Source organism: Colobus angolensis, unplaced genomic scaffold (genome assembly GCF_000951035.1).
Source record: "Colobus angolensis palliatus isolate OR3802 unplaced genomic scaffold, Cang.pa_1.0 Scaffold256, whole genome shotgun sequence".
Taxonomy (NCBI): domain Eukaryota; kingdom Metazoa; phylum Chordata; class Mammalia; order Primates; family Cercopithecidae; genus Colobus; species Colobus angolensis.
In genome coordinates this window covers 3,083,149-3,155,237 of record NW_012115777.1, presented here as the reverse complement: position 1 = coordinate 3,155,237, position 72,089 = coordinate 3,083,149, and the positions used below count along the sequence as shown (strand labels likewise).

The 72,089-nt window shown below is 38.8% G+C and overlaps 1 protein-coding gene across 2 annotated transcripts; it reads left to right on the top strand.

Annotated features, from left to right (window-relative positions):
• Positions 1 to 25,270: 25,270 nt before the first annotated feature.
• Positions 25,271 to 66,083, top strand: ARNTL2 (aryl hydrocarbon receptor nuclear translocator-like 2). Of its 2 annotated transcripts, XM_011946967.1 has the most exons (15): positions 25,281 to 25,427; positions 27,146 to 27,247; positions 36,909 to 37,066; positions 42,497 to 42,576; positions 44,568 to 44,660; positions 45,809 to 45,926; positions 46,722 to 46,865; positions 54,934 to 55,174; positions 55,656 to 55,762; positions 55,923 to 56,073; positions 56,998 to 57,056; positions 57,818 to 57,926; positions 61,261 to 61,339; positions 63,488 to 63,596; positions 65,591 to 66,083. In XM_011946967.1, the coding sequence occupies exons 1-15, from the start codon at positions 25,357 to 25,359 to the stop codon at positions 65,725 to 65,727; spliced, it is 1,758 nt and encodes a 585-aa protein (XP_011802357.1). In that variant the 5' UTR covers positions 25,281 to 25,356; the 3' UTR covers positions 65,728 to 66,083. The 2 variants fall into 2 exon arrangements, with proteins under 2 accessions (XP_011802358.1, XP_011802357.1); XM_011946968.1 differs by lacking the exon at positions 27,146 to 27,247 and having other exon boundaries at positions 25,271 to 25,427.
• Positions 66,084 to 72,089: the final 6,006 nt, after the last annotated feature.

Here is a 72,089-nt window from a genome sequence, read left to right as displayed (position 1 = left end):
CCCTGTCTCTACTAAAAAATACAAAAACTAGTCAGGCGTTGGAGGTGCATGCCTGTAATCCCAGCTACTCGGGAGACTGAGGTGGGAGAATCGCTTGAACCCGGGAGCAGAGGTTGTAGTGAGCCGAGATCGTGCCATTGCACTCCAGCCTGTGTGACACAGCGAGACTGTCTCAAAAAAAAAAAATTGTTTTAAACTTAAAATATTCTTAAACTTCTTAAAATCAGTTCAGTTAGACGATGTTAACGTTCTCACCTGAAAATACTTAAATGGTTGGCATGATAGGAAATTTGACATTTATGTAGCTAAATTATTTGTATTTCATTTCTCTAGTCTTTAATCTTACGGTTTAAATCTCTAGATGGTATCATTACAGAGAGATTAAAAACAAAGAAGTCTAAAGGAAAAGGAAATGTAAAGAGAATCATTCTTCCACTCTATGCTTTGCATTAAAGGATATTTAGAATTGAAGGTTAAGACTATTGTGATAAAACAATAATTTCCAAGACATTAAAAATGTTTTACTTACAGCATTTCATACATTTTTAAGTAGATTAGAAATACACTTTATCATATTTTTCAAGCATATCACAGGGAAAGTAGAGAATCATCTACTATCCTTCTTGACCAAAGTGCCTCCACCTTGGCCCCTCTGATATGTCCTATACTCAATTATGTGAAGGGACCTGCCTTTCCCTAACATAATGTACACTTTCCCACCTCCAGGCCTTTCCTCAGGCTGTTGGCTGTTCCTGGAATATCCCCGCCCTCCCTCTAGATGGGCCTGGAGAGTCTTAACCAATCAAGCTTGAAGGCTGAGCGCAGATGTCCCTTTTTTTAATGTATGGAGGAGGAGAACTGGTGTAGGAAAATAGTATAAGCTTTGGAACTAGGTCATTGGGCTTGTGATTTCTGATTTCATTACTTGTCAGCTATGTAAACTTGGTCAAATTTTAAAACTTCTCTGAGCCCCAATTTCCTTATCTGTAAAATAGGGGTAAAAATACCTAACTTGGAAGGTTGTTGTGGGAATTAAATGAGATAATGATTACAGACTGTTTAATGAACTCTGACCTTCAACAAATGATTTTCCCCTTTTCCTCATGCAACCTTCCCAGAACCTCGTCACCCACATTGAAATTATTCTCCCCTCCTATTTTCACACTGTAGTTTTTTTGTGTGTGTGCCTGTGATAACACTTGTGTCTGTTTGCCACAAGTTATTTGGTTTCTTAGCTCCACACTTAAGTTGCACATTCCCAGGCGGCCAGAATTAGTTCTTACTCAGCTTTATAATCTCCAATTTCTTGCACCTATTAAGTGTTTAATAAAGGCTTGCAGATTTTGAATGAAGGATGGTTTGTTTAAGGTGTGGAAAGGGTTAGTTCATTCTTAAAGAATCCATTTACTAGGCAAACAGAGAAGCAGAAGTGGATAAAGCAGGAGAAGGGGTTAAAGAGCTTACAAAATCTATTAGGCTAGGTGAGAAATGCAGCCAAAATATTTGTAATGTAAGATAGGAACATGGTACAATATATGGGCTGTTAGGAGTTAGCCTCCTCACCTACCGTTGGGAGAAATTATATCTAGTTCATGAAGGAGGGAACCACAGAAGGCTTTCAGAGAAAGGGCTAATTTTAGTACTGATGGAAAGATAACTCTTGGAGAAGCAGCAAAAAAAAAAAAAAAAGAAAGGCGTGGCTGGGGATTTCTTCCAGGGAACAGAGTAGGCATGAAAATGGAAATCACCAGTGACATGCACAGAAGAACTGATGTTAGTGTCCTTTGGCTTTGGATATGAAAACTGAAAAAGAAAGAATTGGCCCACCGAAAAGTTTCATCATTTTCTCTTGGGCTTCCCCTCCGAGGTCTGCAATGAGGCGTGGACAGTGAACGCAGGCAGCCTGTCTTACACATAGGTGATTTTCCTACTCTACAAAAGGAAAGATACATGCATCTTCCTTTTGGTTCCTGGCAGGCAACAGAGCTTTTAAATCACCTTGAAAGGCAAATTAACGGCATATTTCTGATCAGTAAGAAAGCCAGAAAGCTTACTGCCAGATGGTTGTCTCTTAGCTCTTAGTCTTCACTCCAAGTTATCTGGGCCCCTTCTTTCTTTCATCCTCTTTTCTTTGCTGAAAAGGGAACTACTACTATCTTTTTTTTTTTTTTTTAACTTTTATTCCAAGTTCAAGGGTACATGAGCAGGTTTGTTATATAGGTAAACTCATGTCATGGGGTTTGTTGTACAGGTTATTTCATCATCCAAGTATTAAGCCTAGTACCCATTAGTTATTTTTTCTGATCCTCTCCCTCCTCCAACCTTCCACCTTCCAATAGGCCTCAGTGTGTGTTGGTTCCCGCTGTGTGTCTATGTGTTTCATCATTTAGCTCCCACTTTGAGAACATGTGGTATTTGGTTTTCTAGTCCTGTGTTAGTTTGCTAAGGATAATGGCCTCCAGTTCATCCATGTTCTGCAGAGGACATGAGTGCATTCTTTTTTATGGCTGCATAGTATTCCGTGGTGTATATTTACCACATTTTCTTTTTCTAGTCTACCATTTATGGGAACCTAGGTTGATTCCGTGTCTTTGCTGTTGTGAATAGTACTGCAATGAAATATGAATGCACTTTATAACAATTTATATTCCTTCGGATATATACACAGAAATTGGATTGCTGAGGTGAATAGTGGTTCTGTTTTTAGCTTGTTGAGGAATTGCCACACTGCTTTCCACAGTGGTTGAACTACTTTACACTCCCACCAACAGTGTATTAGCATTCCCTTTTCTCTGCAGTCTCACCAGTATATGTTACTTTTTGACTTTTTATTTATTTATTTATTTATTTTTTGAGATGGAGTCACGCTCTGTCGCCCAGGCTGGAGTGCAGTGGCGCGATCTTGGCTCACTGCAAGCTCCACCTCCTGGGTTCACGCCATTCTCCTGTCTCAGCCTCCCCAGCAGCTGGGACTACAGGTGCACGCCGCCACAACAGCCATTCTGACTGGTATGAGGTGGTAATCTGATTGTGGTTTTGATTTCCTCTTCTCTAATAATCAGTGATGTTGAGCTTTTTTTTTTTCATATGCTTGTTGGCCGCATGAATGTCTTCTTTTGAAAAGTGTCTGTTCATGTCCTTTGCCCACGTTTTAATGGAGTTGTTTGGTTTTCTTTGTAAATTTAAGTTTCTCATAGATGCTGGATATTAGACCTTTGTCAAATGCATAATTTGCAAAAAGTTTTCTCCCATTCTGTAGGTTGTCTGTTCACTCTGTTGATAGTTTCCTTTGCTGTGCGGAAGCTCTTTGGTTTAATTAGATCCCATTTGTCAATTTTTGCTTTTGGCGCAATTGCTTTTGGTGTCTTGCATAATGAAATCTTTGCCTGTTCCTATGTCCAGAATGGTATTTCCTAGGCTGTCTTTTGGGTTTTTATGGTTTTGGGTTTTACATTTAAGTCTTTTTTTTTTTTTTTTTTTTATTTATACATTTAAGTCTTTAATCCATCTTGAGTTGGCTTTTGTGTATGACATAAGGAAGGGGTTCAGTTTCAGTCTTTTGCATGTGGCTAGACAGTTATCCCAGCACCGTTTATTGAATAGGGAGTCCTTTCCCAGTTGCTTGTTTTTGTCAGCTTTGTCGAAGATCACATAGTTGTAGGTATGTGGCCTTATTTCTGAGCTCTCTATTCTGTTCCATTAGTCTATATGTCTGTTTTTGTACCCCTCCCATGCTTTTTGGTTACTCTTGCTTTGTAATATAGTTTGAAGTTAGGCAATGGTGATACTCCCAGCTTTGTTCTTTTTGCTTAGGATTGCCTTGGCTATTCGGGCTTTTTTTTGGTTCCATATGCATTTTAAAATAGTTTCTTCTGGTTCCATAAAGAATGTCATTGGTAGTTTGGTAGGAATAGTATTGAAACTATAAACTGCTTTGGGTAGTATATAATCCATTTTAACAATATTGATTCTTCCTATCCACGAGCATGGAATGTTTTTCCATTTGTTTGTGTCATCTCTGTTTTGAGTAATGTTTTGTCATTCTCATTGTAGAGCTCTTTCCCCTCCCTGTTAACTGTATTCCTATGTATTTTATTCTTTTTGTGGTGATTATGAATGGGACCACATTCCTGATTTGGCTCTCAGCTTCACTGTTGTTTGTGTATAGGAATGATTTTTGCACATTGATTTTGTATCCTGAGACTTTGCTGAAATTATTTATCAGCTTAAGGTACTTTGGGCCCGAGACTATAGGGTTTTCTAGATGTAGAATCATGTCATCTGCAAAAAGGGATAGTTTGACTTCCTTTCTTCTTACTTGGATGCCCTTTATTTCTTCCTCTTGACTGATTGCTCTGGCCAGCACTTCTAATACTTTGTTGAATAGGAGTGGTAAGAGAGGGCATCCTTGTCTTGTGCCAGTTTTCAAGGGGAATGCTTCCAGCTTTTGCTCATTCAGTATGATGGTATGATGTTGGCTGTGGGTTTGTTGTAGATGGCTCTTATTATTTTGAGGTGTGTTCCCTTAATATCTATTTTGTTGAGGGTTTTTTAACATGAAAAAGTGTTGAATTTTATCAAAAACCTTTTCTGCATCTGTTGAGATAATCACATGGTTTTTGTTTCTAGTTCTGTTTATGCAATGAATCATATTTATTGATTTGCATATGTTGAACCAGATCTGCTCCCCAGGGATAAAGCCTACTTGATCATGGTGGATAAGCTTTTTGATGTGCTGCTGGATTTGGTTAAGGCAGCTACTTCTCTCTTTAAATACATTTCACATTCTTCTGAAAAGCGTAAGTACTATTTCATTTATTTCCACGACAGCCTGTTGGGAAGCAGGTATCTGCACTTTCCACATTTATTCAGCATAACGACCTGTGTTGTTCTGCCATCCCCATCACTCTGTGTCCTTGATGTGGGTATGTGCTTCCAGGCATGCTCACAGAAAAGAACCTGCAGCACTTACAGACTTTTCCTGTGCAGTTCCGTGGGACAAAGCCGAAGGCCCTCAGCCTTGACTTCCAATACAAACACTTAATGAAGGTTTTTAAACAATAAGAAATCCAGTGCCCTGCATCAGAACACACTCCTAACATGAAAAGAGCACTCGTGGAAATAGCTAAGTATGGTAACATCAGGAGATGTTTTGTTTGTTTGTTTGTTTTTAATTTTTTTTTTTTTAATTTTTGAGACAGAATCTCACTCTGTCACCCAGGCCAAAGTGCAGTGGTGTGATCTCGGCTCACTGCAACCTCCACCTCCTGGGTTCAAGCAATTCTCATGCCTCAACCTCCTGAATATCTGGGACCACAGGTGTGTACTACCACAGCCAGCTAATTTTGTTTTTTTTTTAGTAGAGATGTGGTTTCATCATGATGGTCAGGCTGGTCTCAAACTCCTAGCCTCAAGCGATCTGCCCACCTTGGCCTCCCACAGTGCTGGGATTACAGGCATGAGCCACTGCACCCAGCCAGTTCTTATTTCAATTCAGTTACAGTGCAGAGGATCTCTGGCTTAGAAGTTACTTGTAAACAAACTCTCTCTGTATATCAAAATACATAATCTCTTTTTCTTAGAACAGAGAATATAGGAAGAATATGTTATTGTGCCAGTAGAGTACTTAAGCTATAAGTGCATTTTATAGAAATGCAGATTTTAAGAGATAGATCAGTATACATCTGATCTGTAGATAGAATCTGTGCCATCCATATGGTAGATGGGATTGAAATTGATAGATTACTTGACAGAGTGTGTTATCAATAGATAACAAAAGGAATAGAAGATTATCAAGATTAATAGTTGTTTTATTAAAGATCTAGAGAAAAGTTTTGATGAAACAATGAGCACAGTATCCAGCTCTATCTTCTTTCCTTGAACACGTACCAGCTCCCTGGTTGGAGAATTAAATTTCCTCTCTGAGTTTACATGGCACCCAAAGATAGGCTGTGCTTACACTACCATGGAAACAAACAATATTGCATTGTAGGTAGGCCATCTCTTCTATAACAAGTCACCCAGGCAACCACTCTGACCTAGAAAAGAGAGACTAAATCCAGTTTTCCATGCATCATGGTGCTAGTGGCTTCTTTAGGACAGTTCTCCTTTTCTTTAGTTTTCAACTTGAAATGGTAGCACTTTTGGCTTATCACTTCCCTTCAACAATAATCATAGCCACCTCTGGGGTATGTAGTCATAAGAAAAACAGCCTGACCTCAGAGGGATGTTCAATTCACACCTCAAAGTTTAGAAGGCATCCGGCGCAAATTATTTAGCAAAAGGTTTAGAAATAATTTTCTTTAGCTATTTCTCTAGGAAGCACATGGAAGCAACTTTAGGTTATGATCATCATTGTTCGTAAGGCATGTATGTCTAGATCGTATTAAAGCCGTAAGTATCACTTTGGGTTTTATTGCTTTTAAAATCTATATTGTGTTTAAACATTGCACTTAACATCTGTATTATATTTGTAAAACTTTAACATTTGCTTGTTGCAGTGTCCCGCTTCTTTTTAAAAAAGGCTCTTTCCTTTTTTCTAGAATAATCGCCATTCAGTGAAAAGATACACAAACATATTTATGAACACTGATATATATTTTTCTCCAAAGTTAAATGGAAGGTGTCTCATCTTGTTGCTACTTGAGTTGTCAAGAATCATGTATCTTTTGTAGGCTTTTTGTAGAATTTGGCATATCCGCCTGACTAGTGTGAATCATGATAATGGCATACATTGTGTCTCCTATTTGCTCATAACCTGCAGGAATTATATTTTGTTGAGCTGTATTTTCCAGCATATAACAATGATCTCAGTGTAGACCATCCAAATCTAAATACGTTTTTGTGCCTTTGGAAAAAGCTGCTGATGTTGGAAATGTTAAACCCTGCATTCTTCTTTTGTATCAGTCAGGCCTAGAACAAGTTAGGGGACTTTTCTGTGTTGATATGGAACTGAAATTCTGATGAACTGTGGTTTCTTGCTTTTGCCCATCCCTGGATTAGGTATAATGCCTATGAAATGCTGGCCTTTTCTGGAATGGTCATAGTCAGGGAAGCATTCTTCAGTGCTTATATCACTCTGATTACATTCTGCATCACAAATGAGTGCTTTCCCTTGACTCCAGTTTCCTTATAGTCATCATGAGTGTTTCTCCTCCCTCTTTGCCCTGTTTCGAAAGCTCAGCTTCTGTAATTCTCTCTTTGGTTCTGTTAAATAGTTAAAATTCTTAATCTTTATTGAGTATTTACTACGTGCTAGGTGTTCTAAATGCTTTGCATGGTATAATTCATTAGATCGCCAGCAACTTATGAGGTAAGTACTATTGTTAATCCATGTTTCAGATGAGGAAACTGAGGCATAGAGAATTTAAGTACATTGCCTAAGATTAAGGTGGCAGAACTAGGGCTTGAACCCAGGCAGAGTGGCTTTCAGAGCTTGTAACATTGCCCCAGGTTGCATTCGTTTAGTGTCTGCAAGGCATTTGGATATGGTTCCATTTCTGTGAAGTGCTGATGTCTAAAACTGATCTTCCGGGAGGGAGTGTGGAACACTGGCCTACTTTGACTTTGAGAGCATCTTAGGTCTTTCACCTAATAATTGTGTGATGTTTGCCGTGTTTATTAGTCAGGGTTCAACCAAAGGAGCAGAACCAATAGGATATATATATTAAGAGATTAATTGTAAGGGATTGGTTTATGCAACTGTGGGGCTGGCTAGGCAAGACTGAAACCCACGGAGCAGGTTGTCAGTAAGGCAGGCCGAACTCCAGCACAGGCGGACGCTGCTGTTCACAGGTGGAGTTTCTTTTTCCTTAAGGAAGACTCCGCTCTGCTTTTAAGACCGTTCAACTGATTAAATGAGGCCTACCCAGATTATCTAGGATAGTCTCCCTCACTTGAGGTAAACTGATCATGGGCTTTAATCACATCTACAAAATACGTTCACAGCAATGCCTAGACACGTGTTTGACAGAATAACTGAGGACTGTAGTGTAGTCAAGATAACATAGCGAAGTTGCCTTATGTCTCTGAGCCTTGGTTTTCTCACATGCTGAATGGGCATAGTAAACGCCATAGGTTTGTGAGGATTGTATAAAATACGTAAAGCATATGGTGCCTGGCATGTCAGGATTCAGTAAAAGATGGTATTATTTGTGGCAGTGGTGGGGATGTCAGCAGCTGCAGCTGTGGTCCTGCCTACAGTAGTGACGTGGTCCTCATTTTCATCACTCTCTTGGTCATTCCTGTTCATGGCAGTGGATGGCTTCCTAACTAGTATTTCTGCCTCAAACTCTTTTAATCCATCCCCATTTTTTTCTCAAGGCTGTCGTGAAAGGCTTCAAGTGTAGCACACTACTCTCCAGCTTTGAAAAATGTCTTCTTGAAATCCAGGTACACTGTGTTTATTGATTTCCTCAACTGGTGCACACTTCAACTGCTTCCCCCCCAAAAATGCCGCCTGCTCACTTGCTAAAAGGTAGTGCTGGGGAGGGCAGTGGCATCGAAATTCATTCTAAGTGTCTTTCGTTCGTTTTAAGTTTCTGCAGTAATTGAGGATGGGACATGCATGAGAACTGTTTTAAGTTCTGTTTTTTTTTTTTTCTTTTACTTAAACTGAGATGTAAAGCACAGCTAAGCATATTATTTCACCACTCTGAACCTAAGTTTTCTCAGCTTTAAGATGAGTAAATTGGACAAGATAATTTTTTTTATTGTTTGTTTTATTGAGACAGGGTTCACTCTGTTGCCCAGGCTGGAGTGCAGTGGTATGATCACGGTTCACTGCAGCCTCCATGCCTTGGGCTCCAGTGATTCTCCTCCGCCATCCTCTGCCTCTGGAGTAGCTGTTATCACAGATGCATGCCACCCTGCCCAGCTAATTTTTGTACTTTTTTTTTTTTTTTTTTGTAGAAATGGGGTTTTGTCATGTTGCCCAGGTGGATCTCCAACTCCTGGGCTCAAGCTATCTGCCCATCTGGGCTTTCCAAAAGTGCTGGGATTATAGGCATGAGCCACCACACCTGGCTGATAATTTGTTTCCTTCTTTTTCCCTCCTGTTAATCTTTTATTGCAAAGTAAGAAAACCAGATATGTTTTTAGGATTTTCTCCAAGTGTTTTTTAGTAATTTTTATCTTTAAGAGCAAGACTAGTTTATTTTTCCATATTGAACCAAATATTTAAAAGGGAATACTTAATTATAGTTGAATCAAATAATAGATTAAAAATTAGTGAAAAAAAACCTTCCACTTTTGTATTCCATCAGATAAGAGACAATGTGTGAACAAATGAATGAACTTGGAAACCATTTTAGTCTATTGGACTTGGTAACTGTTTTGGTCCTTATTCTGAACTGCTTGTGCAAATCCAACTCATACTAATCTTCCTGCCATGTTTCTGATCTTTCTGTCCTATGAACTTTGATTTACCTTCCTACTTATTCCCACTTCATCTTATCTCCTGAATGTGATGATTAAACCTTTTTTTGAGGCGGAGTCTCACTTGGTCTCCCAGGCTGGAGTACAGTGGCATGATCTCAGCTCACTGCAACCTCTGCCTCCCAGGTTCAAGTGATTCTCCTGTGTCAGCCTCCTGAGTAGCTAGAATTACAGGTGCACACACCATCATGCCTGGCTAATTTTTGTATTTTTAGTAGAGATGGGGTTTCACAATGTTTGCCAGGCTGGTCTGGAACTCCTGACCTCAGGTGATCCGCCCACCTTGGCCTCCCAAAGTCCTTGGATTACAGGTGTGAACCAAAGGTTTTCAAAGTGTTACTCCCACCCTTTGCCATGATTCTCACTTTTCCTGTGTGGCTGTTGTCCACCAGTGCTAGAGAAGGCATTCTGTTCCCGTAGTCTACTGTCAGACTGTGGCTCCCAGTTGATGTCACAGTTTTTGAAAATATACTTTAAGACTCTTAAAATTCAAGACTATAGGTGAATAGTTGCGATGGTTTGGATGTTTGTCACCTCTAAACCTCATGTTAAAGTTTGATCTCCAGTGTTGGAGGTGGGGCCTAATGGGAGGTATTTGGGTCATGGGGTGGATCCTTCATGAATAGGTTAATGTCCTTCCTTGAGAAAAGCTGGTTGTTAAAAAGAGCCTGGTGCACCCTGCCCTCTTGCTTTCTCTCTCCCCATGTGATCTCTGCACACTCTGGCTCCCCTTTACCTTCCACCTTGGGTGGATGCAGTCTGAGGCCCTCACCAGAAGCAGATGTCCTATCTTGAACTTTCCCACTATTAGAATCATGAGCCAAATAAACCCTTTTTCTTGATAAATTACCTAGTCTCAGGTATTCTGTTACAGCAACACTAAGTGGACTAAGAGTAGCTTAGTACAGTAGTCAAGTACGAGATAAACCCAACATCTTTGGCATTGAATGTCACACAGGGAAGTGATACAGCTATTTTATGTATATTAAAACCTCAAGATTATGCGCTGCATTTTCTTCACTGATATGCATAAATGATATTATTTCTCAATAATTTTGGCCTTCTCCTTCATTTGCCCATAACACCAGAGGCATTCAAAGCCTTTGATTAATACCTGGTAGAACTCCAGGATACACTGGAGGGTGTGTTAGATTTTTGAGTTCCATGAAGGATTAGTCTCTTTTGTCACCATCATATCTCCAGCCCTCGGCTCAGCATCTTGTTCACAGTAGGTGCTTGAGGAATATTTACTAATTGATCTGCAGGATATTATAGGACCACAGCAGACAAGTACCACTCACCAGGTGACCATCCATATAGGGGAATAGGCTAGCTTTTTTTTTTTTTTTAATTATATCCTTTCAATCAGGTTGTACTGCAAACTGGAAAACTGGTTTGAATATAAAGGTTAAAACATAAACATCATTTTTCTGATGTTCACACCCATGCAGTTGGTTTGTGTTTTATCCTGAGTGCCATACCCTTAGGATCAGCTAGGAAGAACCAACCTTAGTATGTACTGTGTAAGAGATCCAGGGCACCTGCTGATTTTAAGGCCATCTTTAGTACACAGTCCAGTATGAGCAATACAAGCAAATCCACATCTTACCTTAAACATTCTCTAAAATATATGTGCATAAGCCACCACACCCAGCCTCCTTTTTTTTTTTTTTTTTGAGACAGGGTCTTGCTCTGTCACCCAGGCTGGAGTGCAGTGGCATGAACCTGGCTCACTTCAGCCTCGTCCTCCTATGCTCAAGGGATCCTCCTGCCTCAGCCTCCCGAGTAGCTGGGACTACAGGTGTGTGCCACCACACCTAGCTAACTATTTGTTTTTTGTAGAGATGGAGTCTCACTATGTTGCCCAGAATTGTCTCAAACTCCTGGGCTCAAGCAATCCTCCTGCCCTGGCCTCCCAAAGTGCTCGGATTACAGGCATGAGCCCCTGGCACCTGGCCTTATTTTTCTGAATTAAAAAAGTAATATGTGTTAGTTGTAGAAAAGGAGAAGGTAAATTAAGAAAAATAGAAATGGCTTAACCATGTCTTTTATTTTCTGTATTCTGATGCTTTAATATCTGGGACTTGCTGACTTTGGAGGGACTGTTGCTCCTAGTATTAGCCAATACCTAGAGATAGGAAACAATTTGCCCCTGAATGCGCTTTTCAAACATAAACCAGTCCAGAGCCCACTACCCAACCATCTCTTTTATTGAGCTCATACAGTCTCAGCTACTATCCACCTAACCTAATCACCCCAGGGCCAGATACCAGATCCCTACGTAGGGACAGCCCCTGTTCCCCAGAGTCTGCTGAAATTATTCAAAGTAGCCAATTCCAAGCTTGCTTAGCCTGCCTCACCTGTTCCTTCAGAAACCAGAATCAAGACTCTTGCCCTCAGTTCTCTCTCTTCCTCTGACTGACCCAGTGCTTCCCCTGTGGCGCCTTCAGTGTTGTAGCATGCCCATTCCGCGTGGGAACAGCGAGTAACAGTCTGGCTTTTCAGTGGCAATAAATGTCTCCTGAGTGGTTGACCCTACTTTATCTCAAATTTCTACTAATACATTATATTGTAAAACTAAAGTGAACAAGATACCGTATGAAATTTAATATTTTTAGAGCATTTGCTATTTCATAAGTAATTTGAAAACATTGTATTTAAAGACAGCAGAGGACTCCATCAGATAATTGCACCCTAATTTTTTAGCCGTTCCCTTGTTAAAGCTGTTAGATTTGTTTTCAGGTTTATGCTGCTGAAGTATTTTTATTAAGTTCTTTGTACAAAAGTCTTTATGTTGTCTTTAATAATTTTAGGATAAGTTCAAAGAAATCGAGTTGCTAAATCGAAGAACAGCATGTGTTTGTGGCCCTTGATGTAATTTTTCAAATTGCCTCTGGAAACATTATATACGATGAGCATCCCTAATCTGAAAATCCAAAATCTGAAGTGCCAGAAAATGCTCAACTTTTTGAGTACTGGCATGATACCACAAGTGGAAAATTCCATACCTGACCTCATGTGACAGATTGTGGTTAAAATGAAGTCAACGTCAATAAACTAGGCGTCGAAGGAACATACCTCAAAATAATAAGAGCCATCTATGACAGACCCGCAGCCAACATCGTACTGAATAGGCAAAACCTGGAAGCATTCACCCTGAGAACTGGAACAAGGCAAGGATGCCCACTGTCACCAAGGATGCCCACTCTCACCAAGGATGCCCACTCTCACCACTCCTGTTCAGCATAGTCCTGGGAGTTCTAGCCAGAGCAGTCAGGCAAGAGAAAGAAATAAAAGGCATCCAAATAGGAAACAGGAAACTAAGTCAAATTATCTCTCTTTGCTGACAATATGGAAAACCCTGAAGATTCTGCTAAAAGACTCGTAAGCTGATAGATAACTTCAGTAAAGTTTCAGGATACAAAATAATTGTAAAAAAGTCAGTAGCATTTTCATACTGCTAAGCTGGGCACCAAATCAAGAGTGTAATCTCATTCACAAAAGCCATTAAAATAATACCTAGGAATACAACTAACCAGGGAGGTGAAACATCTGTACAAAGAGAATTACAAAACACTGCTCAAAGAAATCAGAGATGACACAAACAAATGGAAAAACATTCCATGCTCATGGATAGGAATAATCAATATTGTTAAAATGGCCATACTGCCCAAGGTGGTTTACAGATTCAGTGCTATTTCTATCAAGCTACCAATGTTATTTTTCACAGAATCAGAAAAAAACTATCCCAAAATTCATGTGGAACCAAAAAACCCGAACAGTCAGAGCAATCCTAAGCAAAAAGAACAAAGCCAGAAACATCACACTACCCGACTTCAAACTATACAAAGCAACAGTAACCGAAACAGCGTGAGACTGGTACAAAAGCAGACATAGACCAATGGAACAGGTTAGAGAACCCAGAAGTAAAGCTGTACACCTATAACCATCTGATCTTCGATAAAGCTGACAATTACAAACAGTGGGGAAAGGAGTCCGTATTCAATAAACTGTGCTAGGATAACTGGCTGGCTATATGCAGAACACTGAAAGTGGACCACTTCCTTTCACCAGATACAAAAATCAACTCAAGGTGGATTAAAGACTTAAATGTAAAACCTAAAATTATAAAAAAAAACCCTAGAAGGAAACCTAGAAAATACCATTCTGGATGTAGGCCTTGGCAAAGATTTCATAATGTAGTTTCCAAAAGCATTTGCAACAAAAACAAAAATAGATAAGTGGGACCCAATTAAACTAAAGAGTTTCTACACAGCAAAAGGAAGTATTAAAAGAATAAACAGCCTACAGAATGGGAGAAAATATTTGAAAATGATGCATCCAAAGAAGGTCAAATATCCAGAATCTATAAAGAAGTTAACCAGCATAAAACAACCATATTAAAAAAATGGGTAAAGGACATAAACAGATACTTCTCAAAAGAAGACATACATGCAGCCAACAAACATGAAAAAATGCTCACCATCATGAATCATTACAGAAATGCAAATCAAAACCACAATGAGATACCATCTTATGAAAGTCAGAATGGCTGTTTTTAAAAAGTCAGAAAGTAACAGATGTTGGCAAGGTTGTGGAGAAAAGCGAACACTTACACACTGCCTATGGGAATGTAAATTAGTTCAGCCACTGTGGAAAGCAGTTTGGAAGTTTCTCAGAACTTAAAACAGAACTACCATCTGACCCAGCAATCCCAATTCTAGGTATAGACCCAAAGGAATATAAATTGTTCTACCAAAAAGACACATGCATTCAAATGTTCATTACAATACTGTTCACAATAGCAAATACAGGGAATGAACCTAGATGCTCATCAGTGGTGGACTGGACAAAGAAAATGTGGTACATACACACCAGAGAATGCTACACAGCCATAAAAAGAATGCAGTCATGCCCTTTGCAGCAACATGGATGGAGCTGGAGGTTATTATCCTAGGCAAATTAACAGAGGGACAGAAAACCAAATACTATATGTTCTCACTTGTTAGTGGGAGCTAAACACTGAGTACACACGGACACTAAAAGGGGAACAATAGACATCAGGGCCTACTTTCTGAAGGTAGAGGGTGGGAGGAAGGATGAGGGTTAAAAAATTACCTATTGGGCACTGTGCTGCCTACCTGGGTAACGAAATAATTTGTATACCAAACCCCAGCAACATGCAGTTTACACATATAACAAACCTGCACATATATCCCTTAAACCTAAATGAGATAAAAAAAAAAAAACCCACACAGTTAAAACCTTGTTTTGTGCAAAAATTACTTAAAATATTGTAAGAAATTACCTTCATGTTTTGTGTATAATGTGTATGTGAAACATAAGTGACTTCCATATTTACACTTGGTATCTTACTAGGTATCTGCAGATATTCCAAAATCCAAATTCTGACACACTTCTCCTAAACATTTCAGTTAAGGGATATTCAACCTGTACCAATTTTCCTTCCTACTAGAAATGTGTGAAATTATGAGGATGTCTTCTCACCCCTTCCCCTTCTGTAAGGCATCTTTGCCAGCTCAACAAATGATCGGTCTTAATTCATTAAATAGGCAAAAAAAAAAAAAAGATGCTTTTGTAATTCAGTAATTACTAGATTAGTAGTAATATGGTCAGCCCAAATTTTAAGGAATTAAGAGGCATTGTGGAAACAAATCACTGTCTTGTGTATTTCAGCAGTAGGAAGTGAGGTTGACCTCATTTTTATTTGAGCCTCATTGCCATTTCCAGACGTTATTCCTCACTGTCATTTATTGTCTTCATTTTGGTTTTCTGTTTATTGCACTCTCCTCTTACACCTGCTTTTGCTTAGTCTTCTGCTGACCTTCAGGGTGCTGCTGCATCATATTCTTAGAGACATTTCCTCTCCTCCCCATCCCCTCATGTTACACTAGGCAACATGGATCTTCTCTTTTTTAACACGCTCTGTCCTCACTTCACTGCAAACAGTGCTCCATAGACCCTTTAATCAGCTGGAAATTCTTCACCTCTGAATCCCCAAGTCTGAACTTCTCCCTGCAAACCATCGTTTCATGTTTTTATGGCTCTCCCACTGACACCAAATTTCTTTGTCATCCTAATGTTACTTCCAAGCACTCCATTCACTTCCCATTTCCTTTTTCGGCTCCTCCTGTGTATCTCTTGCTTTCCTGCCCAGCCTGTGATCTGTGATGCGCCATTTAACTGTGATATGATAGACACCACTTACCTGTTTATCTTTTTGAACTTCTACATACTTCTCTGGGAAGTTGCTGGCCTTGGGCAACCCAAAACATCTATTTTCTCTGCTTCAGTTCTCCAGCTGTTATGTGATCATGGACAAAATCACATGCCAGCCGAGCTGTGTGTCCTTGGAATCTAAGATTGTGTGGTTTCCCCTTTACTATTTGGAATTCATGGAAACTAACAGTCTTAAAGTAAAAATTCACAGAAAATGAGGCTAAATACATTTGAGTTTATGGAGGCTGAGATAGTTATGCTTTGTCCCAGGGACTTCCACCTGGGTTCCTTTCTCACCATATGTGAGCCTTCACTCCCCTAAGATGATTTAATCTTAAGAACCATCCCCAGTACTTCCCTTTTAGACATCTTGCTACTTCTGAGGCCAAGGCCAGAAGAATCAAATCCTTCTGTGATGTTTTAATATCATATCTGAGATGTGATATTTTGGGCTCCTGACCCCTGCCTGAAATGATTTTTGGCCTTCTCTGTTCAGGCTTAGCAGCAGAGCCATATTTCTCCAACCAAGATGGAGAGGTTTTCAGTTATACAGCTTGGAGTATAGTCTTTATTACAGAAATAAACAGATGAGAGGCCATTCTGTTTAGGCAAAGATGAAATGCGTTATGATGAAAGTTGTAGCTTTTGCTAGGAAGACTAATTCCAGAACTGATTTGTTAGGAGAGAGAACATTGTAAATGTTCCCCCTGCCTTGGTGAGGATTGGCTTCATTAGTGAATAGGGCTGAGGCAGTCCTAGGTAACTATATTAGCTTCCTGCTACCTGGATATAAAGCTCAGACCCCTCGGTATTACATCCAGGGCCCTCCATGAACTAGTGCAATCTACCTTTCAAGCTTGATCTCACATCAGTTTTACATTGTGGCCAGCCATACTGATCTTGCTATCCCCTGATAGTCCATATGCTTTCTTTTCTCTAAGTTGTGTGTATGCCTTACAAAAGTAAGATGTGATACTTAGAAAAGTTTGGAACAATATAGGAAAGTAGAAAAGAGAAAAATCCTTTGATTGGCTACTGAGATGAAACTCCTAGAAACATTTCATTGTGTGTGTTTTTTTTCTCCCTTGCAGATAGCATTATTTTTGTTGTTTTTCCACAGTCTTTCATCCTCCTTTTTAAAACTAAACATTACATAAGCATTTATTTTTTATTTCCATAAGTTTGGGGGAACAGGTGGTGTTTGGTTACACGAATAATAAGTTCTTTAGTGGTGATTTCTGAAATGTTGGTACACCCATCACCCGAGCAGTATACACTATATCCAATGTGAGGATGGATTGAGCCCAGGAGGCAGAGGTTGCAGTGAGCTGAGATTGTGCTGCTGCACTCCAGCCTGGGTGACAGAGTGAGACCCTATTTTAAAAAAAGTACTAGCAGCAGTAAAATGTAAAGGAGAAAGAATTTAGCACTGAGAAGGGCACAGCATCATTTTTCTGGTATTCTTGACAAATGTGCACAATCTAAATTTAGTCATGAGGGAATATCAGACAAACTTAAGCTGGAGGACATTCTAGAAAATAACTTCCCAGTACCCTTCAACAACCTCAAGAAAGACAAAAGAAGCCTGAGGAACCATTACAGAGGAAAGGAAACAAAGGACAGGCGGCAGGTGCTAAATGCATTGTGTGATCCTGGACCAGCAAAGGACATTAGGACAACTGACAAAATTTGTATAAGGTCTGTAAATTAGATAATAATTGTATGTCAGTGTTAATTTCCTGATCTTGATGATTATGCTGGGGTTAAGACTGACATTATCATTTGGGGAATATTATTGAAGGGTATATGGGAATTCTTTACACTACCTTTGCCAAGCTGAAATTATTTCAAGATAAAAAGGTTAACAGCTTTATAATTAAAAATAAAGCAACAACATTAACTTAATGTTGTTTACCTAAATGACACCTTAGGCATCTACAGTGGCTCACCAACAATGTCCACACATTTTTGCTGGGCTAGTTACTTAATTAGCATCAGTAAGCTTCTGGTTTTCAAACAGGTTTCATGTACATTTTTTTGTTTGATTCTGAAACAAACAAATGTAATTTGTGGGAAATTTCCTCCATCTTAAAGAAACAGGGTTGGTTATGTTAAGTGATTTGTCCAAAAATAACCAGTACTAATAAGGTAGTAGGTAGATGGGACCACAAAGATTTTCTGGGTTTGGACTCTCAGAAGTTAAAAAGGCCACTTTTATTTCTCAAGGAAGTAATTTAAACATTTACACAGAATAAATTATTTTTAACCAAAAGTTATTTACAAGATAATGAAAATGTACACAAATTTTAAGATATAGCACACTATTGGCTGTGAAAGTAGGTAATGGAACAAAAGTTTTAAAGTTCTATGAAAATTGAAAAATGTTCCCATCCTGCCATGGCTTCTGTGAATGTGTGTGTGCATATGTGCATATATGCAATGTGTATTCTCTTTCAACCACAATGCCAGATTCCAAATTTGAATGCCTTTGTAACTATGAGCCTAAACCAAGTGGCTACTTGGCTTCCCTTGGTTATGACTTCCAAACAGCTGCTCATTTCCCGTAATTTATTTTCCTCCTTGAGGAATTGATACTAAATAGTAGACCTTTGAAATATTGCAAGATGGATTATCATCACCAGGGAGACAGACGTAGAGTGGAGTGAGATTTAATGCTAATCTCATCTTAAGTAAAATCACAAACTTTCTTTGTAAAAAGGCAATCACAATATCTTCACTTAACCTAAATTCTGTATTACTTTGTTGAGTGTTAAAGAACATACATTACATTCACCACTGAGAAGTCACTCAATTTGGCGAGGAAAGACAATATCAAAACATTAAATCATATACCTCCACAATGAGTTATATAAAAGCAGGGCTGAACTTCAATTCCTAACACATGGTCTCATCTTCTGCAGATGTATATGTGGAGGCAGAAAGTCAAGCAAACTGGAAAGTTAAAAATGAAATTTTTACTCCTTAAATTATGAGTCACCTACTAACAAAAATAAGCATCTGCATCATGGAGATTATTTCCAAAGAACAGATCCTTTCAGCTAAAACTAACTAGTCTCACTAACCCATATTTTCCTTTTGCTTACAGAAAGCCCTGTTTTGAATATACTTCTACTGACATAGTCAGAGTCGATGGAACATAGCTAATTATAAGGCAGTACTCCCCACCCATTAAAGAACATAAAGACCTTTAACGCTTCAGATTTTTATTTTGTCAAGAGAAGACTATTCTGCCTGTCTGGAGATAATTCACATTTTTTATTTAAAGGTTAATAAGGAAGTAGGATAGAAACATGTGAAGATCATGCTTCCCAGAATGGGAGGCAAAAAAAAAAAAAATCTTCATTTTATTTCTGTCTCTGAACTTACGTGAGGGAAAGAATGTGCTTGCAGAGTGTGTGTTGGAAGTAGGGGGAGTGGTTGGGGGTCTGGTATTATATATTCCAGGGTATGCTGTAGTTTAACAGGAGTGAATTTTTCCTTTTGATTTGTCATTTGATGAAACAAATTCCCTGCACTTTTCTGTGGAGACAGATGGTAATCTGTCATTCAAAATCCATTAGAATGAAGTCTAGAAGCTGAAGCCGTATTTGATCTCATGTGGTATGTGGTGATCCTGAACTGGTCCCATTTAGAGAATCCAGGCCTAGAAGTAAGTCTTGGGATGTTGTAGACTGGAAACTTAATTCCCAAGTGCGCCATGGTCACTGGTAAAATTATTCTCCCCACTTCTTTATCGTGAGATCTATTATACCTGTGAAGATGGTAAAAATAATGTGTGTTGTTTAAAGAAGAAAGATAAGACATTGATCTGTGAAAGAGGTAGAACATGAATTCCTTAGAAGTCCCTGTGTGTCCTTCATGGTCACACCCCCCTTTCTTTTCCCGAAGAGAACCACTGTTCTGACTTTTGTCTTAACTAGCCCCTTGCTTTCTGTGTAGGGAGAGATCTCTATACGCAAACAAACAAACAAAAAACCTCTGAAAAAACCCAGATATTCCTAAAATTGATTAGTTTTCCTTTTTTTTTTTAGTTTACTTGTTTTTGAACTTTATATAAATTTTTTAAAACATGCGATGTGTTTTTGACTGTGACTTTTTTCCCCTCAGCATTATGGTTTTTCGTTGTTGTTGTTATCGTTGTTGTTTGTTTTAGAAGACAGGGTCTCACTCTGTCACCCAGCCTGGAGTGCAGCACGCTCACTGTAACCCTCAACTCCTGAACTCAGGCAGTCCTCCCACCTCAGCCTCCTGAGTAGCTAGGACTATATGTGCGCACCACCATGCTTGGCTAGTTTTAAAATTTTTTTGTAGAGACAGCATCTCGCTGTGTTGCCCAGACTGGTCTCAAACTTCTGGCCTTACGTGGTCCTCTTACCTTGGCCTTCCAAGTCTTCATGCTGGAATTACAGGCATGAGCCACTGTACCTGGCTAGCATTATGTTATTTGATTCATTCATGTTGAGTATAGCTGGGCTTCATTCATTTTTGCTGCAGTTAGTATTCCATTCAGTAACTAAGCAATGTACCCATTTTGCTGATGAAAACTTAAAGTTTCCAGTTTTCTCAAGTTTTTGTGGTTGTTGTTCAATTACAAGCAATGTTGCTAATGCATTTCTTACACCTGTCAGCTAATACACAGTAAGAGCTTTTCCATATGCCTAGGAGGGCAATGCCAAGTCATATATTATATATGTGTTCACCTTTATTATATATGGTTTCCAAAGTGGCTGTAGCAACTTACATTCCTGCCAGCAGAGCATGAGCCTTTCCATTGCTCCACATCCTCACCAACACTTGATATCATCAAATTTTTCGATTGTAGCCATCATATATTAGTATATCACTACAGTTTCCTTAGGATTTTCCTGGTTACCAATGAGATTGAGTATCTTTTCATCCATGTGTTGACAACCGGAATTTCTTTTATGAATGCCTATTCAAGTATTTTATCCAGTTTTCTATTGAGTCATTGGTCTTTTTCTTATTGATTCAAAGCCATTCTTTATATAATCTGAATACTAACCCTTTGCTGTTTATATGTCTAACAAATATCTTTTCCCAGTTTGTGGCTTGTGGTTTCATTCTCTTTGTAGTGTCTTTTGATCAATGTTAACTTAAAGATTGTCACATTTAACAGTCTTTTCCTTTATTGTTTTTACATTTTATGTCTTGGGAATTTCTTTCTATGAAATAAAAATACTCTCCCTCCTTTAGGGTTGTCTTAGTCTATTGCTGCTGTTGTAACAAAACACCTTAGGCTGGGAAATTTATAAACAACAAGTTGTTATTTCTGACAATTCTAGAGGCTGGGAAGTCCAAGATCAAGGCGCGGGCAAGTTCACTGTCTGGTGAAGGCTGCTCCTTCTGCTTCTACAATGGTATCTTCTTGCTGCATCCTCACTTGGCAGAAGAGGCAAAGGAATGGAAGGGACAAACTTGTCCTCTCAGCCCTTTTACGGTGGCACTAATCCCATCTCTGAGGGTGGAGTGTGCATGACCTAATCACCCCACCTTTTAATATTGTTGAACTGGGAATGAAGTTTCCACATGAATTTTGGAAGAACACAAACACTCAAACCATAGCAAAAGTTTCTCTATTCTATTTTTGTTTTTTACATTTAGGTCTCAAATTCAACTGAATTTGTTTTTGTATTTGGTGTAACACAGGGAGTCCAGTTTCATCTTTTCCATAAAGAAAACCAATTGATCCCAGACCATTTATTAAAAAGTGATTTTTTTCTCCCACGTTGATCTGCAGTACCACCTTTGATATTTAGCAGATGTCCATATTACATGTCTGGGCTCTTTGTTCTCTTCCATTCATCTATCTATCCTCATGCCAGTACTACATTGTCTTAATTACTGTGTCTTTACAAGTCTTGATATCTGATAGGGCCAGTGTTCCCACCTTTTCCTTGGTTATTCAGGACCCATTGTTCTTCTGTATACAGTTCACATAGTTGTATATTCCACTTGAGAGCTTCCACCAAAAAATTAAGTATTTTGAGAGGAATTGCGCATCTATTTTAGGATAATTTACATCTTTAGTATATTGAAGCCTCCAATTCAAAAGCCTGGCATATCTTTCTATTTGTGTGGATCTTTCAAAATATTTTAAATAAAGTTTTAGTTTTTTCCATAAAGACCTTATACATTTATTAGATTTATTCTTTAGATACTCTGTATTTTTGAGATTATTATAAATTCTATCTTTTAAATATCATTTTCTTACCATTTGTTACTTTGGATAGAAAGGCAATTGATTTTTACATATTGATTTATATACAGCCAACTTGCTATATCCTCTAACTTTAATGATTTATATGTTGATTATTTTGGATTTTCTATGTAGTCAATCATATCATTTCTCAATAAGCGCAAAACAATTTTATTTCTTGATTTTATATTTCATTGTTCTTTTTCTTGCCTTACCCTACTGTGAGCTCTTCTAATATAGAATTAAATAAGGGTGTTCTTGTTTCTGATCCTAAAAAGAATACTTTCAGTATTTCTTCATTAGTATTTCTACATTTACTGAGATGATTGTATAGTTTTTCATTTATTTGTTATTGTAGTAAATTATATTCATAAGTTACTAATATGAAGGTACTCCTGCATCCCTAGGATGAAACTATCTTAGTCATGATGGATGGTTATTTTTATACATTTCTGAATTTTGTTTGATAGTGTTTTATTAAGATTTTTGTATTTTTGTTTATGAATGAGATTGGCCTGTAATTTTCCTTTTGTACTGTCATTGTCAGGTTTTCATATCAAAATTATGTAAGCCTCCTTGACAAAGAAAAGTTGAGGGTCAAGGTAGTCCCTCTTTTTTCACATAGTGGAATAGTTTGTGTAAGGAAGGATATAGGAATATTCAGGTTTTTATTTCTCTTTGTTTCAATTTAGGTAAGTTAAAATTCTATAGAAAATGCTCCATCGAAATTTTTAAATATTTAGCATGATTTTTAATGATATTTTATTATCTTTTAAATTTCTTGTGCATGTAAATTGTGACCCCAAATTTATTACTTTTTTGTACATTTTTTTCTTTGGAAAATCTTGCCATAAAGTTGTTAGAGTTTCCAATCATTTGGAAGAAACTTTGTTTAGCTTTTTTGATCTACACTCTTACATGTTTATATTCTATTTCATTATTTCTGGTCTTATTTTTATGATTTTCTTTCTTCTAGTTCTTTGGATTTATTTTATTGATCTTTTTCTGATTTCTTAAATTATTTACTTATTAAATTTCAATTTTTCTTTTTTTAAACATTGTTAAAATTTCACTCTAAGTAATGCTTATGCATCTCTACACATTTTTGTGTGTGACATTTTATTAATATTTAATTGTAAATATTTTGTCATTTTACATTTGAATTTCCTTTTGTCCCATAAATTATTTGTGGGATTCTTGATTTACAAAGATATAGGGAATTTCTGGTTATCTTTTTGTTACTGACTTCCAACACAATTACACTGAAGTCAGAAAATGTTTTTTGTGTGATATCAATTTGTCAAAATCTTTGAGACTGATTTTTGGTTCAGTGTATTGTCAGTCTTTATAAATGCTCCATAGTTGGCCAAAAACAATGAACACTGGTGTTTCAAGCTGCTAGGCACAGTGCTCCATATATGTGTGTTATATGAAGTTTACCAATTGTGCCAGATAAATCTTCTATATCATTATTTTTACTACTTGATCTATCAGTTACTGTCAAAGATGTGTTAAAAATATTCCACTATTATTGTAGACTTATTACATTCTCCTTGTAAATATTGTTACATATTTTCAATCTGTGTTATTGGGTACAAATTACCTTAAACTTTTTATATGCATATTAATGTGAGAAATATAGTTAATTACAGAGGCTCAAATTTAGACTATAGGTTATTTTGGTTCAGTGATTCTGATTTTTATATTTTGTAAAACATTTAATAAACCTCACTTGAGACAAAAAAGATTTTTTAAAATCACACTTAGCAATTCAGAGTTAAAAATATTGGTGTCTCTTGACCTTGTTAACCCATTTCTGGGATATTGTCCAAAATAACCAGAAGTAGGTAAAAAGCTTTATGTACCAAAATACATATTTGTACTGGCAAATAAAATAAAATTAAATGTCGGTTCTAACAATAGAGTGGTTAAATAACTGGACACAGCTACATGATAATGTATTATACATCCATTAGAGTCATTTATAAAGAATTTATAATAAAACTGGAAAGTTATTATGTCACAATGATGCATAAATCTGACTATAGTCGATCCCCCTTACACATGGGGGATATGTTCTGAGACTCCCCAGTGGATGCCTGAAACTGCAGATAATACCAACCTCTACATATATGAATTTTTCCTATACATACATACCTATGATAAAAGTTTAATGTATAAATTTAGCATAATAAGAGATTAACTACAATAATTGATAATAGAACAATTATAACAATGTGCCAGAATCATTACTCTTGTGCTTTGGGGCCACTATTAAGCAAAATAAGGGTTCTTTGAGCACCAGCACTGTGGTACTGCAACAATGGATCTAATAACCTAGCCAGCTACTAAGCAACTCGCGGGCAGGTGACATATACAGCATGGATATGCTAGGTAGAGGGATGACTGTGGTGTGAGATTTCATCATGCTACTCAGAACCATGTGCAATTAATAACTTATGAATGATTTATTTCTGGAATTTTCCACTTAATGTTTTCAGACCAAAGTTGTGCATAACTGAAACCACAGAAAGCAAACTGCAGATAAGAGGGGACTACTGTATACTGTATGATTTCAATTACCTTAATGATAACTATAGAAAAAAATTCTAGGAAGAAGTATCTCAAAAGCATTGTAACATTAATTTGTGTAATATTAATTGGTGTAACATTGGGGAAAAAATGGGTTTTCCCCCTTCCTTTCTATTTTTCTGTGTTTTCTGCATTTTCTACCATATTCAGATTTCTTTTACAATATAGGAAGAAAGCCTTAAAAGCATGAACTAAGAAATGCTTATTTAATTAATACTTGAGTGTACACAATTAGTCTTTCATTCTATGTTATGTTGGTTTTGGCTGATATATATATATATATAATGTGTGTATATGTATATAATGTGTATATATAGATATAATGTGTGTGTGTCTGTGTGTGCATATTATATATATATACACATTTTTTTTGAGAGGGAGTCTTGCTCTGTTGCCCAGGCTGGAGTATAGTAGCATGATCTCAGCTCACTGCAACCTCTACCTCCCAGGTTCAAGGGATTCTCCTGCCTCAGCCACCCGAGTAACTGGGATTACAGATGCCCACATTGCGCCTGGCTTATTTTTGTACTTTAATAGAGATGGGGTTTCGCTGTGTTGGCCAGACTGGTCTTTATCTCCTGACCTCAGGTGATCCACCCGCCTCAGCCTCACAAAGTGCTGGGATTACAGGCATGAGCCACTGCGCCTGGCCTTAGCTGGTATTTTTTAAATATCAAGATAGAAAAGTCATTTAAAATGTGTGATATGGATATGTACAAAGTAAAAGTTAATGTTTAAAATAAATGTCTTGTTGTACTCTGCTGCCCGTAGGTAAAGTGTTGAGAGAGGAGAACCAGTGCATTGCTCCTGTAGTTTCCAGCCGCGTGAGTCCAAGGACAGGACCAACAGCTATGGGGTCCTTCAGCTCACACATGACAGAGTTGCCACGAAAACGCAAAGCAAGTGATTCAGACCCGTCCCAGTAAGTGAATTTGTTCCTCTAACCCAGTGAGAGCTTTCACTCTAGGGAGAAGAGGAAAATATTCCTTTTAAAATCTTTAATTATTTCCAAGTTCATGGTAACATTTGGAGACAGGAGAGTACTTATCCACCCAACTGCTACCTTTGTCAATGACCGACTTGGAACTTTTCCATCCAGCTCTGAAGAAGGGTATCTAGGAGGGTCAGCTGGAGTCTGAAAGAGACATAGGAACATGAGTTTTATTTGGTTAATGTTTATGGTCATGGCAAGATACTTGCCTTCCTTACTGAAATCCTTATAAACATGAGGAGAACACCTTGGATGTTTGACTTAAAATAATAATGACTAATTCTCACCTTACTCATCGTGTATAGAATAACCAACCCTTGGTTATCTGTGGTCAGTTTAATCATATAAAACTCGTGCTTTCCATATTTATTAAGTCAAATTGATGATAAAGCCAATGTTAAGAATACCCACTGTCTCCTTATTTATTTCTGTTACCCCTGCAGCTTCAGTCCTAAATATTCTTTAATGACTTCCCCAAAGCTGGAGTTTATATGGTGAAAACATCAGGGCAAGCCAGGTACAGTGGCACACGCCTGCAGTACTAGCTACGCGGGAGGCTGAGGTAGGTTCGTGTGAGCCCAGATGTTTGAGACCAGCAAGACCCCATCTCTGAATAAATAGGTATAAAATTTAGAAAACATTAAGGAAAAATAAAGATAGCCGTCTAGAGCAACTCATCATAGGCTGGTACTTTACATAAATGTGAGAGTTGATGACAGTTCTCCATCATGAATGAAGGGAAAAACCCTGAGTTGGGAGTTGGAGGTCAAGATAAGGACATAATAAAACATCCTGGCTCTTTTTTGTTGTTGTTGTTGGAGGATGGTATTCAGCTCTTTATTTACAAAGTGGGCACATACTGGCTCTTTTTAACTCAGTTCTTCCCAATACACTTTATAATTTAGCTTCAGTTCCCAAGACAGTAGAGTAAATACTAAAGCACTTCCCACACCACATATAAAGGATTGGAAGGTTTTCTGCTGTTTTTGGTTGTCTCTGTTCCCTTAGTCTCTTCCATTAACATGGATGCTTCTGAAAACTATAGTTGATGAAGTGACAGTCTTTTTAGACTATCTAGCTGTTTTCCATCCTAAATTATCAGTCAATAGCCCCCACTTAACTTGAGCTAAAAGTGACTGTTAGTTCTTTTTATTTGCTTCCTTATTCTTCAGAATCATAAGCACCGCTGTTCTTTCTTGGTGTCTAAATATGGTTTCAGCAATTGAAGTGCGAACAGTGAACATGGAGGTAGCCTTAACTTCATGCCACATGGCGGGGCACAGATGAGACCCTGCAGTGGTTTAGGGGTGAAATGGAAAGTGGGGTCAGTGCAAAAATATAAGAAACATGCAAAGTACTGACAGTACCGACATTTTTTTTGTCAGCAAGCAACACTGAAGATTATTTAGGCAACTACTCACATTTTAGAAAAGGAAGAAGCTAGAACTCAGAAATGTCAAGCAGTTTGCCCAGCATCACACAGCTTGTTAGAATGCCTGATTCCAGATGTGGTATTTTCTCCACTTCACCCAGCTTCCTGTCACTGGGTCGCTGGACAGAGTGGGCTGCTTTCTCCACTTGAGGACAGGCTTGCTGTCCGTTCCCAGAACATCTGGGTAGGGGGTGACCCAAGGCCTCCTTCCTTCCAGGTCAGGAATCATGACAGAAAAAGTGGTGGAAAAGCTTTCTCAGAATCCCCTTACCTATCTTCTTTCAACAAGGATAGAAATATCAGCCTCCCGTGGCAGCAGGTAAGTCCTGGACCGTTTTTGACATCCTCCCTCCCCTACTTGAAGAGGGCATAGAGTGGCAGTGAAAACATAATACATGTACCACTGATTTGCTCATCATCTATCCCAGAGCTTCTCCTTTCTGCCCCAATGCTTCCTTTATCCTACCAGTTTCCATTCCCTTTAATGAAATTATGGATGTCAAAGTACGTGGTGCTGACTATATAGTGTCATTCCCCAGGACTCAGTGCAGGAAAGCCAGTCAATAGGTGAGACTGATTTCACTCACATAGCCTCAGAGTGCTGGATATTTTTAAAAACAAAGAATATGTGAGAATGTCTACCCTTTCTGTGGCGCTGTTGGTTTTGAATGGAGAGCTGGTTCTTTTTTTTTTTTTTTGAGACAGTCTCACTCTGTGGCCAGGCTGGAGTGCAGTGGCACAGTCTCGGCTCACTGCCACCTCTGCCTCCTAGGTTCAAGTGATTCTCCTGCCTCAACCTCCCGAGTAACTGGGCCTACAGGTGTCCGCCACTATGCCCGGCTAATTTTTGTTTTTTTAGCAGAGACGGGGTTTCACCATGTTGGCCAGGATGGTCTCAGTCTCGACTTCATGATCCACCCGCCTCGGCGTCCCAAAGTGCTGGGATTATAGGCATGAGCCACCGCACCTGGCCGGAGAGCTGGTTCTTTAAAAGGGTCTTTGATGAATCTGTGGAATGTAGTAATTAAACATTTATGGGGTTGCTACTATGTGACAGTCAGTAGACTAGGAGAGATAGAGACACAACGGTACAGGAAACTTGTGCAAGTGGAAAAGATACAAACAATTATTTTACATCATCATAACTGCTATAATGGAGACCCTGGGTACTATGTCAGCAAATAAAGTTAGGCATTTAAGTAAGATTTAAATGCTTCCTGGAAAAGTTGACTTAAGCTAAGTTTTAAATGAGAAAGAGAAGTAAGTCTACAGCCAGGTATGATAGCTCATGCCTGTAATCCTAGCACTTTGGGAGGCAGAGGTGGGAAGATCGCTTGAGCCCAGAAGTTCAAGGCTGCAGTGAGCTATGGTCACGCCACTGCCTTCCAGCCTGGGTGACAGAGTGAGACCCTATCTCTATAAAAATACATTTAAAAACAGAAGAGAAGAAGCGAGTCTACAGAGCAGGAGTGGAAAAGATATTTTAGGTGAAAAGAACAACCGTGCAGGCATACAGGTGTGTAGTTGCATACTCCTGATCAGGAAATGAGTGGTTGTCACCATAGAGCAGAGGGTGCACTTAGAGGGAGGTGAGCTATGAGATTTGAGGGATAAACACAAACTGAGTCATGAAAGATCTGCTGAACTGAAGAATCTGAAAACTGTCTTGAATGCAGTAGGAAAACTGAAGAATTCTAAGCATGGGAAGAACTTGATCAGATTTATATTTTTTAAAGAATTGATTGCCTCTGCACTTTTTCACTTTTTTATTATGGTAAATACACACACGCACACATATATACGCAAACACATATACATAAATAACATGAAATTTGCCATTTGAACCACTATTAAGTGTACAATTAATTGGCATCAATTATAGTCAGTATTATAGACCATCACCTCTATTTCTAAAACTTTTGAATCACCCCAAAGAAAAACTCTGTGCCCATAAACAACAGCATTTCCATTCTCCTCTCTCCCGATCCCTTGCTAACCTCTAGTGCATTTTCTGGCTCTATGAATTTGCTTATTCTAGATATTTCACGTAAGTGGGAGTCCGAGGCAGGTGGATTGCCTCAGCTTAGGAGTTTGCAACCAGCCTGTGCAACACGGTGAAACCCTGTCTCTACTAAAATACAAAAAATTAGCCAGGCGTGGTGGCAGGCACCTGTAGTCCCAGCTACTTGGGAAACTGAAGCAGGAGAATTGCTTAAACCCAGGAGGCAGAGGTTGCAGTGAGCCAAGATCGTGCCACTGCACTCCAGCCTGGGCGGCAGAGTGAGACTCCATCTCAAAAAAAAAAAAAACAAAGTGGAATTATATGATGTTTGTTCTTTTGTCTGACTTATTTCACTTAGCATAATGTCTTCAAGTTTCATCCATATTATAGCATGTGTCAGAATTTCATTGCTCTTTATGGCTGAATAATATTCCACTGTGTATATATACCATATTTGATTTATCCAGTCCTCTGTTGATGGGTTATTTCCACTTTTTGGCTATTGTGAATAATGCTGCCATGAACACTGATGTTGTACAAATACCTGTTTTAGTCCTTGCTTTCCATTATATTGGATATATGCCTAGGAGAGAGTTGCTGGGTTATGTGATAATTCTGTTCAGTTTTTGAGGAACTGCTATACTGTTATCCACAGTGACTACATCACGTTACATTCCCATGAGTAGTGTACAAGAGTTCCATTTTCTTCACATCCTCACTGATCCTTATTATTTTCAATTGCTTGATTATAGCCATCCTGGTAGGTGTGAGTGGTACAGTCTTACAGTTTTCAAAGAATCACCCTGGAAACAGCATGGAGGATGGTCTGAAGGAGGAAGATCCAGTAGGCAGAGAGAACCACGGAGAATAGCTCTTGCCAAGGATGAGGTTTTCTGAGCTTCAATCAAAGAGAGTGGCCCTGGATAGGAAGAGGAGGGAAAGGAAGGGACATATGACACACTTAGAAGATAGGATCAATAGGACTTCATGATTGTTCATTGGGAGGAGGATATAAAGTGTGCCCACATTTTCTGACTTGGGCTCCTAGATGGAGAGTGGTATTTTCATTCACTTATATTGAGGCAAAGATGATGAGTTGAGTTCTGGACACACTAAGAATGGGATATTTATAGAACCTTCAAGCAGGAAGATGGACATGAGGATTTGGAGCTCAGGGTGGAGGCCTGGCCTGGAGTTAGAGACTCAGACATCATGAATGCACAAAAAGTACTTGAACTGATGATGTGGGTGACATCACTGGGAGAAGCTTATGGAGTGGGGAGACTGGGGGCTGAGGATATACTCTGGGGGTGCTGACCTAAAGATAGTACAAGATGAGGGGAAGCCTGCCCAGACTATGTGAAGGCATGGCTCTGAAGTGGGAGCGGCACACAGAAATCAAAGGAAGCACGTTTCAAAAAGAGGAACGCCTGACAAGTGGCACATCTGGGAAATATTTTGAGATTGCATCTGCCTCTAACTTTGTCTTTGGTTGGTTTAGAAAGAATGCCTACATTTCATTCAAAATGCAGTGAAAATAGTTTTCAAGAAAACTTTGCATTGTGTTTGAAATTCTATTACTGTAATGTAAGGTGCTACACTAAGAAAATGTATCCCAGTAATGTGAACATTATTAATATCAGGAAGCTTATTAAAACACATTTATAAAAATTTATAAAATGTTAGGATTATAGACCAAATTTACTAATTATCTAGATTTGTCCTACAAACAAAAAAATGAACTGTTTGACTAACAAGTTGCCTTTATTCTATTCTGCCAGGGGCCATTAAATAGAAGAGTATTTGCATTTAATAAGTACAGTATATTTGAATTTCACCAAGGAGGCACATTCACTCAGTGAGTTCATTTGCTAAAATGCCAATGATCAAAGCAAAAAACACGATCTTAAAAGGTCAAAGTTTACCTTTTGAAATTGAAGTAATGTACATATATGTAGTCAGTTCTTCATGTCTATGGGCAACCAACCAAAAATTGAAAATATCCAGAAAAAAAAGCAAGTCTGTACTGAACAGATCCAAACTTATTTTTCTTGTTATTATTCTCTAAACAGTACTGTAGAACAACAATTTACGTAGCGTTTACATTGATTAGGTATTGTAAGTAATCTGGAGATGATTTAAAGTATATGGGAGGATGTGCATAGGTTATATGCAAATACTATGAAGAGACTTGAACATCCACCGGTTTTGGTATCTGTGGGAGGTTCTGGAGCCAGTCCCCCACAGATGCTGAGGGACAGTTATGTATAATTCCAGACTATTAGGAAGAAAATTATTGACCCGTATAATTGTTTTCTGTTCATTCCTTTAAGATGGCTAAAAAGAGAAAAGAAGCTGACTTAATCTGACCCTCTCTTTTGCCTCAGAGAAACTGTTTAATTTTATTTGTACCAGCCACACAACAGGCTGACAGTGGTGAGAGAAATGGCCAGGTATGGTGGAAGGCACACCAGATCAAGTATAGTGGAAGGCCAGCCTGTGTTGAATAGTCTTCACTTGGCCTCCTACTAGTTATAGGACTTGGACAGTCATAAACTTTACTCAACTCCTTCATCTGTAAAATGGGGATGCTAATAACTTCATCACTGTGCTGTGAGAATCAAGTGTGGAAATATTTTTGATAAAGTACCATAAATATAAAAGCTCTTCTTGATTGAAATCGTGAAAAGGAAAAGCACCACTTGATTAAGCGTTAGTCTTTGTGGTCTTTTTTATTTGGAATATTTATAAGCATCTCTTTATAAATTTGATTAACTTTTCTATAAGCGTTATCTTCTTTTAAGTAGAAAAATATTAAAACTTCAAAAGAGTTCAACTGAATAAGACAGTTCTAAAGTAGGCCAAACTTTTTTCAAAGCCTGAAAAATGTTCATTGTTAACTATCTGTAAAGAAGGAAATTTGTTAAGATGAATCAGAAGCCTTAAAATATTTATCCATAAATTGTACTCCTAGGAATTTATCCTAGAGTATAATTTGAGATGCATACACCACAATATTCTTAGCCATATTATTTATGATATTGAAAATATTAGAATGTTGAAATATCCAACAATAGCAAATGAATAAATTATGATTTAACTAATCAATGGGCTACTATTTAATCATTTCAAATTATGTTCTCCAAGAATATTTGAAACTATGCAGAAATATTCATGTTAGAGTGTTAAATGAGTAAGACAAGACATGAAAATTATATACTATGATCTGAGTTTTATTTATTCTATATGTAGAACACACAGAAATATCCACATGGTACCCATGCACCATGGCTGAGTTAAATAATCATTGTATGTATCTACATGTTTAGGAAACGCAGGAAGTAGACATGTTAGAATATTAACTGTGATTACTTCCAGATGGGATTATGGGTGCTTTTCCTGGAATTTTTCAAATCTCTCACAAAACGATACATTTGGAAATATGTCTTTTAAGATTACATATTTTTAAAAGCTATGCAGCCTGCATAATTTTTAAATGCTGACAGTCTTCTATCACCACCAATGTTTTTCATTTTAGTAATGGTCTGGTGAGTACATTTCTGATTTTAGGGACTATACTAAGGTGAATATTAATATTATTTGCAAGAGTTTTCAGTATTTATTACCATCCAGATGGATTTTTAGGCAAAATAAATTCCTTTTGATTAAAGATCTGGGATTCTTAATCCATTTTCAGGCTGTTTTAATATAGCTATCATAAAGTTTTTGGTTAAGCCATCAATGATCTTAATAACTTTAATGTTAATTCTATGAAAATCTTATTATTGCTTAAGTTTGTCATGAGATCATATCCAAGTAATACACTAATTATTGCTCACTGTCAGTTAACATAACTTTTGTTATCCTTATGGGAATGGTGTTGCCTGTCAGCGTTAGGAAGAGAATGGTTCCTGTAGACGGTAGTTATCATTTCAGGTCATTAGGTGCTCAAGGGAGCATTTACAGCTAAGGATTTTATAGGAATTAGGATGATTGGACTTAATCTCACATCTGTTTCTCTCTCAAGAACTACAAAAAAGGTATTTCATGTAGTTTGATATTTTATCCTGCTTTTTTGTAGAGTGGAAGATGGTGAACACCAAGTTAAAGTGAAGGCCTTCAGGTACATTGACTTGTTGAGATGGTACATGGTGAGTGGAAAGGTACACAAAGGCAAGCCTGTAGCCTAAGGCAAAGGTGACATCAAGATAGAAGGGCTTGAAGATGAGACTTTTCTCTCTTGTTATGCTCTGAGAAGCAATGTTATCAGGCACCTGTTGTCTTGCTTTTCTGTCTACTTGAATAACATTTTGGCTTTCATGCCTTTAACTTTCTCTTAGAATAGCTTTTTTCTTTTTTTTTTTTTGAGACGGAGTCTCGCTCTGTCACCCAGGCTGGAGTGCTGTGGCTGGATCTCAGCTCACTGCAAGCTCCGCGTCCCGGGTTCATGCCATTCTCCTGCCTCAGCCTCCCGAGTAGCTGGGACTACAGGCACCGCCACCTCACCCGGCTAGTTTTTTGTAGTTTTTTTAGTAGAGACGGGGTTTCACCGTGTTAGCCAGGATGGTCTCGATCTCCTGACCTCGTGATCCGCCCGTCTCAGCCTCCCAAAGTGCTGGGATTACAGGCTTGAGCCACCGCACCCGGCCAGAATAGCTTTTTTCAAAAAAAAGAATATTATTTTCTTTAAGCACTAAAGAAAAATTGATTCATGACTTAAACAAATCAGTTACTTATGAGGAGCATCTGACTGTTAGAAACCCATACTCATAAGTTCTTTGTCAATTATTTCAACATATTTTTTCAACAACAACAACAAAATATTTTTCTCCATCTGGCAACATGGCCTATCAGAGTTTTGCTTTTTCTCCATTTATTTTATTTTCTGATAGGATTCTGCAAAATACTGCCGTGGTTCAAAGTGGCAGTAACTATACACAGAATTAGGAGCCAGAGCTCTGATGAAGTATTAAGCAGAGAGCTAGCCTCTGGATAATTACGCCTTTCCTTAATGAAGGCCTCCAGAAACCTTTTCAGGTGCAGCTCCTTCAAGTAAAGTACCTTATTCAGACATTGGTTCTTTCACCTTGCCCTGGGTTTCCTGGCTCCCAGCATCATCATTCACTTTCTCCACTGTGGGCTTTCTCCCACCCTGCTCTCATCTCTCTCCAGATCCTGGCTCAGAGAGAGCACCCCTTCCTCTGCTGTACATCCTGGAGTCAGGCGTCTCTATCCATCGCTGCTGTCCATGCTGATGGGGAATACTGTTAGAAAGAAGAGGTGATCCTTCTAGTGAGAGTGTAACTACAATATTCTTTTAATCATAACACTTTAATTTTAATCGAGTTGCTCTGTAATCCCAGCTCCTTGGAAGGCAGAGGCAGAAGAATCATTTGAGCCCAGGAGTTTGAGGCTGCAGTGAGCTATGATCATACAACTACACTGCAACCTGGGCAACAGAGTGAGACCTTGACTTGAAAAAGAAAAAGAAAAATATCTAATTGCTCACAAATAGAACAAAGTATGAGTAGATAACTGAATTTTATGTGAATACACATCTAATTTGAATCCTATCCACTTCATCCAACAGTATGTATTTTGTTCCAGGAGTGTCATTGCCAAGGGTGAATGGTCGGGGCAGGGAGTGTGTTAGCTCCCACAGCCTTCGTTGATGTTCCTCCCTACCCACCTCCCTACTCTTTTATCTGGAAAAATTACGTTTTCTTTTATCCAATTTAAAGTCTTTGTAAAAACAGATCAGGGAAGTCTCCCACTTACCCTCTTTCCCATCAGATTGCCCCTAAACTATTCTAATAGAGAAATTCCGGAGTTGCTGTGTGTTGTAGGAGAGGGATTTACAGCAAAGTGTGGCGAGTAAAATCATGTAATTCTTGAAATCTAAGATACACTTTTCCCCTCTATGTTTTATCTTCTGTGGAAATTTCTTATCAGTGGCATCTTCCTGTCAATTGGCAGCATTTCTTTCTCTTGTGATGCTTTAAATAATCGTGCGTCTTACAATTGGTGGCTCTTAGATTTGATGAAATAAGGGTAGTGGTATGAAAGCTACTGAGGTGGCTTAGAGAGAGCAGTGATTAATCATGTAGTAGTCAGAGAAAGCTTCCCAGAAGAATAACTGAGCTGGATTTTGAAGAAAGAATAGGATTTCTCCAACAGTGTAGTCAGAAAGGACTCTGTAAGCCGGGTAAAGAGGAAGGCATGGAGGAGATGTGAGACAGCATGACGTGTGAGGATGAGGAAGTCTTCACGCTTTGCTGCTGTGGGACATTTGGAGCTGTCGGGAAAAGTCTTGAAGAGAGAAACTGTAGATGAAGACATGAGGCAGGTCAGGGAGAACCTTGGCCTGTAATTAGGGAATCTGGCTAGTCGTCTTGGGCAGTGGAAATGCAGTGAACAGTTTTGTGCAATGGGATTAGGTGACTTGATTTGTTTTACTACATAATTCCAGAAGTCATAGGATAGACTGGGAGAGGAAGGAACAGCAGTTTAAAAGGTTCTGGGGTAATGCAACGAGCCTAAATTAAGATGGTGACAGAGGGGATGGAGAGGAAGAGAAGACATATTTAAGAAATATTTTAAGATCTAGAATCGACAGGTGTTTGTGATTATTTGGCTTTTTAGGGTGAAGAGGAAGGGTCTAAACCAGGGGTATCCAATCTCTTGGTTTCCCTGGGTCATGTTGGAAGAAGAAAAATTGTCTTGAGCCACACATAAAATACACTAACACTAATGATAGCTAGTGAGCTAAAAAAAAAAAAAAAAAAAACTCATAATGTTTTTAGAAAGTTTATGAATTTGTGTTGGGCCACATTCAAAGGCATCCTGGAGTGCAGTTTGGACGAGCTTTGTCTAAACTGAGTAGTTATGTTACCAACCAAGATAAACCCTATAGAAGGAATAATAAAGAAGGAGTAGTACAGGAAGAATTGAAAATGGGGGTACATTGCAGAGAATGCATTCAGTTTGGGGTTTCCTGAGTTTTAGATTTCTTGAGAATCATTTAGATTTGTAATTCTAGTTCCAAAGGTCAGGAGCTGAGTGAAGTATGAATGAGATAGGGTTATAATAACAAGTAGCTTATGAGTAGCTGTAAAGCCTTGTGAGGGAATGAGATCTCAGGGTGAATAAAGAGTGAGGAGAGAGCGGTGCTGAGCAGGGCATCTTAGTACACACCAGTATTTAAGGATCAAGTAAGAGCTGGGTGAGGAGACGAGGAGACTGAGCTGAGCAGGGAGAGTGGAGGAGGACGAGGAGGCAGAGAGGCTGTGGAGACCAGGGGAGAATGAGAAGTGTCAGCAGTGTCAGATTCAAGGCAGGGATCAGCAAGAGATTGCACGAGAAAAGGAGGATCTTCGCTAGGACAGTTTTAGTGGGGCAGGGGTTGCGGAAGGTTGATGTTACAGATGGACAGAATGCCTGGGAAATGAAAGACCGAGTGGAAACTGCACTCTTTCAGGGAGCTTGCTGAGGGGGGAAGACAGTAGCAAGAACAAAAAACAACTAGAATTAGGGAAAGGGTTTTTTTTCAGGGGGGAAGATACTTGAGCACATTAATAGACCCATGATAAGGAGCTATAAAAATAATGAGGTTAGGATGCTGACAACTATTTATGCAAATATCAGAGAATAGTTAGCTTTGAACAAAAGGGCACCCATCTCTTCTCTAATACTGGAGACAGGTAGAAAAACCACCTAGGCTCTCAGACAGTTGTCTTCGTTCTTAAAGATTTCAGAAAATGAGGTAGGGAGGGACTGACCAAGGGCAGCGAGTTTTATGAATGCTATTCCTGGTCTCAGCAGCGCTTTTCTCTTCCCTCAATGACAACTGCAGGGCCCAAGTTGGGAGGAAGAACAGTGTGTGCCTGCTGGGCTCAGCATCTGCTCCACTGAGCACCACGGGTGGGGTCTGGAGGTCTGCCGAATGTTAAATATAAAGGAAGTTCCTTTTCCCTCTTAGAGAAGCTCATAGCCAAACCGAAAAGCGGAGGAGAGATAAAATGAATAACCTGATTGAAGAACTGTCTGCAATGATCCCTCAGTGCAACCCCATGGCGCGTAAACTGGACAAACTTACAGTTTTAAGAATGGCTGTTCAGCACTTGAGATCTTTAAAAGGTGAGTTTGACGATGGCTTCCACAGTTAAGTGAAATCTGCTCTGTCACTGAGGTCTCTGATTGGTTCGCTTTGCTGTCAGCTGTTGAGGTTCTATCCAGATGTGTCTTTCAGCTTTACGGGCATTCACTGGCATTTGTCTATAGTCTATGTGTGGAGAGAATACTGAATTGGATGTCAGAAAACTTGATTCTGATAAAAGCTTTATCTCGAGCTCACTATGCAAACTTGAAAAGTATTTACATTTCGGCTTCACATATAATACAAAGAGAATATCACCTGCCTTTCATACCTCTCAGTTCTTTAGAAGTTCTGAAGTAGAACTGGGCATGGTGGTTCATGCTTGTAATCCCCGTACTTTGGGAGGCTGAGGTGGGTGGATCGCTTGAGTCCAGACTTCAAGACAAACCTGGGCAAAAAATGCAAAAATTAGCCAAGAGTGGTCATGCTTGCTTGTAATGCCAGCTATCTGGGAGGCTGAGGTGGGAGGATCGCTCGAGCGTGGGAGGTGGAGGTTGCAATGAGCAGTAATTGTGCCACTGCACTCCAACCTGGGTGACAGCATGTCTCAAAAAAAAAAAAAAAAAAAAAGTTCTGAAGCATAGTGTTAATTATTAAGTTATTGAGATATTTCTGTCCTTCAAAAAGAAAACTTCCTTCAACTCTGCAGTTTCTCTTAAGGCTTCATTCCTTCAACTCTGCAGTTTCTCTTAAGGCTTCATTCAGATTTATCAGTAGTACCTTACAATGCATCACACGTTGCCATTCCAGGGTATCCTCAAATATGTGAGACACTGGGGGAAGGAGGTCCTTGCCAATGCCTCTTGGTGTGTGGGTCATCATTTCTGGCTTTAGCAATTCCCCAATTTGAGCTTGAATTTTAAATCAAAGTGTAATTACTGTGTATATGTACCTGTGTATTAGTCCATTCTCGCATTGCTATGAAGGAATACCTGAAACTGGGTAATTTATAAAGAAAAGAAGTTGAATTGGATCATGGTTCCACAGGCAGTGCAGGAAGCATGGTGCCATCTGCCTCTTCGGAGGCCTCAGGGAGCTTTTACTCATGGCAGAAGGGAAAGCGGGAGCCGGCATCTTACATGGCAGGAGCAGGACCAAGAGAGGGTCGGGGAGGTGCCACACGCTTTAAACAACCAGATCTCATGAGAACTCACTATTGCGACACAGTACCAAGGGGAAAATCCGTAAGCATGATCCAGTCACCTCCCACCAGGCCCCACCTCCAGCGCTGGGGGTTAGTATTCGACATGAGATTTGGGTGGGGACACAGGGCCAAACCACATCCATATGTGCAGTGGAAATCAGCCCGGTTTGGGAATAACCCCGGTCCAACTTGAGAGACAGGGGGATGGAAGTGGAATAGAGTTTTCTGTTTATCAATGCTGATAATGTAAATTTGCATGGAAAAGAGAAGACCTGGACAAGTAGCAAGCTGAAGATTCCAGAGGAGACTCTGCAAGTGCAGCTTTGTAAAGATCTAGAAGATTATAGTAAAATTTGGCTCAAAAATCATAAAAAGGGAGTGAGCGAAGGACGACCAAGGGTCTTAGTTTAGATCTCAAACACTGCCAGGAAAAGGAAAATATATTTCAGGGTAATGGAAATTATCTGGGCACCATACAAGGACTTTACCAAGTCAAGTTAAGCTGGCTAAGAGGAGAGCAGCACTAACCTGGATTCCTGGTGCTTCCTGTTGGGAGCGTGATGGGAGATCTTACTTTCGTAACAGTCTGTTATGAAATAAGCTTCTCTTTTACTCACAGCTGAGGTTTGCAATATTTTCCTTAAATCCTTCAGCAATGAAAATTTACAGGCTCAACTGAGGTCATTTGATTGCAACCCTAAAATTAGCTGAGTGTTTTCACATTCGCAGTGTCCTAAGGGAGGAGGACCTAAGGGAAAAGCCATGAATCAGTCGACTAGTTCAACAAAACATGATCTGAGCATCAACCGCATTCCTGTTCTGTGCTGAGAATATAAAAATTAATGAGGCAAGGTCTCTGCCCTTTAAGGGTTTGTGATCTGGCTAGGAAGACTGACTTAGGAAGAGATCGTCAGAGTCTAGTGTGATGAATGTTACAGCAGTGATACGAGTGAGAGGAGAGACTGTGGAAACTCGGCAGGGAGGAGGTGAGTCCAAAGGAGATTCCTTGGAACAGGGCGTAAATTTTGCTGTCAGCTCTGCTAAGCAGAGGTGACATGGTTAAGAACTCATCCCCGCAGTCTGACCAGATCCTTTGGTCAGTGCTGCTCACAGCAAGATGATTTAAGACAACTGGATCTGCATTCCAGGGTATTGTCGCAGCATCCCCACACTTGCTTGGCAAAAGCTTAGAAGCCATATCAACAGAGGGCTGCCTGTGGATCATGTTATTTTGGTCCATAGGATAATTAGGTTAAAGGCAGAAGGATGGTGATGTGATTTTTTTCACTATACCCTACAGCAGTGCTTTTTAAACTATCTGGGTGAAGAACAGGTGTTTCTTCCATCCACCACCAGTTCATTGTAAAATACAATTAATTATGGAAAAATGATCATGGGTTTGGCTGTCACAGCAATGTTACATTTTTATAAAAACCTCTAAATGCTTATTCTTAAATTCTGCATTCGATCTTACCAGTTTGCTGGTAAGAAAACCATTGGTCTGCAGACCACATTTGGAGTAGCCCTGCTCTGCAGCATGAGGGTCCTGTGTCTGCGATCTGATTACCAGGTGGGGCAGTGGAGCGCGGTGGTTCACGCATGTGCGTACTGAAGGCAGACCTTGTGGTTCAAATCCTGGCTTCCTCCCTTCATAGCTATGTGACTTACTCAAGTTATTTGACATTCTAATCCTCAGGTTTCCGCATCTGTGAAATAGGGACGATGCATTTGCCTCCTGGGACTATTGTTAAGAATAAAGAACAGAAACCAAACACCGCATGTTCTCACTCATAGGTGGGAATTGAACAATGAAGTCACTTGGACATGGGAAGGGGAACATCACACACCGGGGCCTATTATGGGGCGGGGAGGGGAGGAATGGCATTGGGAGTTATAACTGATGTAAATGACGAGTTGATGGGTGCCGACGAGTTGATGGGTGCAGCACACCAACATGGCACATGTATACATATGTAACCTGCACGTTGTGCACATGTACCCTAGAACTTAAAGTATAATAATAAAAAAAAAAAGAGTAAAGAGTAATGCATGTAGAGTGTAGCACAGTGTTCACTAATGGTGGGGGTGGGGTAAGAAGAGGAGGAGGAATTGTTACTGTCATTTTGATCTTGTTTTTAAACCCAATGAACATTGTGAAAAAAGTAAGTGATCATGTTGCCTCGTTGGTTTTTGCCATGGGAACTCTGAGAGCCAGTGTGTGGACAAGCGTGCGGAACACCACAGCGTGCATTTATGGGCCGGCCTCTACCATGCCTCAGCGCTGCTCTCACTGCCCTTGTTTTCTCTTGAGCACATCCCCACTCACTCACTGAGTCAGGGCTCACCTGTGCTGGCTGATTTACACTGACGGGGTTTCCCAGCCCACTTCTGCCTGGTGTGCTCTGCCAACCTTGCTGCAGGCCAGACCTGAAATGTCATTACCTTGCCCAGAATCAATTTATTGCTGTTCCCTGACCTAGCACTCAGAATCTGCATCCTTCATTCCTTCCTCAGCTCCCTCCCAAGCTGCTGTGTAGTAATATTAACAAGAAGTCATTGGGAGAATTCCCTGAGCCCTAGGGTGAAGATAGATTCCAACAGAAAAGATTTTCTTTTCCCTATGCCAGGCTCTTAAGAGTGCTATGAGTCTGAGAAAACTGTACTGAATCATAGCACGAGGCATTTTGACTTTCTGCCCCGCCTACTTACTTTGCCACCACCACCACTTAGTTCATTGGTGAGTTTGGGCCACAGATCCGTCCAAGGGCCAATGTGTGGTTAAAATGTCTAAGGATGTTACCCCACCTTTCCCCTGCAAAAGCAACTTTTCTTACAGTACCCAGGAAGAGGGGATAGGAGTCAAGAAGTTTGGGGAATATAAGGAAGGGAAAATTGACTGACTTCTGAATCATCCTTGCCCTGGGGATGGCTTACTTGGCATTGTTGACTGTGTCATATGCCCCCTTGTGGCCTTGAAGGGCTTTGCGTGTCTGGGTTGGTGGATTCCCTTACTCCTCTCAGGTCAAACATTCCCCTTGGTTTTGGCCTGATAATTCCTCATCATTTTACAAGCTCTGCAGCTGCTTTAGAGACTTCATTTTAATATAACTCAGTGCTAAGGGCTGAAAATGAATTATTTCATTTATATTTTATACATTTTTAAAATAATGTATTATCAGAATAGAGGTCTCTATATTGCCATTAGAGGGTTTTCTTACTGGAAAATCTCATGAATCCATAACACTTGTTTAGAATTCCAGAATATCCCCTTTCAAGATAACTCATATGATCAACTTTAATTAGCTGAGACATTATCTAAATAACTGTAGTAGTTCCCCCTTATCCATGGAGCATACGTTCCAAGAGCCTGGTAGATGCCTGAAACTGTGGGTAGTACTGAACCCTAGGCATAGTACTTTTTTTCCTATGCATATATACCTATGATATAGTTTAACTTATAAATCAGGCACAGTAAGAGATTAACATTAATAATAAACTAGGACAATTTTAGCAATATGCTGTAAAAAAGTTATATGTTCTCTCTTTGGCTCTCTCAAAATATCTTATTGTATTGTGCTCACCTGTTTGCAGACTACGGTGGACCACAGGTAACTGAAACCACAGCTAAGGGGGGACTACTGCATATCAATTCTTGAATATTATTTCATGTACAGTTTATTACAATGTTTTTATATATAGCTCTTAATGTGCATATTTGAATATAAAGGAATAAGTAGTTCCAAGAATTCACAATCTAAAAGAAAGAAATTTTAATCAAGTGATAATGAAGAAAGAAAATGATTAGCTGAGCATAGTGGCTCACACCTGTAATCCCAGCACTTTGGGAGGCTGAGGTGAGTGGATTGCTTGAGGCCAGGAGTTCAAGACCAGCCTGGCCAACATAGTGAAAATTTGGCTCTAATAAAAATACAAAAAATTAGCCGGGCGTGGTTTTGCATGCCTGTAATCCTAGCTACTCAGGAGGCTGAGGCACGAAAATCACTTGAACTCAGGAGGTGGAGGTTACAGTGAGCTGAGATGGTGCCACTGCACTCCAGCCTGGGCAACAGGGGTAAGACTCTGTCTCAAAAATAAATTAATTAATTAAATGGAAGTGAAAAAAAAGAAAATGATGACAGAAAATGTCTTAGAATGTGCCAAAAGAGAAAACAGCAGCAGCAGCAGCAGCAGCGGCATTGCTAATGTTCATTGAGCGTGTTGCCCTCTCTACTATATTTCCAGTAACTCTTGACTCCTTTCTTTTTAGGCATGACAAATTCTTATGTGGAAAATAGTTGTAGACCATCATTTATTCAGGATAATGAGCTCAGACATTTAATCCTTAAGGTAACTGAAGATATTTTTGTCTAAGTTGTATATGTCCTTTCAATACTGTTTGAATACGAGGCAGATTTTCTTCCATTTGCTTCCTGTTATAAACATGCAAGACTCCATGTTACACCATATTTCCTTTAATATAAAAGTTTAAAATAGAGAAGTAGCCATGTGTTACTAGTTTGTGTTAATGAAAGTAGAGACAGAGGATAGGCACTTTCTACACTACAGAGCAAAGCTTGTCTTCAGCGCTAAGCATGTTATACTACCCATCTCTCACACATAGGATCTATTCGCCATGATCACCACCTCCTTCAAAGCCATCTGCCTGACATCCTGTTCCCTCAGGATCCTGTTCTTCTCGGAGGCCAGTCATTGCTTACTTAGAGTTGTTAGTGCTTTGACATTTCTGCCCTCATCATTTCCTGTGCATGGCTTTTCAGATTCACCGGGCTAGAGGGGAAACTGTGATCATGTGATTGGCTTCTCATGCCCTCGGAGGTGATAAATGTCTTGGTCATGAGCTGTGTGACTACTAGGTTTTAAGCGATAGTCGAATTAAATAGAAAGATTCTTCATACGCATTTTTGTCCATTTTTCCTTTAATTAAAAAAAGCCACTCTTTCATTTAAACAGCTGAATTTAAATATAGCATTCCTGGCAGGGATATAAAGGATATTGTGTGGCTAAAAAAATTTTTGAAGGTGGCAAAATGTGCGATTTGCTTTCGAAGCTTTCTGACCAATCTGTACATACTCATCAGTCACAGCTTCATGGAACCCTGCTTCTGCCCTGCAGAGCATGCCCAGCAGGAGTGCCAGGCTCTTCCTATGTGGCCGTATGTTCCCACTTCCATGCAGGCTGCTTCATGGGATTTGCTGGGTAGACCTTATGAGAGTAGCTGACACGTTAGTTTAGAATGAGTGATGCCTTATTATTATTCAAAAACTATAACTAGGTGTATAGTGCGATGTCTTCATTGCTTCCTTGTCCCCAGTCTGCACAGTCCTTCTACCTCAACACATCCACAGGTAATCGTTGTTCTGCATGCAGTATAGTAGGATTTGGTAAAGGTAATTTTATTTTATTATTATTTTTTGAGACAAGGTCTGGCTCTGTTGCCTAGGCTGGAATGCAGTGGTGCAATCTCAGCCCACTGCATCCTCTGCCTCCTGGGCTCAAGCCATCCTCCCATCTCAGCCTCCTGAGTAGCTGGGACTACAGGCGTGCACTACCACGCCCAGCCAGTTTTTCTATTTTTTGTCAAGACAGGGTTTCGCCAGTGTTGCCCGGGCTGGTCTCAAACTCATGAGCTCAAGAGATCCACCTGCCTCGGCCTCCCAAAGTGCTGGGATATAGGCTCATTTAGTGCTGTATATAGGCTCATCTATAGCACCTGGCCTAATTTTTTAAGAAATGTCTCGGCCGGGCGCGGTGGCTCAAGCCTGTAATCCCAGCACTTTGGGAGGCCGAGACGGGCGGATCACGAGGTCAGGAGATCGAGACTATCCTGGCTAACACGGTGAAACCCCGTCTCTACTAAAAAATACAAAAAAACTAGCCGGGCAAGGTGGTGGGCGCCTGTAGTCCCAGCTACTCAGGAGGCTGAGGCAGGAGAATGGCGGGAACCCGGGAGGCGGAGCTTGCAGTGAGCTGAGATCCGGCCACTGCACTCCAGCCTGGGTGATAGAGCGAGACTCCGTCTCAACAAAAAAAAAAAAAAAAAAAAAAAGAAATGTCTCAAGTAAATATTCTGCAGCCAAACTTTTCATGTCCAAAACATTAATTTAGAATAAGATTTCAACATGACGTTCTTTATAAATCAGTTTGCATCTTAAGAACATTTCTTAAAATTAATCTTACTAGCTCCATGAAAACTAGCTCAGTAAAACTACTCTGTGAGTTTTATTGCCACAATAACTCCCTCAGAATCTGAAAGTGTGTATGTGTATAAGAGACAGACAATCTTTTTAAATATTCACTTTTGTTTTCTTAAATCCTAGACTGCAGAAGGCTTCTTATTTGTGGTTGGATGTGAAAGAGGAAAAATTCTCTTCGTTTCTAAGTCAGTCTCCAAAATACTTAATTACGATCAGGTATCCAGACCTCATGATTCCGTATTCTAATTGGAGATGGCAAACACACCCACACATGCACACACACACACCCCCAAACACACAGGTGACTGACAGTTTAGGGTATCACTTAAGTTTCAAGTTAGTGACGTGGAATCCAGTCCTACTGGGCACTGACTTTGCAAAGAAGAGGCTCTTTAGAGACTTACTGGCTGCTCGGGGTCATGTAGGGATTCCCATGATTCAGGGTTTAGTCCTCAGCTTTTCAGATTCAGAAACTTGATCTGCCTTAGAGAGTTCTGGATATAGACTTATATTAACCACACAGGTTTTTTTTTAGAATGAAATGTCTAACTGCCAAACAATTCAACCTACTTGTATCGGCTGGTCCATTAGTCCTGTTGTCTATAGGAATGTTTGCTTGGGTAATACAGGAATTCAGAAAAGGGATGGCCACTGTGGGTCAGGGAAGGCATCACACATGAAGTAGGATGTCTGTGAGGCTTGTCAGAAGCGAGATGTAGAGAAGGCGAGGAAACATTTCAGGCTGGGAGAAAGAAGGGAGTCCCGAAGTCTAGGGAGTCAAAGGCAATTTGGCTGGAGTGGCCAAGGGATAGGGAAGGGGTGGTGAGTTCTGAGGAAGGGGACTGTATCAGCAAAGGCATAGACCTGGGGATGCTGCGCATAGTGGAAGTGGTGGAATGGGAAGTGAGAGGTATTCTGGGTTGGATTTTACTTATCAATAGTATGGTAATTTTTTAAACAGTATGGTAAATGTCTGATAAAGTCACAGATATTCTGTGATGTCTGTATTATACTATCATGTAATCTCTTTTTTTTAACAAAGACAAAAAAGTTCAAAATAAATCACAATCATTTACAAGTATCATGTTAACAATGATTTAGTTACAAGATTTAGCGGAATACTAGCAATTAGTGTTTGTATATGGTTTGTGTATATCCAGGGATGGTTCTATATGCATGTATTTTTTTCTGTTTACAAGTATCACCCTGCTTTGAACACTAAGTTCATGTCACATAGTGTCGTGAGCATATCTTTGAGCTTGAGAAAAATCAACCTTTAACAAAAAAGGACATTTATTGTATGCATCAAGAAATGTAGAAAAAGCATGGTACTGATTTTAAATGAATGTCTACCTTATGAATAGGCTAGTTTGACTGGACAAAGCTTATTTGACTTCTTGCATCCAAAAGATGTTGCCAAAGTAAAGGAACAACTTTCTTCTTTTGATACTTCACCAAGAGAAAAGCTAATAGATGCCAAAAGTAAGTGTCCATTTCTGCATGCTTATTATTTTATGTAAATGTAGTGATCACCTAAAAGTTTAGCTACACGGTGTTTTTAATATAGCTAACTAAGCTTTTATCAAAAGAGAATTATTTTGTAAACTTTACATCATAGTTAATATATATAGCTATATAGAAAATTCCTATATTCATACAGACATATACAAACACAAATGCGTTCATATGAAGATGCTTTGTTTGGGGAAAATATGATTGCTTCATATTTGCTATTTTTCATATACAAATAAAATCTTTACAAGAAAGTGTCATTTTGGATAAAAAATTGCTGAAGTTCCCATTATTTAGCTACGTGCTAAAAGACAATTATCCTCTTTTGTATATGGATTAGGTCTTTTCTGTATGAAAGACCTTGTATAATTGCGTTTGGGAAGTGTAAGTATTTTTTCTTCTCTGAAAATGCCTAGTACCAAATAATTATGTGAAATATAAAACAATTGATTCCTGTAATAGTTGAGGTTTTTTCATTTTTTAATTTAATTTTTATTTCATTTCACTTAAGTTAACTTTGTTCTTTCCCATTTGGGGAAAAAAGAAAAATTGCAAATGTCTATAAGTTATCAAAATGTGATTGCTTGACAAATACATTTTTTAGGTGTGTTTCACTTTAGGGTTTACTGTACAATCATGTCATTGCTTTAAAAAGCTATTTCCTTTCTCAATAATAGATGATCAGAAAATGTTGGAAGATAAATTTCAAAATTATTTGACAATATTCTTTTCCACCTGTTCTCTCACCCCCTTCTGCTACAAAAGCTGGTTTGCAAGTTCACAGTAATTTCCACACTGGAAGGACACGTGTGTATTCTGGCTCAAGACGATCTTTTTTCTGTCGGATAAAGAGTTGTAAAATCTCTGTCAAAGAAGAGCATGAATGCTTACCCAACCCAAAGAAGAAAGGTATCATTTTGAAATATCAAGTGATGCAAAGCGTGGATATAAAATTAATGTCCTAAATATTTTCTGCACAGAAAAATAAAATATATGGTCAAGGGAAATACTTGAATCCAAAAACATCTTAAAAATAAGATTTTTTTTTAAACCAAAATTACTTAGATTGGTTCATCATATCTTTCGAATTTATCAGGTAATTACATATTGTCTTTGTTACCCAAGATTTTAATGGTATTATTGAAATTGTAGTTTGGGGCCTATCAAATGGGAAAAAATCACAAGAGATAGAAATAAAACTTTTGCTATGAAACTTCATTATTACTCTTTAAAATATAAAAGTTAGATGTTAAAAAAAAAAAAAAGTCAATAGTACAAGAGCCTGATCTGACTAATTTTGGTGAAAGTTTCTTAAGATGTTCCAGGTGTGATTTTAATTTTTTATGAGATGTTGATTCTTTGGTAAATATCTCATTTGTTGTCTTATGATCCTTTGCTAGATTTGTCTTGCAGATATTTACTTTTTGAATTGATTAAATAGTCATCTATTTAACTTAATTGGGAAATTTCGGGGACTACAAAATGTCTCATGACTTTTTTGCCTAAGAGCATATTAAGCTATTAGATATAGGATTTCGTAGGCAAATTTCAACATGGGATTTGCTTTCCTATCCTTTAAAAGGATATTTATATGGAGCCACAAAATTCAATTTATTTACAAGTTTTGGTTAGAATATTTTTTGACAAACACCTAAAATGATAAGTGCTAATACTCATTTATTTAACACTTACCCTGTGCCAGATACCGTGCTAAGTGTTTTAGTCCTCATGAAAGTACTATTCTTTTTTTAAATTTTTTCAACATTTATTTTAGATACAGGGACTACATGTGCAGGCTTGTTGCATGGGTATATTGCACTAAGGTAGTGAGCATAGTACCTAGTAGATAGTTTTTCAACCCACACGCCCTTCCCTCCCTTTCCCCTCTAATAGTTCACAGTATCTGTTGTTCCCATGTTTATGTCCTTATATGCTCAATGTTTAGCTCCTACTTATAAGTGAGAACATGTGGTATTTGGTTTTCTGTTCTTGCATTAATCACTTAGGATTATAGCCTCCAGCTGTATCCACACTGCTGCAAAGGACATGATTTAATTCTTTTTTATGGCTGTGTAGTATTCCATGATTTATATGTTTATATGTAGCCCACTTTTCTTTAATCCACCATGGATGGGCACCTAGGCAGATTTCATGTATTTGCTATTGTGAACAGTGCTGCAATGAACATACAAGTGCATATGTCTTTTCGGTAGAATGATTTTCCTTTGGGTGTATACCCAGTAATGGGACTAAAGATTCCTCCCCAAGTTGTATTTTCTCCTAGCTTCTGTCACAGTCTTATTTCTAAAAAGACCCCTGCACATTGGCTGTGCTGAGGGGAAAATGATTGGGATAAACCTGAGATCATTGTCTGACAACAATAGATGTTGGTGAATGAACAGTTTATTGAGTGCCTACTATGTGCCGGGTACTATGCCAAATGCAAAGGACACACTAGGGAGCAGGCAGACAAGTACTGCTGTAGTGGACCTTATGTGAGATGGCCCTCATATGCTACAGACAGCCAAGAAACATGTAAACTAATAAGTAGGTAGTGGAAAGTGTGATGTGAGTGACATCTTTGCTGAATTAATAGTAGTTTTTGAATACTGAAAGATTATTTTCTCAGTTTTCTGTTGCTATTCACTTTGTAACAGTTACAGACACAACACACTTGTGCAGTGGTACAGTCATAGCTCACTGCAGCCTTAAACTCCTGGGCTCAAATGATCTTCCCAACTCAGCCTCCCAAGTAGCTGAGACTACAGATATGTATCACCTCATCCCTCTAAGTTTAACATTTTTTATAGAGATGGGATCTTGCTATACTGTTCTGGTTGGTCTCAAACTCCTGGCCTCAAGCATTCCTCCCACTTCAGCCTCCCAAAAGGCTAGGATTTCAGGCGTGAGCCACCATGCCTGACTACAACACACAAGTCTGTCCGCAGACCCTGGACATTAAAACTCAGGCATCCCCTCTTTCCAGGAAACGATCCCCAATACCCTCCCAACTTTGGTGGCTTGCATCCCAGGTACCCACATCAGTAATCCTGAGCTTCTCTCAGATTTGCTGCTCTTCTACACTGTATTGAAATTACTTAACTTTTTGATACTTTCCTCCTGCATTGGAATGAGAGCTACATTTCTGTCTGTTGTTTCTGGCCCATGATAGACACTCAATAAACATTTTCTGAAGGCATAAGTGACGATCCTCTTGTCCTTTGTTCCTAGCTGACTGACCACATAACCACTCTCAAATCCACAGGAACAATTATAAATTAAATGAATGGATATACATTATCATCTTTCTCTTTTACCTAAGGAAGCAATTTCAACGTATTTTTTAGATTTTGTCTAAAGAAGTTTTTAGCAAATGCTATGGACTGAATTGTGTCCCCAGAATTCCTATGTTGAAGCCTTAATTCCTGACATGATGGTATTTGGAGATTGGGCCTTAGGGAGATAATTAGGTTTGGATGAGGTCATGAGGATGGGGCCCTCATCATGGGATTAGTGGTCTTGTAAGGAGAGGCACCAGAGAGCTTTTGTCTCTGCATGAATGCAGTGAGCAAGGAAAGGCCATGTGAGCACACAGCAACTTGTTGGGTATCTGCAAGCCAGAAAGACAGCCCTCACCAGAACGCAGCCCTGCTGACACCTCCATCTCAGACTTCCAGCCTCCAGAACTGAGAGAAAATAAGTTCCTGGTGTTGAAGCTACCACATCTGCTATTTTGCTATGGCAGCCCAACCTCAGACTGCAAACAGCTTGGATCATTTTCTATACCATAGTTCTCATGAGAAAGAAATCTGAAAAGGCTCTGCCCTGAAAACTAAAGGCATCTGGGCCTTGCTGAAAATAAATGTCTGTTAATTAAATTGGCATTTTAAAATTTGGCTTCAAATATGGAACTAGAAGTCACAAAGCAATAGCAGGACTCCACCTTGTCTGGGCTTCTCCTCCTTTCTGTTGCCTTGAATTCTTCCTCTCATTGTTTTGTGAAATTCTAGACAACATATGACTGAATATATACAGTCTTGGAGGATTTTCCTAGATATGGGAGCTCAAGTCAGTCACTGATGATAATCTTGGACGTCTAATAATCTGCAGTCTTTTAACCCTTTGCAAAGATACAAGAAGGAAAGTGGATGTCCTCTGTAGAACTCTGTAGCCCTGCTATAGTATTTTGAAACAGTTTTTAAAATACTCAATTTTCAAACAAAAATGCATGTGTATAGTCATACATTTAAGAAAAAAAACCAACCAAGCAACATTCTTGAGAATGTGCTAATCAAATTTTAGTTCTTCCATAGGGTTCCTAAAAGGATTTTTTTATTGCAAGTTTTACAGATTTATAGAAGAAGTAGGAATGATTTCTTTCCTTTGAAATACATGATAATCTTACTGGGAAAATATAGATATTTCAAGAATATCTGGCAAATGGTCAATTAGAGTTAATTCGTAGTTGAATTCTGTGAGGAACTAAAGGAACAAATAAATTTTTGAGTCGCTCCGATGTTCCAGGTTCTCCCACTAGTCTCTGCCTCCCAACAGCCGTGCTGTAGGACAGAGTAGAAAGGGCCTGGGCTCTGAATTCAGTAGGGTTTTAGTGTCAGGTCTGCTGCTTAACAATTGTGTGACCTTAGGCAAGTTTCTCCTAATATATGGAAAATGGGTGGGACGGGGTGCATTGTTTTCCCCCAAAGTTTGTATGTTGAAGCTCTAGGCCTCAGTGTGACTGTATCCGTAGTTAGAGCCTTTAAAGATGTAATTAAGGGTAAATAAGAGTATAAGGGTAGACCCCTATACAACATTTCTGTTATTTAAGCCACCCAGTCTGGAATTTTGTTATGACAGCCTGAACAGGCTAATACAGTGGGTAATAACAGCATCTCCTGAGAGTGTGGTTGGGAATACCTGTGGCTCATGCGGTGCTCGGCTCCTAGGAAGCGCTCAATAAATAGTAGCTATTTGCAGCTCAGAAAGAAGAGAAGAGAAAACGAAAGAGAGAAAGGAGTGAATAATTATTAAGATTCTACTATATGCCAAGCACGTTGCATAATTACCCAGTTTAATCTCCCTAACAGTTCTGTGCAGAGCATCCCTGTCTTGCAGACGAGGAAACTACACTTTTAGAAGGTTGTGTAATTTTTCTAAAGTCACATAGAGAGTGACAGAGTCAGCAATCTGGCTTTAAAATCTGTATTCTTTCCACTATGCCATGCCACCTACTACATTAGCTTCCTAGATGCCAAAAGGTTTTAGGGAAAGAGATTCTGGATGATTTTCACAGCAGACACACAGTGAGGGAGTGTAGGAATGTGTTCCTGCCCACACAAGGATGTTCACTCCCATGCCAGGCTGGGCCACACAGATGCCTGCACACAGAGGCAAATATCTTTTCAAAAAGGAGTTTTGAATCTGCTCAAGCCCTGGAACCAAGTATTCACTTGAACACAACAGAGTTCTGCACCAAAGGCACAGGCCTAAGCAATGGTAAGGGAATGTGTCAGAAATCAGTCCTTGCAGGACCTGGTTTGAGAACTGCCTATAGACAGCTGGTGCAGGATAAGGTAACTGCAGAATGTAAACCCTGATTGCCACCTGAATTACCTTGGTGAGGGTCATTTTGTCTTCTGCTGTAACCAAGGAGAGTGTCTGTCAAGTGAAATTACATGTTGCATATGATCGCTTTGAAATTACTCTTTCGAATAGTAATTAACCAGTGGAATTCACTGTGATTTTATGTATGTATGTATGTATGTATGTATGTATGTATGTATTTATTGAGATGGAGTCTTGCTCTGTCACCCAGGCTAGAGTACATCAATATTAATGATGAAAGCCTGTGGTTAGTAAACGTGTTTTCTTCCCTTTTACCATGACATGTCAGTTACATTTAAACTTAGAGGAAGACTAGAGAGCAGCCCTTTTTATTTTAATTGAAAGTTGAATTTAAGATTTATGGAAAGGTCATTTCTCAGGATTTCTCAAGATGAGTTACCCAAGTTTATTTCTGATTTTACATTATGTTTGAGATTTTACGTAATAAAAGATTTTTTAAAAATAACATTGACGTTTTAAAAAATTATTTATATCCTGAATCAAACCTTCATGTCATGGATTCAAACTCTGAAAAAGCTTCTAAGGTTGAGAGACAATTACTTGGGTATCTGAACTTGTGAAATTGCAGGCCGATGAAGGACGGATGACTGCCACCAAATGTCTTAAGTGTTTCTTAAATTTATCTTCGTGAGATAATTGTGCATGAGGAAGAAGTACAACAGTACACCCAGAATCCACTTGTTTCTTGTGCACGTATGGCAGATGCTATCTGTCAGTGCCCCATGGCGTATCCCCCCAGCACCCACCACTGCAGACAGGGTGTGCCACTGGCCTCCAGTGTCCAATGCCAGGACTCTCTGCCTGACCTCTTCCTCTGGTCTTTGGAGCTAGTTCTGCCTGTGGCTCCAGGAACTTGCAGGTTTCAGGTACTTTATTAGCTTCCTTCTCTTCCCTGTCTCACTTCCCATTTCCCTGCCAGTGTTTCCTGGGACCACCCCTCAAATTAACTTCTTGTATTTGAATCCTTGTTTTGGATCTGCTTCCTCAAGAGTTTAAGTGAAGACAGCAAGACAGCAAGACACCAAGTTGAGAGACCTAGCCTGCAACATGTTGAGGAAATATTTCATAAAGGATTTTGAAAGGATGTCCTGTAAATTAAGGCAGTGTTTAGGGTAATACAGGCTTTTTCTCCCTCCCCTCACCGCTACACACTTTGGGGAAATCATGGAGTAGATGACACTTGAATCTAGCCTGTGGAGCCGATGTAAGTAAATAGTTTGGCAAGGATCAGGCCTCATGACTCCAATATTTAGATAAAGAGCTAAAGAATTATTGGGATAAGAATTTTTAACCCATTTCCCATTTGTCCTGAGAATACGCACTGGTAGCGAGCTGTATTTTTTCTTTTCTAAACAGGAAATGGATTAAATGGGATTTAAAAAAAAAAAAACTTAGATAGCTGATCAAATGAATTGCAGTTGATAGAATTACACAATCCCAACTAGAAAATTGCCAACTGAATAAAGGTTCACAGTGAGAATTGAGGGACAGTTCAATTTGGAAATATAGATAGTAACCTGTTGTAAGAGAGAAATAAATGCAACAAGCTAGGTTCTGTGTGATGAGATTACATATATAAATAAAAAATATACTTTCTGAAGTCTCTATTTTCAGTAGAGTGGAATATTTTTAGTCAGTATCATTTATAAGTTTGCAGGAATGCCAAACCTGATGTATAAGCCCTTTTATTTTTAACTGCCATCTGGTTTTGTTAATGTGAATGAAAACCTTTATTCATACTTACTCAATTTTAATTGCTTTGAGGTATCTGGGTTGTTAGGAGGAGGTAGAGCCTAGGATGACCCCCAGATTTCTCTTTGAACTGCCTAGGTTGATCATGGCCAGGAAACAGGGTAGGGAATAAGTGATAAAGACTGGGTTTGGGTTGGAAGAGATAAGGAGTTTTGTAATTTAGGGCATCTGTGGCCTGGGAAGGGAGTGGTGTTTGTTAGATGTTGGATACAAGGTTTTATGCGTGGCTTACAGCCTGCCCTCTGTTCCCTGCTTTATTTTCCAGTCTTTCCCACTGCAGCGCATGCTTCAGCTGCATCTGACCGCTCTCTCTCTCAGTTCTCACTGGTCATTCCCTCTGGCTGGAACACCTTTGTACCCCTCCCCTTCTGTCACCCAGGCAACTCCTATTTGAACATCTTTGGTGACAGAGCACTTACTATCAGCAAATGGTGTGGCGTTAGTGGTTTAGAAAGTGGGCTCTGGAACCAGCCTGAGTTTTAACCCCAGCTCCATCCTGTACCTGCTGTGACCTTGCCATTAACTCAGTTTCCAAAGACAATGGAGATGCTGGAACATCCCACAGAACTGTTAAGATTAAATGAGTTACACGTTTAATGCACTTAAAACAGACTGTGACACATAAAGTGGTCTCTAAATCTTTGCTATTATTGTTAACTACTATCTTATATGACAATTCATATCATTCTATTTAACCGAAAATTTAAAGGATTTATTGTAGTGGAAGTTTTACCAAATAGTGCCAATTTAAAACGTTCATTGTTCCAATCTTTTCTAAAGCTTACCATAAAAACAGCTGTTTCAAATAATTTTTTATCAGGCTTTTCCCCTACTTTTTAACCTTTAAATCACTTTTGTGGCATGCCGTAATCTGTATCCTGCTCATTGTTTATGGCAGTATTGGATTTATTGTTTGCTTAAACATGATATTTGAGCATATAGAGTATTTCCAATTTTTTATTATTTTGGTGGACATGCTTGACAATCTTCTTCCTATGAGTTAATTGCTTGGGATTTTCCTAAAAAGTGAGATTTATTTTATTTTTATACGTTTCATTATAAATTTCTCCAAGTGTTCTTTAAAATGTTTCTATAATCTATTTTAACCTTATATATCTATTAACCATTATAAGCACTAACATAAGAAATTTAAGAATGCATACATAATGACTTAAATGTCTTTTTAAACTTTCGAATATAAGTTACAATATACCAAAAAACTTAATAAGCTGAAAACAGTATTACAAGGGGGCATGAGGATTAATATTTCCAACAGATGTAAATTACTGTAATTTTAAAAATTGACTTGGAAATATATCAAGTTATAGACCTAGTTAATACTAAAATAAAGCAACCTGTTTGCTTTTTCATGTAGTACATACAATTTAGTTCCTGAGAAAAATAACCTATTAATAATAAAGTCATGAAATAATCAAAATTGATGATATCTTTTCAATGGAATACCATTCCCCTTTCATATTTTAGCATATTTAAAGAGTATTTTTATAGCACAATTATAACTATTGTAGATGTCAATATAAGAAATTTAATGATTTATTTATAATGATCTAAATGTCCTTTTGAAAAATCTTTGAATTAGAGCATAGAAAATTCTATACTATCCACTGCACTGGTTACTTGAGAAGCTGGCCTCCAAATATTGTTGGAATGGAAGAAGAAAGGAACAGTAAGAAAGACAACAGCAATTTTACCTGCCTTGTGGCCATTGGAAGATTACAGCCATATATTATTCCACAGAACAGTGGAGAGATTCATGTGAAACCAACTGAATTTATAACCCGGTTTGCAATGAATGGAAAATTTGTCTATGTAGATCAAAGGTAAACATTTACATGTTATAATGATTAGAATTCAATAGGATATTTGAAGCTATTAAAGATGTGTCTTAGTAGCACTGCTAGATTTTTTTTTTTTTTTTTGCTGTTTCAGAACAGAAAATAAAGTTTAAATGAAATAAGTATATGGACATGTCAGTAAATTTGTTTAAGCCAACATGTAAACTCGGAAGAATGTCTCTTAGCCAGTGGTGCAGAAACTGGGCATGGTCTGTGGCCATGATTTTACTGGCAAAAGCTAGTAAGAGCACGGCCTGGATTGGGTGGAGGCCTCATGCCTGGGTGTCTGTTCTGTGTTGCAACTCTAGTCTGGGTCTAAGGCAGCCGACAGGAGCCCAGTGATGTGCATGGTCACTCATCCCCTACCCTGTGCACTTCTTTACTATCCTGACCATATGTGGGCCTACAGTCTTCTGGGAGGGAGTACACTCACCACTTCTGAAGTTTATTTTCAATTTAAAACCAGGGCAACAGCAATTTTAGGATATCTGCCCCAGGAACTTTTGGGAACTTCTTGTTATGAATATTTTCATCAAGATGACCATAGTAATTTGACTGACAAGCACAAAGCAGGTAGGTATGCATTGAGCAGAAGACATTTTGGGGAATTCAAAATGACAGCTTTAACTCTTAATTTCCCACTCCTGTGAAATTTGAAATTTGAATTATTCCTCACAACATTGATTTTTATAGTGGTAGACTGTTATGCTGATAATTATCTTTTCTCATTAAGTTCTACAGAGTAAGGAGAAAATACTTACAGATTCCTACAAATTCAGAGCAAAAGATGGCTCTTTCGTAACTTTAAAAAGCCAATGGTTTAGTTTCACAAATCCTTGGACGAAAGAACTGGAATATATTGTATCTGTCAACACTTTAGTTTTGTAAGTAAAGTTTTATGTTAAGACGTTTATATTGATTTCAAATGAGTCTCTCTGCTTTTTTCCTCTCATCTTGCTAAACCATTAAAACCGTATGATTCTCTGGCCTTTTATTATAACTTGAGATTTATCTTTTGAGTAAGTCATTTACTGTTCAGTGACATTAGTTCTCAGAATTAAGCTAAAAGTTTTCATTTTTGTAATATATTTCTTCTTACTTGATATAATAAGTGAGGGTAAAGGCATTTATTCAACCATTTTCTTCCTACCTTCCATGGCCATTCAGTAAACAGTACAGACATGGATTTCAACTGTGCATTATTGTAAGAAATTGTTTTGTCATCCCTGTCATTTTTACCTGCACATCTTGTAAGCCTGTGGTGCCGCCATGTCTGTGTAGGCATGCCCAGCATGGGGAAGAACAGAAATCCAGCCCAGGTGTTGCTTTAGCAAGCCCTGGTCTGTCGCTGTGTCAGCCTGAAGGAAGAGCCAAGTTTTCCCGATTTTATCGTAGACTAGGATGGCCTCATTCTAAGTCTTACTTTATTTCTGTAAGTTTCTCTTGATATTGCTATAAGGTTTCCTTGAACCAGTTGTTTCCTTATCTACAATCCTGAGTGAAAAATAATTTTTAAAAAAGTTTAATACCTCCAGTATTTTCCTGTCACCCATCCCAGTAATCTTTGCCTACTTATTATTAATACATGAACTGAGAGTTTGTTACTGCGAGAACACGTACTTTATAGGGGAATGGGGCATTTGGCAAATGCCATGATACTTAGTACATTAAGACCTTGATTTCTGGTGGTGATACTAACAATATGTGTATATAAAACATAAATGGGCCACATACAGAGCTTGGTGTAGTTGCTATAACAGTTTCGTTCACCTTAGAAAACGAATCATCTATGGTGTTTTTAATTCTAGGGGACGTAGTGAGCCTGGAGAAGCATCATTTTTTCCTTGTAGCTCTCAATCATCAGAAGGTAAGCTTAGTTTTAGATGATGGAAGACTTATTACTAAGACATATTATTAAGACTATTATTATCTTTTTCTGGCCTGGAGAGGAGAAAATTTGAAGGTGAAATTAAAAGGAGTTCTACAGGTTGGGTTATAGGAATCCCAACTTTGGTTTAGAAGAGACTAAGTTCAACAAGAAACAGATACCCCATTTAAACCCCCAGAGGTATCACCATATCCCCCTCAAAATTTCCACAGTGCTTCGCTCACATTTCTGTTATAATCTTGCATTGTACTGCAGTTAGTTGTTCGTTCTACTTGCTTTCCAGTAGACTGAATTCTTTAAGAGCAGGAATGATGTTTTATCCATTATTCAGCCCTAGCAGCTAACATTGTTCCTTGTCACTTGGACAAATGAATGAAAAGTATTAGGGGGAGTTTTTGCTTATCTGTGTTAGTTTTTCACAGATAATTTTTCACAGGAATATATTAATGTATTATTTGTAAAAATAAAAATCCTAGGTAACATTGAAGTAGTATTGCTGGGGAGGTTAAAGTGGGAAGAGACTGGACTCAAGGATTACAAGTCACGATTGTGCCCTCAGTGACTTTCTACACATTTGATTCAAAGAGCATCATGAATTACATTTGTAATGCAAAGATGAGTGTTTTCTAACATTTTTGGATGCAGCTAGCCTGTTTCTTTTAAGGAGAGAACTGTGAAATTATTTGAATTGAAAGAAAGATAAAGTCCTTAATTGAATTTCTCCTTTTGCTGTTACTTAGAATCCTCTCGACAGTCTTGTAGGACTGTACCTGGAATGTCTGCTGGAACAGTACTTGGTGCTGGTAGTATTGGAACAGATATTGCAAATGAAATTCTGGATTTACAGAGGTAATGTTTTATTGCTGCAAATATTTTCAAAAGTAAAAATGTCGTATTTATAAAACCAATATACAAAAATCAGTAGTCTTCCTATATACAAATGATAACTGGTTTAATATAATGGAAAATATTATCTTTACAGAAGCAACAAAAAAGATAAATTTTACAAGAAATGTTCATACCAACATGAAAAAAAACTTTAAAATTCACAAAGGTACACAAAAGATAACTCAAATGACTTCAGATAGAAGCTGTTTTTCAACAGGAAGACAGAATTGTAAGAATGTCCTGTTCCTTAAACTAAACTGTGACTATAATGTGGATCTAGTCAAAATAACCACCGTGTAGCCGGGCATGGTGGCTCATGCCTGTAATCCTAGTACTGTGGGAGGCCAAGGCAGGTAGATTACTTGAGTCCAGGAGTTTGAGACCAGCCTGGGCAACATGGCAAAACCCCATCTCTACCAAAAAAAAAAAAAAATTAGCTGGATATGGTGGTGCACACCTGTAATCCCAGCTACTTGGGAGGCTAAGGTGGGAGGATCACTGGAGTAGGGTGGAGGGAGAGGGGCTGGTGGGGCAGCGTCAAGGCTGTAGTCAGCTGTGATCCTGCTACTGTACTCCAGTCTAGGCAAAAGAGCAAGACCCTGTCTCAAAAAAAAAAAAAAAAAAAAATACCACCATGCATTTTTTTTGGAATCCAACAGATTATACTAATCACATTAAAGTATCTAGAAATTTATGAAAAATAAGAAAGTAATAAAGTGAGACTAATGCTATCAGATATTAAAATACGTTATAAAGCTATGACCACTGAAACATTTTGGTGTGACCCACAAATAGATCAATGTAAAATATTATATTTCAGAAACATCATCAAATGCACATGGACATTTATTATATGGTAAAAATTAAAAGTGACATCTTAAACCAGTAGGTAGAAATGAATTAAACATTAAAGGGCATTATGATAACCGTATAACCATTTGGGGAAAAAATAAAGCTAGACTCCAACTTTATTCTTTACACTAAAATAAATTCCAGATAAATCAGAGCTCAAAGTAAAACTATAAAACTAAAGTTTTTCAAGAATACATGTATGAATTTTCGTATTCTCAACTTGAAAAGTTCTTTCTAAACATCACAAAATCCAGAATTTATAAAGAAAAATATTTGGTAAATTTAATTGTATGCAAATTAAAACCTTACACATAACTATATCATTATAACAATGTTAAAAGAGAAATTATAAACTGGAAAATGTGTGGATTTCATACAGTAAAATAGACAAACTATCTTAATGTATAAAGAGTTTTATTGTATAAAGAATAAAATACGCTTTATATTAAACCTTTTTTTTTTTTTTTTTTTGAGACGGAGTCTCACTCTGTCACCCGGGCTGGAGTGCAGTGGCCAGATCTCAGCTCACTGCAACCTCCGCCTCCCGGGTTTACGCCATTCTCCTGCCTCAGCCTCCCGAGTAGCTGGGACTACAGGCGCCCGCCACCTCGCCCAGCTAGTTTTTTGTATTTTTTAGTAGAGACGGGGTTTCACAGTGTTAGCCAGGATGGTCTCGATCTCCTGACCTCGTGATCCGCCCGTCTCGGCCTCCCAAAGTGCTGGGATTACAGGCTTGAGCCACCGCGCCCGGCCTATATTAAACCTTATGTATTTAATTTTATATCTCTCTCTATATTAAACATTATAGTATATAGAATAGTTACTAGGTTTTTTTAAAATTTTCTTTTGAGGCAGGGTCTTGCTCTATCCCCCAGGCTGGAGTACAGTGGTGCGATCATGGCTCACTGCAGCCTGGACAACCCGTGCTCAAGGGATCCTCCTGCCTCAGCCTCCCAGGCAGCTGGGACTACAGGCGCACACCACCACACCTGGCTACCTGGCTTATTACATTTAAAAAAAATGACACAATAAAAGGCTAGGTGCAGTAGCTCATGCTTGTAATCCCCAGCACTTTGGGAGGCCAAGGCAGAGGATCATGTGAGGCTAGGAGTTCAAGACCACCCTGGGCAACATATCGAGACCCCCATCTCAAAAAAAAAAAAAAGGGATTAGCAAGGCATAGTGATGCACAGCTATAGTCCCAGCTACTTGGGAGGCTGAGGTGGGAGGATTACATGAGCCCAGGAGTTCAAGTCTGCAGTGAGCTAATCATTATCATTTTCCTACTGATTAGTGATATTCACTGCCTTTTCATGTGTTTATTGGCCATTTGTATATTTTCTTTGGAGAAGTGTGCATTCAAGTCCTTTGCCCACTATTTAATCAAGTTGTTTGTTTTGTTGCTGTTGTTGAGTTGGGAGTTGTTCACATATTCTGGATATTAACCACTTAGCAGATATGTAATTGGCAAATATTTTCTCTCAGTCTTTGGGTTGCCTTTTTACTCTGTTGATCAGGTTTTTTGATGTACAGAAGTTTTTAATTTTTATATGCTCCAGTTTATTTATTTATTTTCATTTGTTGCCTGTGCTTTTGATGTCATACCAAGAAATCATTGCCAAATCCAATGTCATGAGGCTGTTCCACTATTTCCTCCTAATAGTTTTTTAGTCTTAGGTCTTAAGGTCTTAAGGTAGAATGAGTAAGTCTACAGATCGAATGTGCAGCATGAGAACTAACTATAGTTCATAATGTTATATACTGAAGATTTGTTAGGAGAGTAGGTTTTAGGTGCTGTCAACATACACATACACACAGGTAACTGTGGGAAGTGATGAATATGTAAATTTATTTAACTGCAGCAATTTTACTATGTATATGTACAGTAAACCATCGTATTGTACACCTCAACGTCAACTGCCTTCTTGGGAACACATAAAGACATAAAGTTGTGTTTATGCCATTTTGTTCTCTATGTATGTGTTTCATTGATTTTTACCTGAGGATGACCTATTGTAGTCAAAATATGGCACATTTTCCACTTTAAAAAGGTTCCAGAATGTTAGTAAATCTTTCCTTACTCTCAGTTCTGCCATTTAGTATCTTGAGGAGGAGCTGATTTTTGACATGAGCACCTGTTTTAAACTGTGCTGTGTTATTCTGTTATTTTAACATAGGCTATATTGACAGATGATATGAGTTACTCAAGAGATTTTTACCTCAGAGCTTTATTTTTCTACTTACTATGGAGTGTTTTTCAGCATTCCATAGTCAAAAATAAGCCTGGCACCTAGAAAGTCAGTGTAATTGTGAAACCTGCTATGATACTCAGTTTCAAGCTCCTCACTGTATTTTTATTAGTAGATTATTATGTATTTAGAGGAGAACATTTCCTTCTAAAATATGTAAAAATTAAAAATGTTTTATGTATCACTTTTTAAAGGTTACAGTCTTCTTCATACCTTGATGATTTGAGTCCAACAGATTTAATGAAAGATACTGACACTGTGAACTGCAGGAGTGTAAGTATACTTGTAAATGATAATATTCATGAAATAAATGAACAATAAAATTTACCCCTTGTTGATTATTTCTTTTAAGAAAAGAAGTCATTCTGTCAGGAAAAAAAAAAAAAAAAGAACCCGTTTTTGTCACTCAGTGATTTTTAAGTGGCTTTGTTGCATAGTAAAGAGTGAAGTTGCTGTGGACATAGTATCTGAGTCCCAGTTATGACACTTACTGGGACGTAACCTTGGGCTTTTACTGAAACTCTCTGTACCTCAATTTTCTCATTCGTAAAGTAGGAATAAGAATATCATTCATCTCCTAGAGGATTGTGAGAATTAAGAGCTTAAATACATGAACAAAAACTGTTACAACAGTGCCTAGCACACAGTAAGTGCTCAATAACTGGTAGCTCTTATTATTGTTATTGTAATAGGTTGCAATTTAGTAGATTAAAGCTACTCCTTGAGGTTTGAAAAAAAAAGTTTAAATAATATAAGCCACGAGATAAATACCACATACTACTTAATTCAATTGAACAAATACTAGCTATTTGAAATACATTATTGTATATACAAAAATTACTAAACCTAGTGCTATCTGGAAGACTAAAATACAATATAATTCTAATTTAGCACAGACAACAAAAAGCTCTAAAGCAGATATGTAAATCAAGCAGTGTAAGACTACAGGAGAAAAGAGAAATTTTATCTGACCAGGGACAAACAGAAACTTGAAAATACGAATATCAGAGCCAGGCATGGTGGCTGTGCCTATAATTCCAGCTACTCAGGAGGCTGAGGCGGGAAGATCACTTGAGGCCAGGAGTTCAAGACCAGCCTGGGCAATATAGTGAGACCTCCTTTCTAAAAAAGATTTTTAAAAATACTAGCCAGTAATGGTGGCCCACGCCTGTAATCCCAGCTACTGCAGGAGGCTGAGGCAGGAGGATCACTTGAGTCCAGAAGTTTGAGGCTGAAGTGAGCTATGATCACACCACTGCGCTAGCCTGACTGGCAGACTGCAACTGTCTAAAAGCAAAAAAAGAAAATATAAATGTCATGTCTTTTTACACAAATATCATGTCTTCTGCTTTATTATTTATTCATTTACTCATACAGTTAGCATATGTTTATTGAGTATCCATTTTGTGCGAGGTGGTATGTGAGAAACAGATTTGTGTGGTAGTAAAAATGTCTAAGTAGTGTACATTATGTAGGCATTCTATAGATAAAGTATGTCAACTTAATAAGACAATATAGGCAAGTGATTTCCTATTTTATGAGCTCCATGGATTATTAGATTGTTTGGCCTGTAACTGTATAACAGTATAAGAACTTTTCAGTAACAGCATTTGGTTTAGTGTTTCCCACTCCAAAGCAGTATTTCCCATAGTAGTTTTATATGAGGTATAGTTTTGCCATCATTTTATAAACACAGAAAGAAACTTTGACCTGAAGCATTTGTGGTCGTGAACTTTTTCTTCTTCATCCAAAACTATTCCTTACGTATGCATCTTCAGTTATGGCTCTTAAGAATGCAGGCTCTGGAGTCAGGTAGACTTTAGTTAGAATCATGGCTTCAGCACCTTGGGCAAGATGCCCTCTTTAGGCCTCAGATTTATGATGTGTAATGTAGCTGCCTTACAGTATCTGAGAAGTGAGATGAGACGGTGCAGGTGGAGAGCTTGGCACATGGTACTCGGGAAAAGCAAGCTTCCATACTGATGGTGGTAGTTGTGGCACTGGCGGCTGGCCCGTGTCTGATAACTGCAAAAAGTATTTACCTTGGCCTGGCACAGTGGCTCACACCTGTAATCCCAGCACTTTGGGAGGCCAAGGCGGGCGGATCACGAGGTCAGGAGATCCTGGCTAACATGGTGAAACCCTGTCTCTACTAAAAATACAAAAAATTAGCCAAATTAGCCAGGCGTGGTGACACATGCCTGTAATCCCAGCTAGTCAGGAGGCTGAGATAGGAGGATCGCTTGAACCCGGGAGGTGGACGTTGCAATGAGCCGAGATCATGCCACTGCACTCCAGCCTGGGTGAGACAGCGAGTCTCCATCTGAAAAAAAATAAAAAGTAAAAATAAATAAATAAATAGAGTATTTATTATTATTCTAGTAGGAACCGCACTGTTTATGACTCTGGCTGTCTTTTCAGATGTCGAATAAGGAGTTGTTTCCACCAAGTCCTTCTGAAATGGGGGAGCTAGAGGCTACCAGGCAAAACCAGAGTACTGTTGCTGTCCACAGCCCGGAGCCACTCCTCAGTAAGTTTTCTTTGGGAACTGCTGACCATTTTCATTATCAAAACCCCCCTCTTAATCACTGTGTTTTCAGGCACAGGAAATTTCAAGAGAAGCAGACAGTTTTTAAAACTAAGGTTTTTTTCAGTTGAGCACATTGGCTCACACCTGTAATCCCAGCACTTTGGGAGGCCAAGGCCGGAGGATTGCTTGAGGCCAAAAGTTCAAACCAGCCTGGCACACATAGCAACAAACCATCTCTACCGAAAAAAAAAAATTGTTTTAATTAGCTAGGCATGATGGCTCATGTCTATAGTCCTAGCTACTAGCCTGGATGACAGAGTGAGAACGTCTCAAAAAAATAAGTAAATAAATAAATAAATAAATATTTTTTCATTCAAGATTCTAAATAGCAATAATTGTACTCAATCTTAAAATGGATGCTACCGTTGGCCAGGCATGGTGGCTCATGCCTGTAATCCTAGCACTTTGGGAGGCCGACGCAGGCAGATCACGAGGTCAGGAGATCGAGACCATCCTGGCTAACACAGTGAAACCGTGTCTCTACTAAAAATGCACAAAATTGGCCGGGCATGGTGGCGGGCACCTGTGGTCCCTGCTGCTTGGAAGGCTGAGGCGGGAGAATGGCATGAACCTGGGAGGCGGAGCTTGCAGTGAGCCAAGATCATGCCACTGCACTCCAGCCTGAGCGACAGAGTGAGACTCCATCTCAAAAAAAAAAAAAAGATCCATTCTCAAGAATTACCAAGAATTCATAAAGGATAGAAGTCAAAAAAGTTTAAGATGTAATCATTCATTTTAACAATGTTTATGCAAAGTTCAGATAAGTAAATTGAGTAATGTGGTATTTTAGTCTGTTTTATGCTGCTGTAACAGAATACCACAGATGGAGTAATTTGTAATAAACAGAAATTATTTGGCTCACAGTTCTGCGGACTGGGAAGTCCAGGAGTATAGTGCAGGCATCTTATGAGGACCTTCATGCCTCATCTTCCCATGGTGGAAGTTAGAAGGGCAAGAGAGCGTAAGAGCAAGAAAGCAAGATGTGAGAAAACTCACTTTTATAACAAACCCACTCTTGAGGTAACTAACCAACTCCCACAATAATGACAGTCCGTTCATGAGCGCAAAGGCCTCATGACCTAATCCCCTTGTATCAGGCCTCACTTCGCAACACCGTTGTGTTGGGGATTAAGTTTCCAATGCATGAATTTTAGTGGACAGTTCAAACTATTGTATATAGTTTCATTTCCTCCATGACTGACATTGCTCTGCTAAAGCATACACTAAAGAGAAGCAAAGGTCTTGAAGGAATTTGGATATCCACTTTAAACACACAGAGAGTCATATATTTATTATCTGAAGTTCCATTGTTCTTTGACACATATATGCAAACCTTCGGTTAGTCTTTATCTGCATTTTAACCCTAATTTCTAGAACCTCTTGTCTCTAAATTAATTATCATCTCCATGGTTCCTACTTATTTCCTTTTTTGATAAAAATCTGATTTACCTCCCTTTTGTAAGAAAATTCCAAAGTTTTAGAAGATGCTTTTGTCTTAAGCTTCTCATTTCAGTATGAAACAGATAGGGTTTTTTCACAAGCAGATTACACTTTCTCCTTCCAGGATTTACACAAACACACACACACACACACAGTAAATCTCCTAGCTTCCTTCCAGCTCTCTGAGAGTCTGTACCCTTTAGCAGTGTAATTTCCTATTAGAAAACTCATAGACTAGCTTATCTCTCTGTAACAGATGAATTAGGTGCAATTTATCTGGCAGAAGATTGTTATAAAACTAGGTAACCCATTTAAAAATATATCAGCCGTCTGCAGCTTAAGATACATACGTTGCTTTCAAAAACACATTTTATGGTTTTCTAGCCTTGCTTTGCCATTTTTTTAATCACAATCATTCTTTAACCTCTAAATGTGTGAAACGTGTGACTTTCTTGATCACCTTTACTTACACAGGCCTGTATTTTAATTCATAGGTGATGGTGCACAGTTGGATTTCGATACCCTGTGTGACAATGATGACACAGCCATGGCTGCATTTATGAATTACTTAGAAGCAGAGGGGGGCCTGGGAGACCCTGGGGACTTCAGTGACATCCAGTGGACCCTCTAGCCTTTGATTTTTAACTCCAAAAATGAGAAACATTTTAAAGCATTTTATTTACGAAAAATTGTCTCAACTATTCTTCAGTACTGTATTGATATTGTTTGTATCTTTTATTAATGTTCTACCAGTTTTTATAGATTTGCATCTTATTGTCACAGGGATGTGGGGAAATATGTTTTCCTCCCAAGAGAACCAAGTTTATTATAGACTCCTTTATTCAGTGAAATGGCTTATAATCCACTAGTTGCCATATTTTTGCTAAAATATTTCTAACCAAGAATACTACATACCTATAGTTTTGGCTTTGTTTTATTTTTGATGCATTTTTTTTTTAGTTGGGGTAATGTAATATATTGATATTTTCCTTTGTGTCTAAGATTCATTTATAATAGTAGGTTTGTATAATTTGGAACATTTTCCATTCCTTGCAAATTTCCTTAATTGAGGATAGGGCTTACACACTTTAAGAAAACAGTGAGTACTTGAACATTTAAAGGGATGGTGCAATTTATAGTCATAATCACATTGAATACTGTATTTGATCTTTGGAGACTTAGGCAAGCACAGAGCTGGGATATGTATGCTCAGTTGAGCACTTTAAGATGAATATTAAGTGAGATGATTTATTACTTAAAATGCAGAAAGTCAAAAGAGTTTCAGTTTTCCTTACAGAAAAGGAAGGATCTTGGGCCCTAGAACTTGGGGATTAACCTTTGCATGTAAGATTTACTCTTACTAGGCCGGACGTGGTGGCTCACGTCTGTAATCCCAGTACGTTGGGAGGCCGAGGCAGGCAGATCACTTGAGGTCAGGAGTTCAAGACCAGCCTGGCCAATATGGTGAAACCCCATCTCTACTAAAAATACAAAAAAAAAATTACCCGGGCATAATCTCAGCTACTTGGGAGGCTGAGGTGAGAGGATTGCTTGAACCTGGGAGGCAGAGGTTGCAGTGAGCCAAGATTGCACCACTGCACTCCAGTCTGGACAACAGAGTGAGACTTCATCTCAAAAAAAATAAATAAATAAGATATTCTCTTAATATAATCACTGAAGATCTCTATTATAGCTAGATTAGGTTTTTGACATTGAAAAAATACTTAGGGATAGATTTGTCCTAAAGGAAAAAAGTAGACCTGGGCAGATTAAATGTCTTGTGTAAAATCACACATTGAATTCATAGAGTTTTAAATGTGTAATGTATATAAACCAGTTTCTTTATACACATTTGGGAAAACATTGGTCTCACTGGTTAAATGATTAACTAACTGACCTAGGAACTAGTTGTAGCTTTCTAGGTAATTAGGTAATTACAGTTATTATCACCTGTAACCAAAGGTAATGAAACAAATGACAAGTACATTTTTAAAATTATGAGGCAATGAGAAATAATTTTAAAACCGATTTTCTAGTTATAATTTAAAATTTGGAGAGCATTTTTAACAGTAATTAATCCAGAGATGGCTCAAATTCAGTATAAGAATTAAGATTATTTAAAATACTGCATGTCTACCTTCTCGGGGATCATACTTTATAACACTTTCTGCTTCGGTATCTCTTCATAGCTTGCCAAGTATGCTCCCATATATTCTCTCTTGTGCCTCATAAATGAAAGTCAGATAGGCTGGGAACTCATGCGGCAACCCTCACACTTCAATGTGGGCTTCAAATCCAGTTTCCTGTTCTATATGGTGCTACATCTTTCCAGCAAATTTCCCTCAGAGCCCCTCACCAAAACAAAGCATTTTGACCCTGCATGCTATTTCTTTAGCTGTAGGTGATAGATTAGAACTTGTCAGATATGTTAATGACAAACATACCAACAGACAATAACCAAAAACAAATGTTCCCTTCAAGTGTGAAATATGCAGGGGCTGCGTGGACAAGGATGTATTGGCACCCTGACCTCTTGAACTGATACAGTGTCCCAGCAATGTTGGAGAGTCGGCACCATTCCTGGTCTGACACTCGAGGACCTGAGAGACATCAGGTTTAGAATAAGCCAAAGAAATCCTACGAGATGGGGAGAATTGGTGTGCAGCAGCCTAAGCATTACAGTTAAGTCTAAGGAAACGTGAAAGATCCCCTGTGTTCTCTAAATTGGGCAGGGGGGCTTTCCTACCAATAACACTTTTTAGGGGACTGAACCATTGCGGGTTGGACTTGGCTTCCAAAGAGTCTGCCTGAGCCAGGAGTGCCAGGGTAGGCCATCATGGCTGGATGGCCTCAAAAGCAGATGGGGGCAGACCTGCCCTCCTGATGCCAGGATTTGAGAGGCAGAGTTTCTAGAGGCAGACCAGTGCTGCCTCAGACGATGGCAGTTTTTTCTCTTTGCAAGAGGAGAGGCTGTTCGATTCCATAGACCAGTGGGCAGATAGCCAGTTGAATACTCTGTGCATGGTTTGATCTTTTATTAGTTCACTCTAATATTTTCTGTAGATCCTTTTGTCCTGGACTCAGAATCTAATCCATGCATCGTATGATACTGTCGCTCTCCTAAGGTTTGTGTTTCCTTCAAAATGTTTTCGTTTTCTTCAACTAAATTTGATTTTTGCTGTTGGACATGACATATTTTTATGGCATGCACTATGTTACTTTTTTCTCCTACAAATCAATTGTTTGAACTTTGGTGAGAAAGAATATATCCACAAATTGCATAAAAGTATCATAAAAACAGTACTGTAGACTTTTTTTTAACCCTAAGAATTACCACTACAATAATGTAGTGGAGTGGGAAGAGTGCCTAGAATCAGAAGACCCTGTTGAGGCTGAGTTTAGCTGTGTGACCTCATGCAAGCCATTTAAACTCTCTGTGCCTCAGCTTCCTCATTTTTAAAAGGAGGTTTGATCTCTTATATTTACTTCCAACTCTGATTCTGGGATTCTAATCCACAGGACTTGGGCTTTAGGGTGGAACCTAGAACTGTGCTGTCCAGTGCGGTAGCCACTAGCCACATGTGGCTGCTGAGTACTTGCAGTGTGGCTAGCACAAAGTGAAGTGTGCTGTCAATGTAAGATACATACCAGATTTTGAAGACTAGTATTACCAAAAGAATGTAAAATATCACATTAATAATTTTATATTAATTACATGTTCAAAGGATATTTTGGATATACTGAATTAAATAAAACATTAAAATTCTCCTTGTATCTTTTTACTTTTTTAATGTGGCTAGAAAATACAATTGTACATGTGGCTCAGATTATATTTCTATTGGACAGCGCTGCTCTAGAACATTATATTACATGGTTAATATTGAAGTAGACCAAAGTTTATACCATAAGGATATTTTTCCTTAAGTACCATGTTTGAAGAACAATTATTTATTGATCCTTGAATCTGTAAGATCAAATAAGTCTCTATCCATGTTACCAAATTTAAACTTTTGAAAATAATAAACTTTAAAATAGCAGATATTTTATTACAGGATGATACTTGGAATCAAGTGAAATGAGTTATATGGTCATCACCAAATTTAGAAATCTGTCGTGAAACAGAAAGACAAACAGGAAAGTACAGAATAGAGACTTTTAGTAAATAAATGGAATTTAAAGGGAAGTGTTTATTTACAGTCTCACGACAGAAAAGGAGGTGTTTGTCATCATAGCCATCGAGGGATCTCCATAAAATCTGGGGCACAGGTACAAGAAATAGCCAATATTTAGTTACCAGACCATGTTTAGCAGTGTTCAGGTTCAGATCATGCTGCCGAGAGGTATCTCCCCCTCGGGTAGGTCATTGCTGGGCTCTGGAATTGGAGACTCATACTTGCCCAGCACAGTGCTATGGGCAGAGAGGCCGACATCTATGATTAACTAGAAGCCATAAAGAAAAGCTGCTAACTGGCCACTAGGTGCCACTTTTCCGTTTTTATAATGCTTTGTTTTCATTCGCAGGTCTTTTTTTTCCAAGCTCCATGGGGCCTATGAGAGGCATGTATGATTTTTGCGCCTACAATAAGTCAGCCTGTCTGGTGAGAGTTGTTTTATGAGAAATGCTTTCCAAGGGAGGTCTAGGAAGATCCTGGCACATAAGAACTTTGGCTTAGGGAGCTTTCCAGGTGTGGTGCCAATAAAAACTGACCTGGAAAGAAACCTGTCCAGCATGGAATATGCTTTCTGAACTCACTTGAGAGTATGTGGTGTACGTCACTGCTCATATATTCTTGAGTTTAGGTTTGTCTTTTATACAATTTTTAGCTCTTTTCCAGTTCACTTGCACTTGTCTGTATATTGGTATTTTTAAATTTTTGTGGTAAATAATGAAAAGAGTGAAATTATATTTTTATAATTACTCAATTTGTAGTTTTTTTTTTTTAATTTAATAAACTTCCTCCAAAAAGTATGCCCTTAACTACTTTCTAATGTGGAAACATAGATTAAGGAAACCATCCAGTGCCCTCAAACCACTGGGCAGAGGGGTACATTGAACTCTGTTACTATATATGTTTCTGGGTGTGTTCCCCAGGGTATATTAACTGCTATAACAACTCCAAAACCTCAGTGGTTTAACCAGTAAAGATTTTCTTCTGCTCACATCAGACTCCAACATCGTCAGCCTTATCTGACCCTCTGACTCTCTCCTCCTCCCTTTCTGCCTCTTCCTTATTTCATCTCTCAGCTTTGCTTTCCTCTGAGCTGGTTTTATGTTTTGGTAGACCCTCTCCCCATAATGACACTCAGAAGTTCCAAGCATGTATTGTTCTTAGACCTGACAATTTCAATGGAAAGAGAGCCTCTCTGTTTCCTAGTAATTCACACGCAAATGTGCATTGACTGGGCATCTGGATCAACTTGGTCTACCTGGACCTTCCATTGGGCAGTTACAGTACCTACACTAATTCTAGGGCGTCAACCATATGAATTACAAGGTTCTATTGTCTCTTCTGCAGATAACCCGGCCCTCCCTCTGGCCCCAGGCTGTCTGGCTGTTGGCATCTGACATCTTCTCCCCTTCAAGGATGCCTTTAAAGTTTATTTGAATTTATTTAATCAGAATTAAAATGTTAGAAAGGGAAGGCAAAATAAGCAGTAGGTTCTTTCCAGGTCAACAGGCTGGAATACACAGATTGGCCAGGCTGTGATACATACCCAACCTTGGGTGGAAGGTTGGCAAGGCAGCCCTGTTGGAATCCCATAAATAACATAGGGATCTCCCATGGGAATCTTCCAACACATTGGACTCTCCTCTTCCCCAGGTCTCCTGCTGCCAGCACAAGAGGCTGTGAAGGTGAAGAGGATACAGATTTGAGATTAGTATTACAGAAGTAGAATGGCAAGAACTTGAGGACCAATTGCATATGGGAAATGTTGAAGCAAAAACTGTGAATAATGACTCAAGTTTCTGGCCCCAGGGGTCTGGATTGCAGTGCTGTTCAAGAGGTAAGAGTTTACACGAGGAGAGACAACTCTGGGGTAGAAGATGCATCAGTTCTAGACAAGTTGTATTCATCCAGGTGACGTCTAGTAGATAGTTGGATATGTGAGTATGGAGGATGGGAGATAGATCTGAGATGAGCAGCACACTGAAGCTTTTGAGCCTCAGTTTCTTCATTTGTAAAGCAGACTTAATTTGTAAATACCCCTGCAGAGCTTTAGTGAGGATTAAATTAGCTTACATAAAGTGCTTATCACATTGACAGTAATTTTTTTTTTTTTTTTTTGAGATGGAGTCTGGCTCTGTCTCCCAGGCTGGAGTGCAGTGGCCGGATCTCAGCTCACTGCAAGCTCCGCCTCCCGGGTTTACACCATTCTCCTGCCTCAGCCTCCGGAGTAGCTGGGACTACAGGCGCCCGCCACCTCGCCCGGCTAGGTTTTTGTATTTTTAGTAGAGACTGGATTTCACTGTGTTAGCCAGGATGGTCTCGATCTCCTGACCTCGTGATCCGCCCGTCTCGGCCTCCCAAAGTGCTGGGATTACAGGCTTGAGCCACCGCGCCCGGCCGACAGTAATTTTAACAATGATCATTATATATATATTACATATGTAATATATAATATATATTATATGTGTAATATATAATATATATTATATGTGTAATATATAATATATTATATATGTAATATATATGTAATATATATATAAGCTCTACAGTATGATAATAAATGTTGGAAATTAGTGTTATAGAGATGCTTCATTAAGTTAGTAAAAAATTCCTGAGACTATATAGCAAACAAATATATAAGTAGTATAACAGCAGTTTAAGCCTTGCAAAAGTTTAACCCAAATAACAGTAGAAATTCATAACCAATGGGAAAGCGTTAAGTACCTAGAGAACCCAACTGAGGTAGGGTGTTTGGGAAGACGTATGTCTACAGCACAAAGAAGTAAACAATTTTGTTTGCTAAGGGGGACATCTATAAGGCATT

Coding starts and splice junctions, on each gene's coding strand:
- ARNTL2 (XM_011946967.1), top strand. CDS start 25,357: ATGGGGTCCTTCAGCTCACACATGACAGAGTTGCCACGAAAACGCAAA. Junction 25,428..27,145: donor AGTGATTCAGACCCGTCCCA/GTAAGTGAATTT, acceptor CCTTCCTTCCAG/GTCAGGAATCATGACAGAAA. Junction 45,927..46,721: donor AAAGCTAATAGATGCCAAAA/GTAAGTGTCCAT, acceptor CTGCTACAAAAG/CTGGTTTGCAAGTTCACAGT.